General features: G+C 41.9%; 1 protein-coding gene across 1 annotated transcript; it reads right to left on the reverse strand.

The window, feature by feature from the left end:
- Nucleotides 1-14,314: 14,314 nt before the first annotated feature.
- Nucleotides 14,315-48,552, reverse strand: LOC127652563 (C1q-related factor-like). The gene is made up of 2 exons (XM_052138762.1): nucleotides 47,698-48,552; nucleotides 14,315-15,893 (listed from the first exon to the last, which is right to left on the reverse strand). The coding sequence occupies exons 1-2, from the start codon at nucleotides 48,301-48,303 to the stop codon at nucleotides 15,714-15,716; spliced, it is 786 nt and encodes a 261-aa protein (XP_051994722.1). The 5' UTR covers nucleotides 48,304-48,552; the 3' UTR covers nucleotides 14,315-15,713.
- Between the last annotated feature and the right edge of the window lie 23,537 nt (nucleotides 48,553-72,089).

Genomic DNA, 72,089 nt, shown 5'->3' on the forward strand with positions numbered 1-72,089 from the left:
CATTTGGATTGTCAGTCGGTGGCTTTTTTCCATGTCTTAGTAGAATACTTATTGATAATAAAATTATTACTTTGGGTCAATTTCTGGAAATATCAGGACCAGATTTTAATAATGAAGAGGCATTAGCTCAACACTTGGGAATACGATCCATTCGTCAAATTACACAACTGCTTTTGAAATGGCAGTCGTTTCTTAAAACATAGAAAAAACTTTGTTGATGGAGTATTGGGAAGGTTCCTGTGCTCCAAACCCTGAAGACTCCTTCCCCTGTTTGCTGTTCTCTTTGACGCTAGAAGAAAACACTTTGTGTATAGACTTTTTTAAGTACAGGTAAAATGTTGTATAGGTATTGTGTTTTAATTTTTAACAAAAAGATGTTAAACAAAAAATGTATACACCACGGCGTGATGTTTTTAAACTGAATGTTGGCAGAAAACCTGAATGGAGAGCTTTATATAAACCACCATTGACCAAGAAAACAGGTGATTTACAATGGTGAATTCTTCATGGTGCTGTTGCTGTAAATGCTTTTATTTCAGTTTTAAACCCTGGGATTGGGTCTGATTGCCCTTTTTGTCATGCTTTTATGAATTGTTTTAGATTGGCACCTTTCTTTTTAACCTTGGAAAATGTTTTCAGGAGCTGCAATGAAACGTTTTCTTTTGAAAGTTTTATTTTGCCATAAAAACACATTCAAGATCAACAAATATAAGATATACAGGTGTACGCTTCTGAAAGAGAATATTTTCCTAAAAGCATTCTAAAACAGCACACACAGCAGGCGTTGAACATCCTTTTCAGGACACGTCTTTTTAAAGATGCCTTTCCACCCCTGTGTAGTTCCTGGAAGCAGTCGATATCTCTCCGCTCCTGCCGGTCATGGACGCTGCCTCGTGTGTATGGGCCACGATCACACTGAGACGGCGTTTGTGGATGGTTCTTGTTCTCACTGCGAGAACTTAACCATGGCAAATTTGCACAGCTTTCCTTCCTAAAATGGAATGCCAATCCAGCCGCTCCCTGCGTTGACCTGGAGGAGAATCTTCATTTACCCTTATTTCTTTTGCCACACCCTCTTCAGCTGCAGTACCCACATTCTCAATAAAAGAGCTATTTCCTCTTTCCTTTGGTCACCTGGCCTGCAAATGCCATTCTCACGACAACCCGGTGCCACAAGTCCTTGTACCCCTGACCCCTCGCCTCTGACGCCATCCCCCGGCCGGCTGGTTCTGAGTCCAGAGGACGCCTAAGTTTAGAAAAGGCAGCCTGCTCCCATACTTGGCACGTCGCTTGTTCCCATCCCCTTCGGGATGCCGGGAACCTAATACGTTTATGACGTTTTTATGGGACGTTGGGGACAAGTACGCGCAATTTGGCGCAGACTGCTGCTCTGGCTCGCAACTACTTCTCCTGCATCAGCAGCTCACATACATGGTTCAGCGCATGCCATGACTGAATAGGGACCCCTAGTGTTGCTTCATTCGACACAACATCTAATGAGCGACAGACAGGGAAATTCTAGGTTACTATTGTAATCTCCGTTCCCTGATGGAGGGAACGAGACGTTGTGTCTCCTCGGCAGCGATGCTGAACCGAGCCATTGTAACGGCAGAACCATATTATTTTTATTCTTGTGGAATATATTTAAATATCTGTTATGTCAAATAGCTTCATCAGGGCAGTGCTAAATAAAAAATTCACTTTTTGTGGAGTGGTTGTGTACTGGGCTAAAGCACATAACTGTTAATCAGAAGGTCGCTGGTTCAATCCCCACTGCCACCATCATTGTGTTCTTGAGCAAGGCACTTAAATCCAGGTTGGTCCGGGGGGGATTGTCACTATAATAAGTGGACTGTAAGTCGCTTTGGATAAAAGCGTCTTCCAAATGCATAAATGTAAATGTGCTCAACTGTAGTGACTAGTTAACTCTGCACTGGCTCGATAGCACAAGTGACAATTCTGTCAACTGGCCCAAAACTCTCTCACAATGGCTCTCACACTCTTAGAAATGAAGCATGGGTGTAGTTTAATTTAAATACTAGTTTTATGGTAAAATTACTAAAAGTATTATGTTTATAGAGTAAAAATAAGCAAGTTTCATAGCATTAAATTAATAGTATAATATTTCAAGTCTACAAAATATCACAGATTTAAACCAACGTAACCAGATCATTTTAAACCTATTAGCGGTTGAAGATTGTCCCAAAGCGCTTTCCGTAATTGCAATCCCGCACATGATGCACGAGACGACGATAGCATTTTCCACCTGTCCTTGGGCAACTTTTGAATCCATTATCATCCATAAATGATTTGGTAAGTAGAAAGTTTTTTTAGTAATATATTTTACAATTGTACATTTGTGACAACAGATAATGTTTTTTTTGCGCTTAGCCGTATACTTTGTTGATAGTTTAATACGATTTCTTGCTAGCTTAATTTACAAAGAATTAGCCTGTATCCTTGCCATATTAAGTGTTAGAAGTGTACACACAGAAGTGACACAAAATAAAACGTGGCGCTTTTCTAAGCGGGTAAAATGTTTGCCTAAACAACTGTAATGTATGGCGGAATGGCACTTGAGAGCACTTTGACTCGGCGCAGTATCTTCACTCCAGGATCATTCAGGACTGGTGATATTACTGCGCCGAGTCGAAGTGCTCTCAAGTGCTATTCCGCCATACATTATAGTTATACATTTTACCCGCTTAGAAAAGCGCCACGTTTTATTTTGTGTCACCATACTTGGTCGTGTAACTGTATCTAAATAGGGAAAACGTGGAGGTGTTTGGTCGCTTCTAACTTCATCTCTGTTTGGATCCTAATGAATGAACTGGCCTATCAAAGTGTCACTGCGCACCAGAACGATTGAGCGCACGCACTGAGACGAGAGAGGTATGTATCAACTCGTCTTAGTTAAGGAAATATCATAGTTTAATATGAAAAAAATGGTGGAGTGTTTCTTCAAATCTTTATGGTTTGTTACTAGTGTCATAGATGCATAATTAATAATGGGTCTCTTTGTTTGTCATAGGCTATTGAGGATATTGGTATTGATGCAATGACGGAAATGGAGAGACTGGCTTTGGGTCTCTACATTGTTTGACATGATGGAGCAGATGCTACAGATCCACCTGAGGATGTTGGCGTCGTCATTGAAGGCTGCACAGTGCTGCGAGATCTGAGAGAGGTTACAAATGGATGTGCAGTCCTGTTTGGCTTGATCTACTGTTTAAACTTGAGCTATCCCAAGGAGCTGCGATACACTTTCGAATTTCTTCAGAAAGTGTTAATGGAATTGGATGGGAACAAGCTCTCCACTAAAGTGCAGGTCCTCAAAAACAAACTGCATGAGTAAAATCACCTGCACCAGACAAGACTGGACTTGGCGTTGGACTTTTTTGAATATTTAGACTCATTGTGTTTCTGACAGTTTAAAAAAAAGGACTACAGCTATAATGGGATTGAACATTGTCAGATGGTGAAAGAGATTCACAGACGAGTTTTATATTTTTGAATTTTTATTTATATTGGTCTTTTTGCATTTTATACGTGGATTTATGTTGGTGTCTTCAATTTTATTTGTACACTTTGTATTTGTATGTAATTTTGTACATATTTTTCATAATTGTGTCAGTCATGATAGTCCCAGATATAGTAATGCACATTGAAGGTCAAAATTACTTTTTGACTAATTATATTTCAAAACCAAAGGTGAATAAAGTTAATTAAAGTGACTTGAGTAGTTTTTTTTTTTAACAGAGCAACTAAGTTCCAGTCATTAAGTACAATCAACACAAATGGATTACATTAGCAAAGCTTATTTCTGTTTAATAAATTGAACTTAATCAGGTCATGTTAGTTCAAGCAATAGTCAATAAATTCAAGACAATAATTTACATTTATTCAAAATAATTGTGTAATGTACCATTTAATTAACAAAGTTATGAACGATTTACTTAAAACATTATGTTAGAATTAATTGTATATTACCTTTTCCATTTAAGCAACTAAGTTTTGTGGGACCGGTTGACATAACTTTATTAATTAAATACAACATTTCATTTCTAAGAGTGCAGCCACTGGACCATCCTTATTGTTGAGCCCTGTGCTGTCACTTTTTAAAATAATCTTGAATGTGGTTTTCACTCTTCCTTGCCTTGTGCAGGTGTGTGTGTGTGTGTGTGTGTGTGTGTGTCATTTGAGATCACTATAGTAACTGAAGAAATGTGGTGTGATGGTTCAATGCATAATTGGGCAGATGGCTCTGTGAGTCTCCCTCAGTGATGCTGTAGCTTTTAAGCAAATCACACACACGCGCGCACAGAAAGACATGACACCACCTCTCCCGACACACATGCACACACGCAATTATCATTTCCCCTTTTGTCTGGCCCATCAGCCTCCTCTCCCAAAGATAAACATCCATCTGTTCATCTGAAAGGATGCCTGAATATTGTAAGTGTGAGATTGAGTAAGTACATTAAATATCCCCTCTGGGCTGCATTACTGTATGAGTATTTTTATTTGTTTTCATGGATCTCTTGTGAACAATACTAATCTGAGAAGTTTCACTGAAAATTCTGGACACACTTAAATTCAAGTTCCCCTAACACACTGCAACATGAAGCCCTTAAAACCCAAGAGTTCAGCTGGCTCCGAAACTCACAAACCCACTCACAACTAACAAACACCTGTTTCAGACCAGCACTGATGAACAAAACCAAATCAGAATAAACAAAATCATAAAATAAACAAAAATTAATATTTGGACATTGGGAAAATAAAAGTAAACACCAAAACAAATTGGAATGTTATCGGGCCCTAAACAGAAACTATAATCTGTCAGAATATCTCTGCACTATAAGATATATAAAACAGGCATTCCTCACCAAATACAGGCTCAGTGATCCCAGTCAGCCCATAGAAAAATGCAGACAGACAAACATGGCTTCCACTGTGACACTGGTGAGGTCGAGACAGAGACACACTTTCTCAGAGCACAACTCAAATCACAGAGGTGAGAGAGAAATACTTTGAAAAACTCTCAAACCTCATGCCACAGTTTTCCAGTTCAGCAGAAACAGAACAAATGCAGTTGTTACAGTAGGAGGACAATCATGCATCAGTTGCAGCAAAATTATTTTTTTTAATTATTTTTGTCTTGTTAAATGCTTATTTTATTTTATATTGTATAGTGTATATTGTTATTATAGTTTTTTTATTTTATTCTTTACTTTGCACCTTATTTTAATTTGTTACTGTTTTATTATTATAATGTGTAAAAATTATGTTTTATTAATTTTTGTCTTGTCATGATCTGTTTCATGTATTAATGCTTTGGAAATATTGTATGTAAACACAATCATGCTAATAAAGTACTTTATAGAGAGAGAGAGAGAGAGAGAGAGAGAGATGCAGTAGGCTCCGCTTTACCTGAGTGAAAATGCAGATTAATAAAGCTGAACAAATGGAGAAAAAAAGTGTTATATATGCATTACTTAAAATAAAACTGGCAATGGTGGCTATGCTGCTGTAACGAACCCCGCTCCTCTAGTTCTCCCCGCTTCATCGAGCTCACAGGCTCGCTCCCCGAGCTCACACGCTCACTCCCAATCACCCCCCTCTGGCTCTCATGCACGCTCCCAATTACCAGAGTATTAGTTTCACCTGTACTCGTCCCAATCACCTGGTTATTCGTTTCACCTGCACCGCTCGTTTTCTCCCCTATATATATCACAACCCTTTCGTTTCACTCTTGTTGGTTATTGTTTAGTTTACCCCTTTGCTTTGCCAGCTCTAGTGTTCCCCTAGCTCCCCTGTCTAGTCAACTCGCTTGTTTACCCGTTCTGCTATTCTGACTTCCCCGGCTTCGACCTTACGCTTTCCTCGACCACTCTTTTGTAGTTTTGCCCCGTTGCCATATCCTGATTCCCCGGCTTCGACCTTACGCTCCCCTCGACCACTCTCTTCTGGATTTGCCCTATTTGTACTTTTGCTTTGCCTGCAATAAACGCAGTTTGACTATACATTGTGACTGTCTCTTCTTGTGCGGGTTACAGAATAACCAACCATACAGAAGACAGTCACAATGGAATCCATTGAGGATCTCCGCAGCTCGCTAGAGTGGATTTGCACAGCGCTTTCTGCCCAAGGATCTACGGTTGGGAAACACGACCAAGCGCTCACGGCTCAGGGACAGCAAATACAGGAAATACTGCAAACGGTACGTACCATTTCCGATCAGTTTCAACCTGTTCCACCTGTGTCTGTCCCTGTACCCGTTGATGTTCCCACCGCATTTCCCAGCGTCGCGAGCTTTCAACCCCCCGAGCGGTTTGACGGTTCGTCGGAAGCTTGTCAGGGTTTTTTAATGCAATGTACTGTTTATATGACGTATCACCCCCTAGTAAGCACTGACAGTGAGAGAGTACATTTTTTAATCTCACTGCTCTCGGGTAAGGCACGGCAATGGGCCACTGCATTGTGGACTGCCGAGAGCCCCCTTTTGACGTCATATGATCAGTTTTGTCACCAGATTGCCGTGGTTTTTAATCACCCGGCAGCTGGTAGGGATGTAGGCAGCCGCCTCGTGTTTTTGAAACAGGCGTCACGCACAGCCACTGCCTACGCACTTGATTTCCGCACCCTTGCCGCGGGTAGCGGGTGGAGCGACCCCGCTTTGTTGACTGTGTACCGCCTGGGTTTGAATGACCAGCTCCAAATGGAATTGGCATGTCGAGGAGAATCGCTGTCGCTGGAGAACTATATTCAGCTCTCCATCACAGTGGATAACCTGCTTCGCGACCGTGCTTGTCGGAGCCCCTCTGTCGTCCAAGAGCCTGCTACGGGTCTCAACTCCCTAAACTCGTTTCTCCCGAGTGCTCTTCCAAATCCGAACCCATGCAACTTGGTCGCTCTCCACTAACCCAGGCAGAACGAGCTAGAGGGTTGACACAGAGCCTCTGCCTATACCGTGGCACCCCGGGTCACCGAATTGACTCATGCCCAGCCGGTCCCCGGCGTTCCCTCTCCAAAAGCCAGGTGAGAACGTCTGTCTTTCTCAACGTTACCCAGAAACAAGTCTGCCTCCCGGTAATGTTGAGTTTTAACAATGTCTCTTTTTCTACTCCAGCCCTAGTGGATTCCGGGGCAGCGGGAAATTTTTTAGATGATGGCTTGGTCCAGAAACTATCCATCCCACTCAGTCCGGTCGTGCCACCTCTCAGAGTTAACTCTCTAGATGGGGCACCCCTCGGTTCGGGTCTCATTTCCTTCCGGACCATGCCATTGTCCCTCCAGGTGGGCTTGTTTCACACGGAGCTCATCCAGTTTTTTATAGTGCACTCACCTAGAGACCCTGTGGTTTTAGGCCACCCCTGGTTAGCGCTTCATGACCCCCACATTTCCTGGCGCACGGGGGAGCTGTTGCGCTGGACCGACCACTGTTTGTCACATTGTATTTCCCTTCCGGTGTCCTCCACCTCCGTAGAGAGCCCCGAAGTGAAGTCTCCTGTCTCCATCCCTCCTGAGTACTCCTCCTAGACTGATGTGTTTGAGAAGACCCAGGTTAGTCTCCCCCCACATCGCAGTGTGGACTGTGCCATCGATCTCCTTCCGGGGTCCCCACTCCCTAAGAGCCGAGTGTACCCCTTAACGCTACCCGAAACCAAAGCCATGGAGGACTACATCGATGAGGCGCTCAGTCTAGGCATCATTCGGCCATCCACCTCCCCGGTGGTGTCCGGCTTCTTTTTCGTGGGCAAGAAGGACGGCGGGCTTCGCCCCTGCATCGATTACCGGGCCCTAAATAAGGCTACGGTGAAGTTCGCCTACCCCTGCCTCTCATCCAACCGTCCCTCGAGCAGGTCAGTAAGGCTAAGATCTTTACTAAGCTCGACCTCAGGAGCGCGTACAACCTTGTACGCATCCGCAAGGGAGACGAGTGGAAGACTGCGTTCATCACCACCAGGGGGCACTACGAGTACTTGGTGATGCCGTACGGCCTCGCCAGCTCCCCCTCGGTGTCCCAGTCATTCATGAACGACGTCTTCCGGGACATGCTAGACCTCTTCCTCGTCGTCTACATCGACGACCTTTTAATTTACTCCTCCACACTCTCTGAACACACCGTTCACCTCTCGAGAGTGTTACAGAGACTGCGAGAACACGACCTGTTCGTGAAGGCAGAGAAGTGTGCCTTTCACCGCCCCTCCGTCTCCTTCTTGGGCTACGTCTTATCTGCTGGAACTATGGAGATGGAGACCGACAAGGTTGCCGCAGTCCTGTCCTGGCCCGTGCCCAGCATGCTCAAAGAACTCCAATGATTCCTGGGTTTCGCCAACTACTACCGGCGTTTTATTAGAAACTTCGGCAAGATCGCCGCACCCCTCACGTCCCTGACCCGAGGCAACCCGAAGTTCCTCACTTGGAACACACCCGCCCAGCAGGCCTTCCAGGCCCTAAAGGAGGCCTTTACAACCTCCCCAGTTCTCCAACAACCCGACCCCACTCTGTCATTCGTTGTAGAGGTGGATGCCTCAGAGGTGGGGGTGGGAGCTGTACTCTCCCAACCACACGGGACTCCCGCCAAGCTATACCCTTGCGCTTTCTATTCCCATAAACTGTCCTCCCCCGAACAGAACTACGACGTTGGGAATAGAGAGCTGCTGGCCATCAAGCTAGCCCTGGAGGAGTGGCGTCACTGGTTGGAGGGCTCTAGGTTCCCTTTCGTCATTTTCACCGACCATAAGAACCTGGAGTACCTCCACTCAGCCAAGAGGTTGAACCCTCGACAGGCCAGGTGGGCGATGTTCTTTACCCGCTTTAACTTTTCTGTCACTTTTCGCCCGGGCTCCCAGAACATCAAGGCTGACGCCCTCTCTCGTCTCTTCGACCATGGCTCAGAACCCACGGGGTCGGAGACAATCCTCCCCATGCCGTGCGTCGTCGCACCCGTTAGGTGGGAACTGATGGAGGCCATCCTGCAGGCTCAAGGCGACGAGCCCGTGCCTCCTCAAATGCCCCCAACAGGATGTATGTACCCACCATTATTCGCCCCCAGCTCATGCAATGGGTTCACACTTCCCTCTGTTCTGGCCACCCGGGGATTACCCGTACTACCGAGCTCCTTGCTAGGAGATTTTGGTGGCCCTCGCTCAAGGACGACGTCCACGACTACGTCCTCTCGTGTCCGGTCTGTGCCCAGTCCAAAACACCTCGTCACCTTCCTGCAGGACTCCTCCAACCGTTATCTATCCCTGACCGACCATGGTCCCACATCGCCATGGACTTTATTACCGACTTGCCCCCCTCCGACGGCCGGACCGAGATCCTTGTGGTAATAGACCGTTTCTCCAAAATGTGAACCCTACCCGGGTTACCCAACGCGACACAACTGGCCGACCACATGATCACCCACATCTTCCGAAACTTCGATATTCCCGAGGAGATCACTTCGGATCGGGGTACCCAGTTCACGTCTCGCTTCTGGCGGGCCTTCAGTGACAGACTGGGTATCCAACTCAACTTCTCCTCGGGATACCACCCCCAGACCAATGGCCAGACCGAGCATCTCAACCAGGAGATTGGCAGGTACCTGCGAGCCTACTGCACCCAGACCCAAGGCAGCTGGCACACCTATCTCCCCTGGGCCGAATACACCCAGAACAGCCTGGTCAGCTCTTCTACTGGTCTTACCCCTTTCCAGTGCGTCCTGGGCTACCAACCACCCCTTTTCCCGTGGGAAGCGGATCCCAGTGACGTTTCCGGCGGTGGATGCCTGGGCCCGAAGATGTGCCCAGGTCTGGAGAGCCACCCATGACCGGATTCAACCCTCGACCCAGACCCAGAAGGCTAAGGCAGACCGCCGACGCCGTCCTGCACCCCTTTTCCATCCGGGCCAAAGGGTTTGGCTCTCGACCCGAGACATCCGCCTCCGTCTCCCGTGTAAGAAGCTAAGCCCCAAGTATGTCGGCCCTTTTAAAATTATTAAACGTATTAACCCAGTCACTTACCAATTACTTTTGCCACCCCGCTACAAAATTTGTCCTGTGTTTCATGTTTCCCTTTTGAAGCCCGTGTTCTATAGCCCCATGTTCCCGCCCACGGCAGCCCAAACACCCCCTCCACCACTCGATGTCGGTGGTCAACCCGCCTATACGGTCCGGGCCTTGCTAGACTCCCGACGTTGGGGTGGCGAGTTGCAGTATCTGGTCGACTGGGAGGGCTACGGACCTGAGGAACAGTCGTGGGTACGATCGAGAGATGTCCTGGACCAGGCTGTCAAGCTAGACTACCATCGGCAACATCCCGATCGTCCCGCACCGCTTCCCAGAGGTCACGCTCCTCGCAACCGAGCGCGGCTGTCCGGAGCCGTCCGTAGCAGAGGGGGGAGTACTGTAACGAACCCCGCTCCTCTAGTTCTCCCCGCTTCATCGAGCTCACAGGCTCGCTCCCCGAGCTCACACGCTCACTCCCAATCACCCCCCTCTGGCTCTCATGCACGCTCCCAATCACCAGAGTATTAGTTTCACCTGTACTCGTCCCAATCACCTGGTTATTCGTTTCACCTGCACCGCTCGTTTTCTCCCCTATATATATCACAACCCTTTCGTTTCACTCTTGTTGGTTATTGTTTAGTTTACCCCTTTGCTTTGCCAGCTCTAGTGTTCCCCTAGCTCCCCTGTCTATTCAACTCGCTTGTTTACCCGTTCTGCTATTCTGACTTCCCCGGCTTTGACCTTACGCTTTCCTCGACCACTCTTTTGTAGTTTTGCCCCGTTGCCATATCCTGATTCCCCGGCTTCGACCTTACGCTCCCCTCGACCACTCTCTTCTGGATTTGCCCTATTTGTACTTTTGCTTTGCCTGCAATAAACGCAGTTTGACTATACATTGTGACTGTCTCTTCTTGTGCTGGTTACAGCTGCCTTTGTAATAATTTAAACCAAATCGAAACATTTCATTTACATTTATTTGTTTATTAGGTAAGTAGCCATGAAATAAGTAGGATGATGTAGGCCTACAGTCAGTCTGTCAGGGTTTATACATTATCCTTAAAATGTACTGCTTAATGCTTTAATGGTGTTTTTTTGCTGCACTTTCAAATATATTTTGTTATTATATAAATAATACTGTAAATTGAATTATTGCATGTATCTCCCTGAGACCCGAGCGTGACTGCTGTGTGAATTTTCCATTTCCCTTTTTAATATGTAACTAGTATAGCACCTAATAAACATAAAAAATTTTTTTACAAAAAATGGGATTCAAAGTAGTGTCCAGCATCATCCAATTACTGCCACTATGTTAAAATAAAATCTATTTACAAATTACCATTGTCCAATGTCTGCCAAACATGTTGAGTGGTCCAAACATCATTTGTTGCCTGAAACTGAACCTTTAATCATATGTGAGTAATGAATGCACTTAGCTAGAGAGCTATAGGATGCTCCCTTTCTCCCTTTTTAGTGAATGACTTAACCTCTAGTGTGCTGCCGGTCTGCACAGGTCTCAGAACAGTTTGAAATGCACCTTATTTTCATCATAACTCCATATAAAGGCTCTGAAAGCAAAAAATGTCAGCTTTTGGATGAACCTATTTATTCTCAATGTGATAATACACAGTAAATATAGGATTTCTAAGGTAAAAATGCACTTAATTACACAATAGTTGACATTGTGTTTAGCAGCGGGACGTTTTGTGATGAATCGTTAAAATTTAAAAAATGGCATACAAAATGAAACTAGAGACTCTTATCTTTTGACTCAAACAGGTTTCAGTGTAAAAAGTTAATGAGGTTTCTTAGCAGATGTAGTTGTGTTGCCGTTTCTCCCAAAGACAAACTCCACTGTGATCGGTGCAATGCTGTTTTGCCTCATGACTCCCTACATCAAAACACTTTACTTACAACCCAGAGTCTTCTGAATTGAGATCAGTTGGTTTAAATGAATTTAAATTATGCATTCAGTATAGCAAAGCCAAAATACAATGTCCATGTATGTGTAATATAATATAATATAATTATTGTTTTACAGTGCATTACAATCAAAAGTAATATTGTGAAGAAAAAAGTAACCTTTTTTGGTAAATCACTCCCTGTATCTCTGTGATGTGTACTGTTACCCATAGACAATTTAAACCTTCAGTTCCTCTCAGACAGGTTTTCGGAATTCCTCTGTGTTGGATCGCTGTCTGTCAGACAGTCTCTTTAAACTGCACTGTGATCAGACTAAACGGAAAGACTCTTTGAAGACTGTTTGAAACAGGGTTGCTCCTAGGTCAGTTGTCTGAGGGCACAGCTCACGAAGGATGAGAGGAACACAGGATATCTGTTGCTGTTGTTTTATCTTATTTTCTAGTGGCTCCCTGGAGACACTTAAGTACATGATGTGTATGAAAATTACAGTTTCTTTCAGAGAGAGAGAGAGAGAGAGAAAGAGAGAATAAAAGGGTGTTCTATATATATATATATATATATATATATATATATATATATATATATAGATCAGTGGTTCTGAACCATGATATTGTCAGGCCTCTGTGCTGACGTGCAGTAAAGAGAGTTTAGAGTGAGAAAAGGCTCTCAGCACACATGAGGAACAGAGAGGAGAAAATAGGAGCTTAAGAAGACAGAAAACAAGAAAACAACATCAATCCAGAATTCACAAAAAGAAAAAGGCACTTTACACGAATAGGGTATAATATGGAGTCTGAAACGCTTAAAAGACCAATTTCAACAACTGGTCAGTAAAAGATGTTTAACCGTCAGAAAATGTTGGTCATCAATCTCTGGAGGTCAGATTATTTATTATATTAGCTGTTTTATTTTCAACTGAAAATTGAAAATAAACATTAAGTAAACTTAAAATTTAAATGAACACAATTTATCCAATAAAAAATAATACTGTTAAAAAATATGGCAGAATGAGTAACAGGTTTGCAAGTGACAGAATTGCACAATTAGAATAAATTAAGCTATCACTCAGTTGCTGGTCAGGGACCAAATATTGGTTTATATTTATTGATAAGTTTATAATTCCCATAAATTATAGAAAAACCTGCAAAAAATATATATTTTTGTACAAATTATTACAATTTTATTGCAATAGTTGTGGTAACAGGGTTAAATGGATGTGTTTGGTGAATCCAGTCAACACTATAATTTGCACACACAAATGCTGGTGCGGCTATCGTTATGAGGACTCTCTATAGACATAATGATGATTCTATCTCCTAAACCTAATCCTTCCCCTAAATCTAACCCTCACAAAAAACTTTAGAAATTTTCCATAAAAACCTTTTTTTAATTAAGGGGACACTAGAAATGTCCTCATAAACCACATTTATAGCATAATACTCTTGTAATTACCAGTTTGTAACCTAAAATGTGTTTCTCGTAAACCACCCAAACCTGCACACATACACACACACACATACACACACACAAAACAAATTGAAAATGAAATCCCTTTATTGCCTTTGCCTCAAAGGTCCAAATATTTGTAATGATACACTAAGGTGTGCCTTATTTGTGCAAAGCGATTGCATGATCACTGTCAGCATTACATGATGTATTTTGCAAATATCTACCAGTAATTCACATCTCTCTCTCTCTCTCTCTCTCTCTCTCTCTCTCTCTGCAGGAGTAAGAAAGGAGGAGAAAGTGTCCTGAGATGCAACAGAGGTGACAATGCGAATCAAGCAACGAGGCACACATAAGCACACTTAATGAAAGCTTTTGTTACGTCTACAACTGTGTTTTTCCCTGTGTGCTTTTTGGAGTTAGGCCAGATGACAGGTAAGAGATAAAAATAGAGAGATGGGAGGAAGGAATCTATGAAAGGAGAAAAAAAGAGAGTCATACACAGTGTAGTAAACATGAATATCAGTCACCTTCCGCTTTAAATTGGTCTAATGTTAAATTAATGCATTAAATTTGCTGTAGTGTAAAATATTAGATAAATCTGAATATTTATGCAAATAGTGTTCTATTTACCCAGAAACTGTTTACTCGTATTGTTTTACTGGAAGAAAAAAAAATCATTACACCACAGATTTTAAATGTCCCATTTGTTATTCAAATTTATTCAACATTTTCAAAAGATAGAGTAGGACTGACAAACATAGCATAGATTTATTTAATTTACAACTTTTATTGTTTCTTTTATATCTTCTCTGCAGAGGCTTAGCTAAACATGTCTGATGCAGTCTCATTTGCTCTATATCGCATCTTTGACTGGCTAAAGTATAGAACATTTCTCAAACCAATAATGTGGCAAAGACGAAAAACAGTTCATGCACTGGTATTGGTACTGACACACACACACACACACACACGCACGCACACACACACACACACACACACACACACACACACACACACACACACACACACACACACACACACACACACACACACACACACAGCCATCCTCACAAACACATGTGAAAGCTTACAAATAAACCTCATTTGCCAGCATTTATTCACCCCATCAGAAAAAATTATATTTCATAAATATTCTCACTGCATTTTGTTGAAATTCTTAGCAGTAATAACTGACTTACAAGCTGCTCAACTCCCCTCTGCCCTTTTGTACCCCCCAGATACACTTATAGCAAACAATTTGGACATGATAATTTTACCAAAAAGTTCCAATTATGCAACTCTGAATTCATAGCCCAATGACAGTGCTCTCTTAATATATTAAGAGAGCATATTCATGTTTCTAAAATCAGAGAGCAATTTGCTGCTATAAAGCAGCATTACTATGACTAAGTGATATTGATAATGCAGATGTTTTTGCCTAAATTTTGCCATACATTACTTTTTGGTAATTTGGTGTCAGTAAAATATTCCTTTATTTTGTCTTGTCCAATGCACAAGTTAACCTGTTCTAAAACATACCTAAAAATCCTATGTACCATCATTAACTGTTTCTTATGTTCATAGAAAGTAAACTCATCTGCCATTTCATCAAGGGCGCAGGGGAGCAGGATTTGGGTGAAAGAGGCGACGTCAGGGTCGAGTGCTAATTGACAGGGGAGGAAAAGAGTCAAGGGAAGGGAGTGTCAATTGTTTTAAGAGCTTGTAAGGAATAACATTAATCCACAATGGTCATCAGCCACTGCAGTCCCAACAGAGTAAAACACATAAAAAGAACATAAAAGGAACTCAGTTACCAACAACAGCCAACAGGGGGTGCTGTGCCCAACGAGAACACGAGCATTTTTAATTAAATCTTATTGTAACTATATCTCATTTGATCCTTCAAAAGTAACATACTCCACATGGTGTTAGGGATACTTTTAACATTCTCCTTTTTCCAATAGACAGATGTTGGTGAAGAAAAGTTTTACTAAGGAGAAGCACACAATGTTGAGGGGAAAGGTCTCAGCCAGTCAATTCTAGAGTCTTAAAACAAGAAAGACAAACTGTCCTTTCAACACCAAAAAAGAAAAAAAATTTTTTTTATCACTTTATTTCCTTGTATTTTCCCAATGAATAAGGTGATTCAAAGAGAAGCTCTTTCAGTCTCTTTCAGTTCTGTCAATTATACTTCTTCAGCTGTGGAAACAGCACTCACGCGAAGATGTGTGTTGAAGCGATGGAGAGATCCTGGTTAAATAAAGAGCTGGGATGATGAATGCTCTGTCCTTTACTTTCTTTTTCCTTTTACTACATCTCTGTCTTTCCCACTTTATTTCTGCAAATTCAGTCTGCATAAAGAATGAAGCCAGAGAAGGTGCTGTATTTGTTATTGTTGCCTCCGTGGGCTTTACCGCCATCCAGTTTTATGTAGACTTCATCGCCAGCGTCTAGATGCAGAATCACACTGTTAGAGGCATAGTCATAGTTCTGATCAGCATCCTGGGCAATCGCACTGGCTCGCACCTATATGAGAATGAGAAACAGAAATAGAGGTAGAGAAAACAAAGAAAGTTCAGTAACAGGAATGGGAAATACAAAAAATATGATGCCGGTTGGTGCCATAAATACCAACAAGGTCACACGAGAAATTTGTCCTCCTGAAATCAACAACTTCAAAAACATGGGTTCTGATCCAGTGGGAACCAGGAATTCGTCACGTTCACATAAACGATGATAAGTGCTATTTGGATGTTGCGTTTTTGCCTTAAAATTCGAATTTATTTCCACTGATTGTTAGTTAAGGTTTGGGGTTTGGGTAAAATAGGCATTCCTGTTGACTGTATTACGTCATTTAAAACTATAAACAACTAGCTATATACCTTGATTTTGGCACCACCCTGTGGAAATTTAATCTGGAAACTGGAGCTCAAGTGCACATACATTCAACAACACTTCCAGCTTTGGCTAGTGGGGGTAGATTTTCTGTAAGCACAGACCAATTTCAGCAGCAGAACTTTCGACCTACTGTTGCTGAATTCACAGTGTGATCAATATGTACGTATACCATCTGGTTGAAAAAAACTTTTTCAAAATTAGCTGCACATTCCGACTTTTTATATATATATATATATATATATATATATATATATATATATATATATATATATATATATATATATATATTTTACTATAGTTAAGTAGATGTTTTACCAGTGCCAGAATCTTTTTGTAGTGCTCTTAAAATCATTAAATGGAGTTACATTCTTTCCAGTTTGCTGCCTTTGATATCACAGCTCAGGATAGTCACTAGTGAAGGGTTTGGGTCTGTGCAATTCCTCTGGTGTCATCGGCCAATCAGTGTGTCATGACATCGAATCAAATGGCATTTTTGGCTCAGGTAACTGGTTCAAAAACTTCTGTGGTTCCTGTACCAGCTGAATAGCTGTCATTGGAAATGTTTACGGAAAGCTCTCTCTGGGTTTTATAAACCTCCTTGATCTGACAGATCACAAACTGAACGCTAGTGGCACTGCAGTCACCATAGTTGCTTATAGCTTAAGTCGTACGGTTCACACAAAGTAAAGTAATTCAAATTAGTTCAAATCTCCTTCTCTGATATTGTTTGAGTATCACTCGACAGCATTTGGGCAAATTACTGATGATTTCTGTAATCTGTCTGGTAAATTAAAGTTAGAGCAGGTGAAGGCATGAATACGTACAGTTGTGTAGCAGCCAGCCTGGCTGCCTGTATCTTTCTCACATCAAGCTGTAAAATGTGAACACATTCGAAGAAGCAATGAATGTGACATTCTGTCTTTTTTTCCAGTTCATTATTAGACGAGAAGTTAGGCTTCAGATAAGTGCTAATGTCTTAGTTTAGAAAAAAAAGCATGAAAGTGTTTGTGTGGATGCATATTTGTGTGTCCTTGTGTTCTAGTTCTAGATGACCTCTGTTCCATCTAATTAAGAGTTCTCTTTGAAAGATTTTTTCGAGACCCAAGGGAGAGCTTTGTGGGCAAAGGTGTTAGAGCAAACCCTTATACAATATTATAATCAACACCAATGTGTGTTTGAGTTTGTGTGTATGTGTGTGTGTTCTTTCCTACATAATGTAAAATGTTCGCAGGCAAATGTAGGGCTGTCAATTTAACCTGTTAATTCAGTGCAATTAATTATATAAAAAAATGTGCGTTAAAAAAAATTACCGCAATTAATCATGTCCCCAGACCATAACAAGTACTATTCCTTCCACATGAGCAATTAATGCATGGAGTACCACCTGGTTTCTCCAAGGGGCAGTAAGCGAAACTCGCTGTAAAGGCAACATGCAGCTCAAATAGACAGAGAACCAACCACACTTACCCAGAGCAGACAACACAAGTTGATAACATGTTCTTGCATACAAATACAGCGTGATGAAGTGCAAATCCGAAGGCAGGGATCATTTGTGTCAAGATGCAAGATGCATTTTTTCTACATTTCAAACTTTGTTTAACTTCATACTGTGACTTAGAAATGGCATGTTTATGATGCAACGCAACCGAGATGGTCCAAAAGTGTGACATTTAGTTTTTAATTTAGTTTTAGTTTTTATAAGTGATACATATAGAATGGGGAAAACAGGCATTTGTGCAACGTGGGTCATATAGCTGGACACCCAAATATACAGTTTGTAAATAATACTTATAATATAAAAAATCTTTAATCTTTAAAAAGACCAACTGAATTTCATTAATGATATTACATTACATGAAAACATATAATTCAGATTTGGATTTGGATGAAGAATGCAATTTTTTTATTGAATTTTAACAACAAAGTCCTCTTTAGTCACAACTTTGAAAACTGAAAATAAATTAAATGTAAAACAAATCTCTGATTGACAGTGTACATGTGTGTGTGTGCGTGCGTGTGTGTGTGAGCGGGTTTGGGTGGTTTACGAGGACATTTCTTTATGTTAAAAACTGGTAATTACAAGGGTATTATGCTATAAATGTGGTTTATGAGGACATTCCTAATGTCCCCATAATTCAAATCACTGAAAAGTCATACTAAATTAAGTTGTTTTGAAAATGTAAAAATGCATAAAGTGTATTGTGAGGGTTAGGTTTAGGGGTAGTGTTAGGGGATAGAATCTATAGTTCATACAGAATTCTGCTTTCACATGTGTTTGTGAGGATAGCTGTGTTTGTGTTTGTGGGGGGGGGTGGTGGAGGGGAGAGAAAGTCTGAATAAATTACTGGATATTATATTGTTTCTGTTTTCGTTGATTTAACATCATGCATTGGCACCACACACACACACACACACACACACACACACACACACACACATATATATATATATATATATATATATATATATATATATATATATATATATATATATATATATATATATATATGCCCCCCGTGCAACACACACACACACCCACAACCACCACACACACACACACACACACACACACAGTATGTTTGTGTTGCTTGAGTAAATGGCTGGACTGATTAGCCAGGCACATATCACCACCTGCCCCATTTAAATGTTGGCCAATTTGTGTGTGTGTGTGTTTGTGGCCCTGTTTAATTTCATTCATACACACAAATATGAGTGTGCCTGTTAATACTCTGGCAGAGGGGATTCCCTAAAGTCAAGGCCATATGGATATTTGGGCTGTGGTATGGTGGCTGAATAGGGACACATTGCAGTGCTGGTGTGTTTAATGGGTAGCGGTGCAATGCTGGTTTGAGCAGCTGCTGCTGAATATACATTACTCAGTCTCTATTTGGGATGAGCAAATGAATGACAGATACGCAAATAACCACTTATATTTACAAGCTGTTTAACCTGTTGATACGCACCCCCTTTTTGAGCACAAACCATGAAAATGACATACCTGAACTTAAATGGTTGTATTTATTGTACCCTTTTGAGTATGGACACAGTTGTAGTATCTTTTGAAAGAAGACACTTTGGGCTTTATTTCACAAATTTCAGAATTAATATATGTTGTTATTTAGTTAGAGAAGCTGAAGTTTATAGTACTGGAAATTTTTTGTGATGAACATGTTTTTACAATCTAAAAAACTATAATATTATTACCAAGACAACTCAGAAATACAATGTTCTCAAAGCCACAAGTCTAAAGAAGTTATGTTTCAAATTTGAAGATGATATAAACAAAAAATGTGGTTCCTGCAAGCTTTTTTCTCTGAAAAATCACTGGAAGCCTACAGAATAAAATTAAGGCTCCGCCTTTAGAGACAACACAAATCTGACAGCACTGCTTGGCTATTATAAATAAAACTATGCCGCATTTTTTAAAATAGACTTTAGAGACAGGCTATTTTTGTTTACATGACTCTAATATACAAGATCATATACAGTTTTACAACATGAATGCTGCTCAGATTGCATAGTTTGTTGAAGAACGATGAGGAAGGGTAATTCTTTCAGGCGAGATCTCATGTAAACAATGGAGAATATATCAATATATCTCAGATTTATAATTTTATGGCCAAAAAGTGCTATTGGATGTTTTTCATTGAACACTTGTCATGGACAATTGACCCAAGTGTGGCAAACTGGATTCATCTGGCGATTGCGTTTTCATAATAAAGGTATGAAGTCCCGTTTTGATATTGCATGTTTTAAATTGTACTCCTGGCACAGATAACTAGATTTCTGTTTCTTGAGCATTGTTATTGTGAAACAGAGATTGGATATCAATGCTGAACCTGTTAACATTAATTACATATATAGATGGTAAATTATATATTAAATGTAAGCAGAGTGACGTCACTACCACGTGCGGTCGATTGTGTATCAACAGGCTAAATTCCCAATGGATGCCAGGTTATTCCAAGGAATGAATATCTAATAGAAATGTTTGAATATTCAGATCTATTGAAACAGAACATGCAAACTTAAAGGGATAGTTCACACAAAAATGGAAATCCTGCTATCATTTACTCACACTCATGTTATTACAAACCCATATGACTTTCTTTCTCCAGTGGAATACATAAGGAGATGATTGGCAGAGTTCTTGCAGTCACTATTGACTTTCATTATATGAAAAAATGTATTTAATAAAAGTGAACAGTGACTGAGGCATCTCCTTTTGTGTTCCATAGAAGAAAGTAAGGCATACGGGTTTGGAACAACACGAGGGTGAGTAAATTATGATAGAAATGTATTTTTTCTAGAACTATTTCTTTAATTATATGAGGACAAACATTAATGATATGAAATCTTGCTAAAGGTTTATCTGGATCGATTCCCAGAGGCAAGACTTATGAAGTCCATCAGTGATGGCTAATGAAATCTCAACAAATGTATTATTTCAGTGACAAAGGAAATGGTGGAACAGAATGGGAGAAAGAAAATATGCAAATAGAGTTTGAAAAGAGCCGTCAGTTCCCTAAACTCAAATAATTCTACAGCAATTTTCCATTTTGTGCTGAGGCAGCGCTTGCCAGAATCGTTCAATATTGATCGGACACATTGTTTACCGAATGTGCCAGTGTAAGTGTGCGTGAGTGACATTGCCCAAAATGCTACATCCTTTTTTATAGTGTCCTTTTTCTGGGCCAAAGAGTGAGTTCTGGAGCTTTCCATCATGTGAGAGGACCGGGCCTCCTCAGGGACACAGTGGGATCAGCAAACACAGCACAGCCCTCTCATTAGTTTTCATTGTGAGCTGAATGGCAGTTGGTTTGTCAGCCAGAGACTGTAATATGTTCTTTAATTATGATGGACAGAGCGCAGTGAAAGATGGAATGGAGAGAAATGTGAAAGGGCCAAGAAAAAGCGAGACATATGGAAGTTTTACAATCATCAGATCAGTTCATGGTTGTTGGCTGAAGCCTAGCCTACCTGTGCAATTTTGTTTTATTTTGTTTTTTCCTTTTTGAGGCCACAGTAATCCATATTTTGGACATGAACAGTAAGGAACAAAGGTAAGAATATCATTTAAGAATGCCATCTCATTTTGTGAGCCATTTTTGCAGTTCCTTTTAACAAATTAGTTCCAAGGTAATTTTAATGGATTATGAAGTCTATTAAGTTTACACAAGTGTCCTAGTAGAGTAACCAGAAGTTTAGTTCAATACATTAACTAAATTTACAGTATGTTCCACTAACGTTTGACAACTAGAAAGCATACAAATACTTTTCTTCATTTTGAACAGTATATCTATAGTATTATCATTGAAAACGTCATGTTTACTTTTGTAACCTCCATTCCAGAGGGAAGAAACGAGACGGTGTGTCGAATTAAGTGACACAAGGGGTCTCCCTGGGATGCCAAACGTACCTCTGAACCTGAGAAAAGGCCAATGTCAAGTTTGCAGACAGAATTTGCATGCCCCGCCCCGGACATATGGGTATTAAGGAGTCTCTCACATAGGACATGAAGCGGCTGGGGCTATCTTAATGCTATGAAATGCATCGGGGAAGGCGGTCTTTCCAGGTCCTATTCTTTCAGGGGGAAAAGACCCTGTGGAGGCCACATCCTGCCCAGTCTAGGGGGAGGTAACATGTGGCAAATACACCACGAGTGTTGTGAAGCCATACGTGGGAAATGGCACAATGGTAGGTCCAGTCTAATGAGGGGGGACTCTATAAGCACGTGACCGGGGCAGCGGGGCTGCCCAAAGTAAATGCGGGTCCGCCGATAGGAGGACCGTACCGCGGGAAATACATCACGGGGAGTTTGCCTGAAAAGGGAACTAAGCTCGTGGACGCCGATCCCGGTACAAAGCACCTGTGACTCGTAGTGGGTCTGGACGTAAATTGCTCCGCTGAATTTGCAGGCCAGAAGGCTAGGGAGGAGAACGTCCAGGGAGAGACGATTAGTGCCTAACCTGGGATAGAAGGCGCACTGGATCAACTTGGTGAAGCGCTTGCAGGTTCACGACCTGGTCCCTGAAGGGGTCATAGCAACCTTGGGCACATCCGGTCGCAGCCTCAGGATAACGTGAGAATGTGCTGGACCGAACTCCAGGCAGGTGTCGCTGACAGAGAATGCTTGCAGGTCCCCAGCCCTCTTGATGGAGGCTAACGCGATCAGGAGGGCCGTCTTCAGGGAGAGGGCCTTGAGCTCAACTGAATTAAGAGGCTTGAAGGGGGGTCTCTGAAGGCCCCAAGAGAACCACTGAGAGATCCCAGGAGGTGAACAGGCTAGGCCAGGGAGGGTTCAGTCTCTGGGTTCCTTTCAGAAACCTCATAATCAAGTCGTGCTTACCTAGGGACTTGCCATTTACTGCGTCGTGGTGGGCTGCGTTAGAAGCTAAATTCACCTTCAAGGTGGAGGGGGACAGCCTCCCCTCCAGCCTCTCCTGCAGGAATGAAAGCACTGACCGAACTGCGCACCTCTGTGGGTCTTCGGCTCAGGAAGAACACCAATTCACGAACAAGCGCCACTTTAGGGCGTAAAGTTGCCAGGTGATGGGAGCTCTGGTTTGTTTGATCGTGTCTAGGACTGCAGGTGGTAGATCCACTAGATCTTCCACATCCCGTCCAGGGGCCAGACGTGGAGGTTCCAGAGGTCTGGGCGCGGGTGCCAGAGGGTGCCCCGTCCCTGAGAAAGAAGGTCCTTCCTCAGGGGAATTTTCAAGGGAGCTGCAGTCACGAGGAGCGTGAGATCCGAGAACCAGGCCCGGGTGGGCCAGTAAGGGGCCACCAGGATGACCGGTGCAAGAAGGCTCACTAGGGGAAATGCATACTTGCACAGCCCCCGGGGCCAGCTGTGTGCCAGCGCGTCTGTCCCGAGAGGAGCTCCTGTCAGGGAGTACCAGAGCAGGCAGTGGGAGTTGTCTTGGGAGGCAAAGAGATCTATTTGTGCCTTGCCAAATTGGTCCCAAATCAGTTGGACCACCGGGGGGTGGAGCCTCCACTCTCCGCTGAGCAAAACCTGCTGCGACAGCGCATCCACCATCATGTTGTGGTTGCCAGGGATGTGAGTGTCGTGAAGCAACCTGAGTCACGGCTGACTCAAAAGGAGGAGATGGCGGGCAAGTTGTGACATATGACGAGAGCGCACGCTGCCTTGGCGATTTATGTACGCTACCGTCGCGGTGATGTCTGAATGGATCAGACGTGCTTGCCCAGATTAGTGGAAGAAACCTCTGTAGGGCAAGAGATACAGCCAACAACTCTAGGCAGTTGATATGCCAACGCTGCCGAGGTCCTGTCTAGGGCAGCATGCCCGTTGCACAGGGTGCCAACCCTGTCGAGAGGCGTCTGTGGTCACCACGACATGTCTGGACACCTGCTGCAAGGGGACTCTGGTCCGCAGAAAGCAGAGGTCTGTCCAAGGGTTGAAAGTCTGATGGCAAGAAGTGGTGATTGTCACACTGTATGTGCCATGGTTCCATGCCCATCTCGGGACTCGAGTCTGTAGCCAGTGCTGAAGCGGTCTCATATGCATCAACCCGAGCGGCACGGCCATGGCTGATGATGCCATATGCCCCATTAGCCTCTGGAATTTTTTTAGAGGAACCGCTGTGCCGGGCTCGAAGAGGGCGAGGCACCTGAGCACTGACTGAGCGCGCTCGTTTGTGAGACGCGCTGTCATTGAGACTGAGTCTAACTCCATGCTGAGAAAAGAGATGATCTTAACCGGGACGAGCTTGCTCTTTTCCCAGTTGACCTGAAGCCCTAGACAGCTGAGGTGCCTGAGCACCTGGTCCCTGTGAGCCCACTCTCTCGGAGAATGCCGGCTGGTTGTGAGGTGAGCTGCAATCAGAGAACGCCAGCTGGAAACGCGCCGTAGATCCAACAGCAATGCTTTTTGCTGACAGAGGTGAGTGAAACAGTGGTGAAATTCTGCTTGCTGTTGCACAACTATTCGGCTCGGAAGAAACATTCTGACTGGTACATACTGACCCACTTCCCTTAATACCCGTATGTCTGGGGCAGGGCATACAAATTCTGTCTGCCAACTTGACATTGGCCTTTTCTCAGGTTCAGAGGTAAGTTTGGCGTCCCAGGAAGACCCACTGTGTTACTTAATTCGACAAAAATTTTAGTGAGTGACAGAAGGGGAACAAACTTTAAAAAGTGTGCTTTAAAATTGTGCTTGTGCCATCTTTCTTTTAAATAAATGCCATTTAATTTGATATTTTGTTATTTAATGCAATATCATTCATACAATGATATAATTTGACTGAAGTGTCCAAGTACTTTTGGGGCTACTATATGTTCTGTAAGAGTCCATTCACACTGAACGCATTTTTGTGTCCATCTGTTTTTCTGTTGTATTTCTATGTAAATGTTGCACGTAGAGGAGACAATCAGTAGTTTAGGCAAGAGGAGCATTAAGCTGGATGTAAATGAGAACGGCTTGAGAGAGACAGACAGACAGACAGACAATGTGACCATCTGTGCAGCATCTTCAACACCCCACTTCTATTCAGTGTCCTTTTTTTATTTACATCAGAACATCTTTTAACAGCTTTAAAATATTTTCTGTACATTTTGCCTTATAACATTTTGTGTTCATCTAAAACAATCTTCTAATTATTCTCATTGGTCAAATATTAAGCAAACAATTTTAACTGTAAATTATCCACTCTTCTGCCACCATCTACAGGTGTCAAAAGATTAGCAACAGTTTTTTTAATTCAAGAAAATTCCTAGTGTTTTGCTTCCCACCCTGAGGCTGTGAATTACTGTTAATTACACTTGATTTGCATAAGGATATTACTCTCTAAGAATCTTAGATAAAATAAAAAGGATTCAATCTACTGAATCCTTTTTACATCTGGGACCAGATCAGGTAATTCAGAACTTGATCAAGGTGGAAGGTTGAAATTTGCAGATTCTATAGGCCACCAACAACATTTTCACTACCCAAAACCAAAATATAACCAGCAGAAAAAGAGTGAGTGACATTTTGCTTTGACCTACTGAGATTAATGGAAAGATGTTAATTAGAAAAAATAAATGTTCATGAACCGATTTGTATTCAAAGTTTGTGCTTTGGGGTCACAGGCAGTTTTACACAATTGCTATTGCTATAAATAGTTTTTTGGACACCCATAATATTTAAAGAGCCATAAGAAAACACTTTTGAAAGAGACTAGACAAGTGTTCAGAAAATACTGTGCCAGCATTTTACTCTGTACCTTAGAGAGTCCATATAGGACTCAGAGGTAAAGTTTGCTTTGCGGTGACACATTCGGTTTTGCAATAAAAGCAAATAGAGCTAATGTCTATAGCTTCTAATCATCATATAAGGTGGTGGTGTAGTGGGCTAAAGCACATAACTGTCAGAGGGTCGCTGGTTTGATCCCCACAGCCACCACCATTGTGTCCTTGACCAAGGCACTTAACTCCAGGTTGCTCCGGGGGATTGCGCCTGTAATAAGTGCACTGTATGTCGCTTAGGATAAAAGCATCTGCCAAATGCATAAATGTAATATAAATCTTTGTCAGTCAAATGGAAGAGGCCCATCACTCATCCGAGATGACCCTCTGCTGCTTTGTCTCCTTTTTTTATTCTTCTATATTTTTTCTGTTCATTGTTTATCTTCCTGATTAAATCTGGTGAGTCTAATATCGATGTGCAAACAAAGGCTGCTATTCTGAATCTATGGTGACGATCGTCCGGTGCATATTAATGTCAAATAATCCTCCTTTAGCACACACAGCCTGCACAGTGGCCTTATTAGAGGGTGAGCTCTTAGTGCCCGGGGAGTGCGTGGGATTTGTTGGAGAGGATTTCGATGAAACATGTTTTAATCTTTTTTATTTTTAATATTATCCTCCTCTGGGAGGCTTCCGTTTGTGGCAGCATTTGGATAGCATTTCAGAGTAATTAAAAATCAATTGAACTACTGTTGAAATCTAAGCGTGTTTATCCTTGAAAAACTCTTAGAAAGATTGAATGACAGAAGTTCATTGACACATGATATTGTTAGAGTGATTTCATTTCTAAAGCTATTGTCAGAAAGTGAAAGAATTCCATAGCTATGAGGAGACAAAGCAGTTCAATTCACAAGGCATTTCAATTCAGTTTAAACAGAATAGCAATAGCCAGCTAGGAGTAGACTGTACATATTTCATTCATGATGCCCTCAAAGCATGTAGGTTAGATGACATCTAAACAAATTCACACAAAGACAGTCACTGAGATAAACATCTAGTTTAAAAGGAATATATTCTTGTTTAATACAGTGTCTCTGGCATTGATTACCCAGAAAACAATTTTCATTTGTACCTCAGTTTGTAAGTGCTATCATAAAAAAAACATATAAACATACTGTAAATGCACTTACAATGGAAGCCTACAGAGCAATGCTTGACTATTAAATATTCAGTATTTTACAAACAGAAACAGAAGGAAAAAACATGGAAAATGTGAGGGAATTTAGGCAAAGTCAAAGAATTTGAGTCCAAAGACAGTGCCTTAGGGCTGGGTTAGAAGGACAGGCAGCCTGCATTTAGTGTTTGAAATGGATGGAAACCACCTGCCCTGCTCTGACATACAGCTGTTTATCCCTGTTTTGTAAGACAGTCAAAATTAATATATGTCAGTGTTCAGAGCTGTTCAGATATATTCGCCATGTTTATAGGCATTGGTCATGGAATGGGTTTTTGGTAAAATTGCAGGTGTGACTGAAATGCAGCCCCAAATAGTTAAACATAGATGCCAAATTATCAGACATAATTTGACATAAAACATGTTTTTGTTATATTTAAGAAACACAACTTCATTCTCACCAAACCTGTAAAGACAATGTCCTGGTCATACTAAACCCAAAATCAATACAATACAATACAAAAAATAAATAAAAATTAAAGTATATTTTGCATTAAAGAACATGAAGCCTATATTTAGGACCATTAAGATTTTTTGCATTTTGGCATTCTTCTTACACTTAAGCACATTTTGCCCCCCAATTGAGACAAAATGTGCTGTAAGCAATTTGTTATGGAATGGTATGCAGAAAAATGTATTCTCCCTGAAAGATATCTCTGAAATAAGTGTCCTGAGATATCTTACAGATCTCTGTGACAGCACTAGACTCTGTAAAACAGCTAACAAAATGTGATCGTGGACATATCCTTTGATCAGACAATCAGAAGATTTTTATGTGCTTTTTGCCTGTCAAACATTTTGCGTATTCTCATCGTAAAGTTGAAGTGAATAGTTCAGGTTTACCGACATATTCAGATTCATAACAGTGTCAGCTGAGGGCAGTATTTTGCTACTGTTGTGTTTGACAACCATGAGAAGACACACTGCTCCATGCTATCGTTGGAGGGCAGTGTTTTGGATAGAAGGGGTGTGTCTTATTCAACGGCTCAGTCTCGTGGAAGTTGTAGAGTGGCTAAAGTTGCTTACAGCACCTTTAACATAACACATCAGGACATTTAACTTTTTTAATCCCATAGTTTTCAATGTTGATTCTCATGACCTTAACAGTCATTTTCTTTTATTACGAAATTCAAATCAGTGAAAATGAAAGACTGTACCAAGGGAGTACTAATATAATGTATAAACACTAGGGATGTCATACAATATTGACATATCAATTATTGATTGGCATGTTATTTTATCTTTACAATTTTAAAGGCATCGATATATTAACAGCTGTGTCCTGAAACAGGAAAATACTGCCTCCGAAGGCTGTAAATGGAGGTATAAAGGGATCACGGCACGTCTGAATTCAATGTTCATGTCACATCCTGTCTACTGAGATACCTTCATCTGATCGATTTTAGAAGGCAGCATAAATGTATCTTTCGCTGCCTATGAAATGCCCCTATCCTGTGCACGCGGTTCCACAATGGTTGAGCTGAAGATGAAAAACAAAAGTGCCAGTTGATAGCCAATTTTGTGTATAAGTGTATGTTTTCATTCACTTTTTTGAACTTTTGATTTCATTTCTATAGATAAAGTAGTATTTTAGTTATTAAATGTACACTTGGTTATCATACAACTCTCTTGATTTTGTTCTAGATTTTTTGACCATTGTGGTTCGGTTGGACTAACTGAAGCAGACGTATTACCTTTAGTGGACAAAAGATGGCGATAATCCAAAAAAACTATTTCTGGAGGTACCTATATCCGCAAATGCTGTCTGTTGAGTCATTGACTGATAGGGCAGCGAGGCAAAAAGACAGCTACCTTTGGTTTTGGACACAGCCAACATCAGCCAACATTTAAATTAGAAACCTAATTTGGGTGCTTTCAATTCACTGTCAGTTGCACTCCATTCAATTAAGTCTGACATGATAGCTTTGGGATACCACAAGGAGGCGACATAACTGTTACTGAAGCTGGACACGGCACAAAAATGACACACATATTACGAGCTGAGGGCAGTCCAAATTAATGAAGGTTTTTGTACTTCTTCAATAATTAAAAAAGTAACTGATGAGTTTGCAGGTCAGTGTATGAAACTAGTAGAACTGCAAACTAATAGATTAGAAATGGCAATGTTTATTATGCAATTTCCCTGTATGTAGCCTTGAATAGGTCTTTCATTCAAGCTTTTAAACCACAAAAAGACATACACAAAAAGGAAAATAAATTTTGTAGGCCCTATACTCTAAGATGCAGTAATGAGAATATCATAATTACCATCTGTTTTGAATTACGATAATGAGAATTGTTTATGAGAATAGAATTTCATATTTGTTTCTTTTGATTTTAAGGTAAATTAGGATGAGGACAGTTTCTTGAAATGTTTCAAGAGAATCACCCTCTTACATCTTAAAATATACATATAAAACATATAAAAATGTTCCTGGCCTAATTATCTAATAGATTCAATAAAGAGATTAATTGTGCTGCGAATGAAAAGCAGCAGTAGACAGTGGATACTCTTACACATGTCAGCAGAATCTCCCTGCCAGAGAATGATCTGTCTCAGAATGCCACAAAACATTTCATTTATGAAAAGCAGACTAATCCAGATGGAAACATCCTGCTGTCTCCATGTCTTTCTATTTCCTTCTCTCTTTCACTCTTGATTTTTTTTTTTTTTTTGTAATTGACACCCGTTAACTCCCCCTACCATTACAAGAGCTTGGTCAGTTTGTAGTACTGTGGTTAAATTAAAGCATACGCCTGGCTCTAATTATACTTAAAAGGTGGACTGTGCCTTGCATCTCTGATTGAGGCTTAGTTGAGCACTTCTTGCAGCACTCAGAGAAAAATCTCCTCTCAGACAAGAGCGAGCCAGATGCTCATACGTTCCCTAAAATTCCTGAGGACATTAGATACTTCCACTTACTCCTTTTTCACTTAGGGTTTATTAGCAGAGCAAATCTGATTAGGGACCAGATAAGTTGTGGAGAACAAAAGTGAAGGTGTCACACTTTCATTTCCATCTGTCGCTCTATCACACAGAGACACCCAGAGAGATTAATTTACCCAGCAGATCTTTGTCCCATCAGCAATCTCCAAAATGCTTAAATAATAGTAAAATAATGTTTAAACAATAATTGAAACTGTTTGAAAAGGAGAGCCAGTGGTGTTTGCACAGAGTGTGAGCGATGAATGTAGATAAAAGAGAAACGTTTGGATGAAACTTCAGAAGCAAGTCCTAATGAAGTTATTACTCAGAGAGAGTTCAAATAATAATGTAGTCTGGTGATAGTCATGTTTGAAGAGGGCCAGCTGGCTAGAGAAGAGGATGCCAGCAGCCATCAGCTAATGTGTAGGCCAACTTTCCTTCAGAAATTGAGATACATTATAAAACAAATCTACATAAGCTGTGTCCAAAATGACACACTACACTTACAATATGCACTCAACCATCTATCATATGAATTTTCAAAGTGTAGTACTGTCCCGTGAATGACAAATTCACCGTTTTTTTAGCTGAAGAAAGGCAAACGCATGCAATCCATCACAAAACAAGATAGCCAAACTCAGTCCAACACTTATCTCAAATAATGCACATATTCACACAGCATGAATGATGGCAAAACATTCAACTCACATTTATAAGGTGCTGTCTTCACAGAATATTTGGTAGGCGCCACATTCATCATTAATTACAATTGTTACATCAGGCTGACGTTGCGAACAAGTAACCCCGCCTTTTCCGCTACATACGGCAAGCCACAAGCACTGCATGCATGAAATATCCAACATTCCAGACAACATTTTTTCAGTTGAAGAAGTATATGGGTAATCATATTACTCTTCTTTTTGTTGCATTCTCAGTGTGAACACTACTCACACTACTTACACTACAAAATGGTATAGAATAGTGCAGAAGTGTGTGATTTGGGATGCACCTATACTGTAGTTTCACTGAACACATTTAACCCCACCAGCTACAATGTTTGAAATTTGAAGGGTCTAAAAAGTGTTGATATATTTTAAAAAGAGCTGTCAATTGTAAATGACAGTGCAAAATGTCTTGATTTCATGTGAACATTTTTATATGAGTAGTGCTAATAGTCACATGACCAGAGCCATTTAATTCCACTGTGCTCCTCAAAAGATTATGTCTGTGTCAAAACTCCATAAAAGGAAGCAAATAACACCTGCCATGATATATTTACAACTACCATATTTTGTACATCTAATTTTTAAAGGGTCTGTTATTGATTTATTAATAAGTTTGCTCTGCCTCATAAAAATCATGCTCCCAGAACAAGTAAACAAGTAAGTGGTCACAATTGTGACCAGTGGGAAAATACAGAGACCCATTTTTAAACAGGCGAGTGATTGACTCCCATTATAAAATTGCAGATTTCAAAGTATCATTGCAATAAATGAATCAAAGTAAAAATAAAAATGCAAGTATTATTGGTTTGTCATTCCCTTTCCCCCCACAACTACTTGATAGTAAAAAAAAATAAAAAATATTCAATAATGTTACTTTATTGTTTACAGTTTTCTATTGAGCAAATGAGCAAAATGACTTCATCACACTTACTCTGTATTTTCCCACCAGTTACAATTGTGACCAAGAATAAATCTCAAACTTTAACACTTTTGTTTTTTTTAAATGTTAGAAAAGGCATACACAGACATTGATTGGGCAATCCAAGGAGTAAAATACATGTGCTACATACAGTTGGGAAAAAAAATTAGGATTAAAATAAAATAAAAATTTGAGATTAGATGGGTTAATGTAGCTGAAGCTCTACCAACCCTGGAGTCACATGTTCTAATCCTGGGCATGCTGAGTGAATCCAGCCAGGTCTCCTAAGCAACCAGATTGACCCGGTTGCTAGGGAGGGTAGAGTCACATGTGGTAACCTCCTCGTGGACGTTATAATGTGGTTCACTCTCAGTGGGGCGCATGGTATTCTTAAATTAAGTATACCCTTGGTTATAATTTTAAGTGTATTGTCACTAAGGTTTTTCTTAACTTAAGGGGTTTCTTGGAACTGGCAGTTTATCTTGATTTAGAATTGACTAAGGTGGACTCAAACCGAACACTATAGATTGCAACAGTGCTCACCCACTTTTTCAGCTGTCTGGTTTCCAGAAGTATTTTTCCAATTAATTTCTTCCATAGACTTTTCATAAAATCCTCCATTAAAGCTTGAACCAAACCAACCAGCTCCGAAGTGAATTGCAACATTACAGACTTGGTTTTAAGGCAAAAAAAAGTATTTGAAAATCTGTCAAAAAGACATAGGTACAAGAATGTGTACTTACCGTCTTTCATGAAAGCATGGACAACAATCCCATGAAGCATTGCAAATTACATAAAAACTCCAAATATAAAATTTTTTTTATTGATTGTATTGATCGATCTATTGATTGTAGGTTGTTGAAGTGGAAAAAAAATATATTTTACATTTATTGCAAAATATTCCAATATAACATATAAGTAGTTTGAGAATGCAGGGAGACAGACTCATTTACATCATTCAGAGTGCTTCATTGAAGTGGGCGGTCAATTCTGGGCTTATTTTTGGGCTTGGTTGGCTGTGAATCTCTGTTTGGTGACCATGGATAATGTAGTTGTTCAACAGGAATTCTGCTAATAAAGATGATTTTTTTAAAATGAAGTTGAAATATCACAGATGGATGGCTTCAACGAAATACCACTGATGAACAATCTCAGAGATCATGCTAGGTTAGTCTTTAAATGTTTATGAATTACCATTGAAAATCAATTCTATGGAAGAAATTAATGGAATTTTTACTTACGGAACCAGACTGTTGCTATTACTCTATACTCTATTACTGTATAATACTCTATTACTAACATAAAACGACTCGGTTACTAACGTAACCTCGGTTCCCTGAGAGGAGGGAATGAGTATTGCGTAAGTAGCTTACGCTATGGGAAAACTCAGTTTCTCGAGAAATATTGAAGTCTTTATGTAAAATGCATTGCAGCTGCACAGCAGACAACAATGAGCGAGGCAGCTCGGTCATTGGCTGTGCTGCGGCAACTTGCTCGAACCAATAACGGGGCGACTCTGAACGCTCGACCAATGAGCGTGCTTCACGCCCGCGCGCTCAGAGCCCGCCAAGATGGGCGTGGCTAAGGCTATATATTTGGCGCCCCGTCATGAGAGTTCTTTAGGTTCAATCGACTGAAGCGACTGACCAAGCACAAGCACGGCAGCTTACGCAATACTCGTTCCCTCCTCTCAGGGAACCGAGGTTACGTTAGTAACCGAGTCGTTCCCTTTCGAGAGGTCTCTCCTATTGCGTAAGTAGCTTACGCTATGGGAACACCATGCAAAACGCTGTGCGTGCTGACTTCGCTCTATAAAGCCAGAGGCAGATGCCTGAGCCTTAAAGCAAAGTGATTATTCAACGAGCCGGCCAACGGCGAGCTATATAATGGGATGATACAGAGCGCCTTTGCCCCAAGGTGGCCCATGGCGGGGCGCTCATTGTAAAAACACACGCACATATCTTATGTACTGATTTTACTATTTACTGATATGCATAAAAAACTCCCTAAGTCAGTCAGAGACGGACCTTATAAGGGAGGAGATAATGCTCAGCATATATGTACTCCAGTCCATACTACAGTCAGGCTGATAGAATGTTGGAATGCAATGAGGGGACCTGTAGGTTATAAAACCTGATAAATGTCGAAGGCGAGGCCCAGCCTGCCGCTGCACAAATATCCTCAATGGGTATCCCACTCGACCACGCCCACGAGGAGGCCATGCTCCTCGTAGAGTGAGCTCTGACGCCTAAGGGGCATTGAAGGCCCTTGGCTTCATAAGCCAGCGCTATAGCATCTACTATCCAGCGCTATATTCTTTGCTTTGAAACTTTAGTGCGGCTGCCAAAGCATACGAATAATTGTTCCGTCTGTCTGAACGGGGCAGAACGTTCCAAGTATACTCTGAGCGCCCTGACCGGGCAGAGTAAATTAGCGTCGCTTTCGTCTGCTGAAGACGATAGCGCTGCCAGAGATATCACCTGTACTCTGAAGGGTGTGGAGAGCACTTTAGGAATATACCCGTGCTTTGGCCTAAGGACAACTCTGCAGTCGTTAGGTCCAAATTCGAGGCAAGCAGCGCTTGATGACAGCGCGTGCAGGTCGCCCACTCTCTTGACTGAGGCGAGTGCCAACAAGAGCGCAGTTTTGAGCGAGAGCTGTTTAAGGTACACTGTTCGGAGAGGTTCGAACAGGGCACTCTTGAGTGCGTCCAGGACCGTGGCCAGGTCCCAGATCGGTACCGAGGGGGGGCGAGGAGGGTTCATCCTCCTAGCGCCTCTTAGGAAACGAATGATTAGGTCGTTTTTCCCTAATGAGCGTCCTTTATCAGGATTGTGTGACGCCGCTATGGCAGCCACATAGACTTTGAGCATGGAGGGTGTGCGGCCCGCCTCCAGCAGCTCTTGCAAAAAGGCGAGTACACTTGGTATCTCGCACGATTTGGGGTTCAAGCTCTTGGTATCACACCAGTCACTGAACACTTTCAACTTTTGGGCATATAAGCGCCTCGTAGAGGGCGCTCGCGCCTCAGTGATGGTTCTCAACACTCCGCTGGGGAGGTTCTCTGGAACCCATAGAGGGGCCATGCATGAAGAGCCCACAGATCGGTGCAGGGATGAAGAATCATCCCGTTGGCCTGCCTGAGGAGGTCCAGCCTCAACGGAATCGGCCATGGGGCATATTGCATCATCTGCATCAGTTCTGGAAACCACGTCTGGTTCTTCCAGAGTGGGGCTACCAGGAGCACTGCACATTTCACCTCCCTGATCCGACTGATGACCTGAGGTAGCATCGCGATCGGGGGAAAAGCATACAAGGGGCGGCTCGGCCAGACTCGGGCGAGCGCGTCCGTGCTCTTTGAGAAGAAAAGAGGGCAGTGCGCATTTTCCCTGGAGGCGAAGAGGTCGACCTCTGCTTCGCCAAAGGTTTGCCATAACCACTGAACCGTCAGGGGGTGGAGAGACCATTCTCCTGGGAGAACTTTGTCTCTGGACAGCATGTCCGCTCCCTGGTTCAGGATGCCTGGCACATGCGCTGCTCTCAGCGAGCGCAGGTTGTGCTGTGACCATAAGATGAGCTCCCTGGCCATAGAGTGCAGGGAGCTCGACCTGAGTCCACGCTGGCGATTTATATACGACACTACCGTCATGTTGTCCGTTCGAACCAGGACGTGTTCGTTTTTCAGGTACGGAAGCAGGGCTCTGAGAGCCAAGGCGACCGCTTTCATTTCCAGAGAGTTTATATGTAGGCGCTTTTCCGGGTTTGACCAAAAACCGGAGACAGGCCTGCCCTCGTAAAGGGCCCCCCATCCTATTTTGGAGGCATCTGTCGTGATCATTTTTCTCCGTGTGTTCACGCCCAGACTCACGCCGGTTTGATACCAGTCGACGGCCTTCCAGGGCGTCAGGGCTTTTATACAGCAGTGATTCGCTCTGATTAAAAAGTGGCCCGAGCGCCATGCGTGAGTGGGGACACGGCTCTTGAGCCAGCATTGGAGAGGACGCATGTGCAACAATCCTAACTGGAGTACAGTTGATGCCGAGGCCATGAGACCGAGCATCCTTTGAAATCATTTGATGGGGGTGTGCACGCCCGCTCTGAATGATGTTGCAAGGCGCCGAATAGCGAGCGCGCGCTCTGATGAGAGGCGCGCCATCATCTGCACTGAGTCTAGCACTATTCCCAGAAAAGAGATATTCTGGCTGGGGGATAGCACGCTCTTTGCAAAATTGATTCTCAGACCCAGACATTCTAGATGACTGATAATCCAAGATCTGTGCGTCGTTAACTGACTCTCTGATTGTGCTAGGATTAGCCAATCGTCGAGGTAATTCAGTATTCGCACTCCCCGCTGGGAAAGTGCTGCGTCCATACATTTCGTGAATGTACGGGGGGCCAATGATAGGCCGAATGGTAGTACTGTGTACTGGTATGACTGACTGTGTACTGGTATGACTGTCCCTCGAAAGCAAATCTCAGAAATGGCCTGTGATGAGGCGCTATCGGAATGTGAAAGTAAGCGTCTTTCAAATCCACTGATAGAAACCAATCCCCGGGGCGAACTTGCGTGAGGATATGTTTGGTCGTTAACATTCTGAACAAGCGAATCATTAAAGCTTTGTTCAGATGTCTGAGATCTAGGATGGGGCGGAGGCCACCGTCCTTTTTCGGGACGAGAAAGTAGCGGCTGTAAAAACCCGCCTCACTCATAGAGGGAGGAACAGTTTCTATAGCGCTCTTCTCTATCAGTTTGAGCACCTCGGTGCGTAGAACATGTGAAACATCTTTCCTCACTTTCGTCTCGACCACCGCTGAAAAGCGGGGTGGTCTGCGAGCGAATTGAAGCGAGTAACCGTGTTTTATTATGTTCAAAACCCATTCCGGCATGTCGGGGATTTTTTCCCAGGCTTTTGCTCGCACAGATATGGGCTGAATGCTGGCCGGGGGCGTGTCGCAGTGACGTATGGACCCTGCCGGCGAATTGCCTTGTGCTAACACTGAGCTTACAGCTCTCAGAGGCGCAGGAGCGCGCTGAGTAGCTTTGTTGAGTGCCGAGTGCAGGGGTGCGTGTGAGATTACAGGCACGCACGCTATCTCCGTAATGCTCGCAGCATGAGCTGGAGAAATGTTTGAAACTGTATAGACAGTGTTTACGGGTGGGGGTGCATACATTGCGGCACTTTCATAAAGCTTCCCGTTCTTAGCGGGGAGTTTCTTGGCTCGCGCGCCGCATCTGTGATGCTCGCGGCGTGAGCCAGAGAGCTGTTTGAAACTGTATGGGCAGCGCTTATGGGTGGGGGTGCATATACCGTAGTAGGCACGCGCGCCATTTTCATAAAGCCTCCCGCTCGTGGCGGGGGGGTTTTGGGCATGCATACAGTGTTTGTGTGTAGGGGTGCATGCATGACAGCAGGCACGCGCGTTACCTTTATAGTATTTCCCGCTTTTACTGGGGAAGTGTTTATAACTGTGGGAACAGTGTTTGTGTGTAGTGGTGCATACATGACAATAGGCACACAATCTACATTTATGGGGCATCCAGCTTGAGCTGGGGAAGTATTCGGCACTGTTTGGACAGTATTGATATGTGGGAATGCGCACTTTAGTGTGGACACGTGACCCCTTAGTGACACAGGCAGAAAATGACTCTTTTTGTGATTTCTGTGTGTTGCCGTTAAAACGGCGTTTGATTGCAGGTGAGCGAGTTCTGTGACTGGCCCATTGACTGCTGTACAGACATTTCCAGCCGCTTGTAAGGGGACTGGGTAATGTTTTACACGTTTTGGAGAGAGTGGTCCGGCTTTTGCGAGACACGCACACTCTCTCTTTCTTCCTATGGCTAGGACGGCTTACGAGGCTCCGGGTTCAGCACGATCTTGGGCCGAGGTCCCCGTCGCTCAGGCGGCTGCTTTCGGCTAGCGGAACGTGAGCGGCGGCAAGCATCCGTTTCAGGTCTGGGCTGGGAGATGGGAGGCGCCGCCCTGGCTCGCTGCTGCAGCTGAGGCGGTCTCTGGCGGCTCTGTGACGAGCTGGAGCGCTTAGGCAGGAAGTGACGCATAGCCTGCGAATTCTTCTGGGCTTCAGTGAAGCGTTCAGCGAACTCTTTTACCGCCGGTCCGAACAGGCGGCTTGGGGTGATAGGCGCGTCGAGGAATGGCGCCTTATCCGCGTCCTTCATTTCTGTTAGCGTCAGCCACATATGGCGCTCAAGGACAGTCAGGTTAGCCATGGCCTGGCCGATGGATTGGGCGGTGGCCTTTGTGGCTCGCAGGGCTACATCAGTGGCGCTGCGCAGGTCCTTGAAAGCCTCAGGTTCAGGTCCAGACTTGTCCATGGTGCGGAGAAGTTTGGCCTGATAGACCTGCAGAACAGCCATGGAATGAATCGCTGACGCAGCTTGGCCAGCGGCGGCATATGCGCGTCCGGCGAGAGCTGAGGTAGATCTGCAGGGCTTCGAGGGATGAGAAGCTTTGGCTTTCCATCCAGCGGTGGAGGGTGGACACAGATGGTTGGCCATAGCCTCCTCGAGGGGCGGGGTTCCCTCGTAGCCTCTTTCTCTCGCGCCGTCCACCGAGGAGAGCGAGGAAGAGAAAGAAGGCTTCAGGCGAGCAGAATGCGGGGCTTTCCACGACTTTGTGAGTTCATCGTGAACTTCGGGGAAGAAAGGGGAGGGTCTCTGTCGAGGGGCCTGCCAGCGCCCTTGCAGGAACCACTCGTCCAGCCGGCTGCGGGCGGGTTCATCCGGAGAAGACCAGTCGAGCCCGAGGTCTTTCACGGCTTTGGACAGTATGCAGACGATTTCTGAGTCCATGCTGGTGCCCCTGCTCGTGTCCGCTAGTGTCGACGGCGCGGGGTCGAAGGCCGAGCCCGGCCAGTCGTCGGATGCAGCGTCAATGGAAAGGCTGTCATCCTTTTCACTGTCGTCCCCTGACGCGCCGAACGAGAAGAGACCCAGCGCTCTGGAGGGATGCTGGTCTGCCTATGTGAATTGAACTGGCGGCAGGGAGTCCTCGGGTGGTGGTGAAGCACACGGGGACTGGCCCGGCGTGACGTCACTGAAGTCTGCGTGCTCTGGCGGCCTCCGTGAGCGACGCTTTTTCTTGCGTGGCTCGAACAGAGGGGATGGCAGCACGGTGGTAGCAGGCTCGTTCGCGGCGAAGGCGGCAAAGCGAGCGCGCAGCTCGGTGAGGCCCAGGGAGTCACATTCGGGGCATCCGCCTCGAGTGAGAGCAGCTTCTGCGTGGTCAGGTCCCAGGCAGCGAGCGCAGATAATGTGACGGTCCCTGTCAGGAAGAGGGCCTCTGCACGAGGCGCAGGTTGAAGGCATTTTAAACAACGCCTCGAATTTTCTCTTTTACTAAGGACAAAAAAGCGTCGCAGAGGCGAACACTTGAAAGTTATTGCTTAGTAAAGGATATCAAGGTGATGCGCGCCGGATGGCGTAGCAGAAGGCTTTGAAGGCGGTTGAAGGCGCCGGCGTCCTCGTAGCAGTCCTGCTGTAGGCTTGTCGACGGCGGGTGAAAAGACTCCAATAATCCGGAGGATCCAGCGAAGAGAAGGTCTTTGCTGAAGGAGATTAAATCTAAAGAACTCTCATGATGGGGCGCCTAATATATAGCCTTAGCCACGCCCATCTTGGCGGGCTCTGAGCGCGCGGGCGTGAAGCGCGCTCATTGGTCGCGCGTTCAGAGTCGCCCCGTCATTGGTTCTGCTGTGCAGCTGCAATGCGTTTTACATAAAGACTTCAATATTTCTCGAGAAACTGAGTTTTCCCATAGCGTAAGCTACTTACGCAATAGGAGAGACCTCTCGAAAGGGAACACTGGATACTTACTTTTGCACTGGTACGTCATTCTCACACATCATATCTTTTTGTTCTGTATCTTTATACTGCAGAGCTAAAGTGACTCTGTGCTGGCTTTTAAGCTTTACAGTTGTCATGACAATCAGCACACATCTTGCTTTATGTCAGCTGTGAATAAGAGACAACAATCAACTTTTGAGCATGATAGGCTCTCACACGGTTCCTTCATAAATAAATGTATGCCTCTAACGCAAAAAATACCAGAGAACATACCAGAGGATAACCTGCCCACAAAATTGTACCTTATTTCATTTGAAAGTGCCATTTGTGTGTCATAAATTCTAATAAAGTCTTTTATGGAAACAGCCCGGTAGTTTACAACAAGTTGTGGCACCTAATAACCCAATCCATTAGGAATCTTTATAAAGTATTGGCCACAGTGTGCAGATAGTGTACAATGGCCTGACCTCTAAGCAAAGGAGCCCTGAAGTCTTTGAGGAGAGGAGCTGCATAATGAAACATCACACTGTGTTATAAAGCATTATTGTGTGATAGAGTGGTCTCACCTCCTCTCAGTGCCATAATGAGGAGAGTGCAGTAATTCTGGTCTTAGGGGAGATTGAAGGAGAGGGAGAGAAAGATGAGGAAGGGGAGCGATGGATGGGAGCTAGGGAGAGATGCATGGTTTTTGCTGCAGCATACATTTTTCATGAATTGCCCTATTCATCATTTGGCACTGGGCGGATAGCTGTTATCTTACAGTAGCTGTTGTTTATTTTTTCGAGGTGAACGAGGTGTTAAACACGCACATGCTCACGCTGACTAATTCAATCAAGTAACTGGGCTAAGTGCAGGAGTCGGAGTGGAGGGAAACGTGGGTTTTAGTGGATGTGAGTGGAAGGAGTCATTGAAAGCATCAGTGAAGCATCAAGATGTTTACAGAGTAACTTTACTGAGGGGCAAGTTGTTATTCCCCAGGGAGAGCATGGGTGTGCACACACAACAAGATGATTTGAGATGTGGTGTGGTGTGGGTATCAATGTGGCCATATGTGTCTGTGTATGAGTGAGCGTTTATTTGTGCTCATTAAGAGAAGAAAAAGGTCTCCTTGTGAGTCACTGTCCTGGCCAAAATAGAGTCAGTCAGAAAGGGAGGCACATCTATTTAAGTGCATGCAATCTAAATACACTCCACATACACACACACACACACACACACACACACACACACACACACACACACACACACACACACACACTCACAAGCAGCACTGCTGTAGTCTTTGTGGTGGTTTGACTGATGTGCATTTGAGGAGCACTGCAGATAGAGCTGAAGTTCAGGAAGAATCATGTTTTAAGAGTATAGTTCCACTCTTATGAATTAAGTGCTTGCTCTATGTCACTCAGAAACATCTGACATGTGTGGCATTTCTTTGGCAGCATGGGCAAATACAGTGCTAATAACCCTACTGCACCCAATTAGACTGGTTTTAATGTTCTGCACAATCCAGTGGCAAATTTAGTGTCCAATTAGACATCAGATCACAGGCAAAGGCCCTGCCTTTATGCCTCAACAGCTGATTCAAAGAATTGTAGAGCAGGGAAAGTATGTCTGACTGAAACACAAGTAACTCCAGTACAAATTAACAAGATGTTATTGAAGTGTGCTGCTTATTGGACTTGTTAAAATATACTTTTCAGGAGATTATTGTGAGGATAACAAGTTTGCTTAAGAAGAACATTACAAACTGACAGCCAACTGAAAGATTGGTTGAACTTTATAGAACTTGACTAACTTATGGTAGTTTGGCCAAAATAATGACTGTGCTGTTATTTTTCTTATTATTAAATGTCAAAGAGCTAAAAGATTAATTGATTCAATAGATGTTTTCCCTCTAGCAACATGTTACCTGTCTTTCTCCTCATCCAAATACAGATGAACAACACTTCCATTTGTGTAGGCTGAGTAATTAAACATGAGTAATTTGTGCAACTCTAATAACTAAACAATGAACCCTGTAATTAAAAACATGTCCATGAAACACTTTTTCCCTGTTCCAGATGGTGAAGTGTGTTTTTTTTTGTGTGTGCTTACACACACTCACACACATTCATATCCTGAAAGTATTGCATCTACTCATATGTCTCATATCAACACGATTTATACATAAAAAAAAATATATATTGTGGTGTAGTAAATATAGAAGAAATGTTTAAGTTTATACTTTCTACATCAGATAAGTTAGTTTAAGCCTGAACTTAAAAACATGGCTATCTTGAATTCTACATTTAAACATGTAAAAATTAATACTCTAGCTAATAAGTAAATATTATTTATGATTGTTTGTTATTTTTACAATGTGTCATCATGTATTAATCCTTGAGTAAAACCTTTTCAAATGCATTTGCTAATTTGAGTATATTTCACTGGTACATAAAATAAGTACATTTTACTCAACTTTTCTAAGCTGGTGTTCCCCCAATGCACAGGGCTTAAATAATGAATGAGCTTGCATGGTTTACCTATTTGGAAGTTTATTTGTTGTTGTTGCTGATTTTACATTTGGTAACTACTCAAGTTCTACTCAAAATTACCTGTTCATAATAAAATAATTAATAAAAAAAAAAGATCTGTTGATAATCACCATCATGGTGTTTTGTGCACAATGTGTTGAGGTCTGTGTGCTCTGTGTCCTCTTTTTATCATCAGTACTGCAGGGTGATGTTGTCTCAGACAACCTAGTATGCATTGTGTTTCCTGAAGGAGGCTTCCGTATGTCATGTGGTACATGAATAAAGATGCTTGAAATGAAAGTTCAAAATGTGACATGTTCTAATAAGATATTATTTAAATTAAGTTTATTCAAGCACCATTTACAGTGTATCATATTTGTAAATACACTTTACTGAATTGACTAACATGTTTATGTTATATTTACTTACTTTAATGAATATCATGTCATCAAAGTAAGTAGATTTACTTAGTTTTATACCATTAAGATTTACATTGGAAAAACTGCAAAATAGTCACTTTTATAGTGTACATAACAATTGCAAAAAGCATACACTATGCCCAAATAAAACGTAATACTGAGTAAATTAGTGTACGAGTTAGTGAGAGAGAGAAAGAGAGAGAGAGAGAGAGGGAGAGAGAGAGAGCATGACTGCCATGCCTTACTCCCAAGGACCTAGATTTGGGGTGGGGGGGTGGGGGGGGGGCACTTGCTTGTTTTGATCCCACCTGGAATCTACGCCCCTGCTTACTCAACTTAAAAAAAATTATCAGTTAAAATATAAATCAGCTGTATCATCCAAATACTGTAAGTGAATCTTCCGATAACGGTTCTAGACTATGTGTGTGTGTGTGTGTGTGTGTGTGTGTGTGTGTGTGTGTGTGTGTGTGTGTGTGTGTGTGTGTGTGTGTGTGTGTGTGTGTGTTTGCCTGGGCAAGTGTGGTCTGAGACAGCAAGATTATTCAGAAGGAGCCTCTTGAGAAACACAAAGAGTGCCTGGATGCATTTGCTTATAATGAAGTCAGAATGGGTTTGGGTGGATTAATGACAATATCAACAGAAGGAACACAAGGACAGGTGCCAGCACAATCTGGATGCAGTTCAAAGTTTTTAATTACGATTAAAAAGACTCCTTGGAACACTGCAAATGACTTTTCTTTTCCAGCCTTTTATATTTCACGTTTCCCTCTCCTTTATCGCATTTCAAGTGGAATTCCCAGTTTTGCAGTTTACTTGTAAGGCCAGTGGAGTTTCAAAAAGGAATGCAAAGGCATCTGTACATGTCCATCTGGCAAATCAGAATTTTTTTAAGAATATTTGGCAATTTAAGAAAAATAAATAAGATTAGAAGAAGCTTTGGGGGCAGAGCTGAAATTGATGGAAAGAAATGCATGTGCATGCCATGTGTGCGTATTAAAGCTAAAATCCATGAAACGCATTCAAAGCTCTGGTAAAAAAAACACAAACACAAACAGATCGCAAACTCACTAGACCATTCTTTCTTTCTTTCTTTTCATTCTCTCACACAAACACATACACCCTGTACAACAGTGGTGTGTGCTTGCATGGCGGTACAGTAAGGCCACTTAAAGAATAGAGCAAGTCCACAGGGATACAGACTAGCTGAAAGTCTGTTAGTACTCCATCACTGCCACTGAGAAACACAACACTGTATTCACATACATTCGAGAGAGAGAGAGAGAGTTACTGCAACAAAGTTAAACAACAAAAGTTTATTTTAATCCGTTAAAGAACAATAAAAGCCTCCGACAACCACACATCCTACAGCAGATTGCGTAAGGTCCTACATTCCAGCTCTTGTACAAAAACTGCTGCTATTCCTCTGATCTGAAAGAGCGGTTTGATTAGTGAGGTGGTAACCACTCCATAAAAGATTAGCTTGCTCTTGAGAGGAGAGCTCGTCGCCTATGTCTGCCTAAAGTGTCTGTATGGAGGGTCTCTAGAGATCAAGACCCATTGTGTTCAACAGACGGTGCTTTACGACAACATATGTTCACCTTCCCCAATGTTCTTCCTTCACACACTCCATAAATGCTGTACTATGCTCCCAGAAGTTTTGCCTGCTCTTGCCTTTGCCATTAGTATTTATTTTATTTTATGGTTTTGCTTAGGCAATCTAGTCAGGGTACAGGGAAAACAAAGAAACCTAAAACAGCACCAGGGAAGATGCAAGTTAGCAGCAAATCTCCTCCAGCAACAAACTTTTAATCTGTACAACACAGAAGTTCAGAACATACAGTACACCAATACAGTGCTTGCTGTCTCCTCTGTCAGCGAGTGGATTTCTTTCTTCTCTGTGTTTGATTAGTAGCCTGACACTGTAAACCCTGAAGTTGTCATAACTGGAAATATCAAGTTGCCTTACTTGTATTACTTGAAATGTCAGGTTTTGGGCTCATAACTCAAATATTTAAGCTAATTGAATTTATGTTAAAAAAATCCATAGACTTTTTCTGTAGTTCTGTGGGCATTTAAATAGTTGTAATTAAGAATTTATAGAGGTTTTTAGCTCTTTTGTATTATTATTTATGTTGTTTTGTTGTAAACAGTTGTTTCGTGTGATGTCAGCATTAACGTGATCAGTGTCCCATTTGGTCAAGTTGGTCAGTATATTTATACAGTATTTTGGAGAATGAAGTTTATTTAATGACTGGCCTAGACTCAGATATGATTTTTATTTGAGCTTTATCTAAAATTGAATCAATTGAATTCAAATGATTAAAAACAATACAATAAACAACAATATTTAAATAGCAAATCTGAGTTAAGTATACTTGCATTTGGTTAACTTAACCTAAATAGTTTAGTTCATTAAACTAGTAGTTAATTTAACTTTATTACAAACATTTTGGAGGCCATTACTCAATTAAATTAAATGAGCAGAGTTTAATCAATTAAATTAAATGAGCAGAGTTTACTCAATTAAATAAGCTACATTTACTCAATTAAATGAGTAGACTTTACTCAATTAAATGAGTAGTCAACGTATAGGGTTTTCAGTGTGGGTTTTGGATTAAAGGACAATTAGTTAAAATTAAAGATGTGTTTGTGATAGAAAACAAGTGGTGATCTCAATTAAGAGGGGGAGACTATCTACCCACGTTGTTATTCTGAAATAATAAATCGTTCAGAAAAGTTACACTCAATTAATATTGCAACTACATTATAAAAGACAGCCAAAGTTATACTTTGAATGGCATGAACAACATAATTAACTTAAAAGATTTATGAAAAAGAAAACGTGATGGTGGGGTAGTGAGACGCAGAGGGAAAAAAGATAGTTTTAGACATGTTGTTCACAAAAACGTGTAGGCCTATATAATTTTTTTTTCAGTTCCAAATACAGTTTCATTCCTTTGTATGTCTCTTTCATTTTTTGCTTACCGTCTGAGCCAGTATTCAAACGTATGGTGGTGTTCTCTCTGTGACAGTGTCTTTGTGGAAGTTGAACTATTTTCTCCTGCTGGGTATGGTCGTGACGGCAGTCGGATAACCCTTGATAATTGTATTTATTTGACTGAAAAATCTCCTGTCTCGCGGAAGCTCCGGTTACTGCGGCAACGCGCGCTGACCTCCAGGCAACAGAGAGACTAAAAACACACGCGGCCTTCAGGTGCTGCTCTCCTCACCCCATTTACAGTTCCAGGTGCTTCTTCTCCCTCTCTCGCATCACAGTAAAATAGTTTTTAAAAAAAAAGAAGAAAAAAAATACTGTTGACAACAAATATACTTGTATAGGCCGCTTTCTCGACGTTTGTGAGGCAAATAGGAAAAAGTTAAGCTTTTTTATTATTGACTGAAATACGTGCGCCTACAAAATAGTTTTAAATTTACTTTTTAAAAGCGTAGGCTTCTCTGTGATCCAAGTAGGCTACACCTGATCGCTTTGAACTAGCAGATTGTACCTTAAAAATGTCTGATACATGTAGTCCTATATGTATTAATCATGCAACAAAACAAGCATAGCTAATATGACGTAAAATGATGCCAACACTGAACTAAAGAACACAAGATATTTAGAACACGTCATAAATCCTCGTATTATCAAATTAAATTAACCCATGTCTGATTAGTAGCCTACTTTAAAATTAGGAATGCAGAGCAAGATATGCGTGTCATTTACCCGTGGTGAAATCAGAAAATTTTCATCTTCAAGTGAACAATGCAATTGGGCTACATTGTTATTGCCTATATTTATAATAAAATAATTATAGCCTTCATAATGATGATACTGCTACTACTAATAATAATGATAATAATAATAATAATAAGAAGAAGAAGAAGAAGAAGAAGAAGAAGAAGAAGAAGAAGAAGAAGAAGAAGGATTTTTTTTTTTTTTTGCAATGCATCGATTCAAGGCAGGAGGAGGAAATGTGATTAAAGAGTCTTGGTAGCCTACCCTTTTTAGCCTATGTGATTAAATAATTAAAGTTATTAAGAATAGATTTGTGAACTGTATCCTTGTATTGGATCCATTTATTTATCATAGATATATATTGAACATTTTTATTTTAATTCACTAGACTAAATCCTAGAACCTTTCGTATTATGCTGTATTATAGCTCACTCGCGCTATTCTTCCACTTGAGAGACAGCCAACTCCAACAGCTTAAATTAAATATATAGGCCCCCCAACCATCCTCTAATAGGTCTATTTATTATAGGCACAATTGACACCACAGTCCTTGCACAGGGCACACGTTCCGCGTAACGTCTGTCATGTATTTCGTGCACATGTTATTAAAAAAAGCAAGTAAGGAAAGAAACAAAAAACTTTGAACAGTGGGAACAGAAGACATGCAAGCATGCACGGGAAAAAGAGAAGGAAGAGAGAGTAAAACAAATCACATTAAATGGTCTTTTCCTTAGATACACGTGGATAATAATATGTGCTTGTGATTGTCTCGTGTATTGCTGGCACTGTGATTACAAGTTCAAAAAGTTGCACGATATCACACGCGCCGCCAATTTGTGTCAGCTTGTGGCATTTCCGCTGCACCCCCTAATTAATGAGCCTGAAGTCAACCAGTAGCCAACAAAAACACACGAAAACAGACTGCTTCAAGCTTTGTGGGGAAAAAAATAAACATTAATTAGAGGTGAAACACTTCGAATCAGAAAGTATGTAAATCTATTTATAGACAGATCAGGGAACGTCTTCTCCTTTTAATGTCATGTAGCCTAATGATATCAATGAATCATTTTAACGTTTACATTATTTATTCTTCCGTAAACTGTTGACCTATCTGTCTATAATATGAAAAGAAACAGTCAATACGCTCAAATACATGCTGGAAACTTAATTTGACACTTTGTTTGAAAAAAGTTTGGCAAAGTTTATAACTGTCCCATGCAAAGACAATTCCATAAGAGAGCGCGCTAGAATCTCTGTCCTCCGTTAACGGGGACACGCACATAATGTCAACACGCATTAGGCGCATTCAACGCGTCTCCTCTCCCCGGATATGTGTGGGACAGCAGCTGTGCGAACTTTACCCGCGTGCTCTGAAAGGACGAGTAACTCACAGCAGATTTCACCGCGTCTCCCACCAGTTTCACTCACACACACACACGCACGCACACGCACGCACGCACACACACACACACACACACACACACACACACACACACACACACACACACACACACACACAAGAGGGAAGGGAGAAACGGGAGGATTCAGAGGATTCAGAGGACGCGAAACAGTCTTGACTGTCCTCTGCTGGGTCATAATTAAGAGTTTAATTTCGCTTTGCGAAAACCAGCTTAAAGAATATCTCACCACCAGCACACGCAGCAACAGATGAAATGTAGCGTAAAGATATAAAACACGATAACAGAGGCAAAACTTTAAAGGGAACAGTCAAAAAGGCGCAAAAGTAAAGAGTGACATATCTGCCTGAAAAAATAAATAAATAAAACGCTAAAAATGAAAGAATGTTTAGACAAGAACATTTCAGTTTCAGACCAATTATGTTATAGCTAAGCCGATCGAGGCAAATAACAGCAAAATATTGGACACAAATGTTCAGCACTTTTTTAAAATGCAAACTCACAGAACATGTGTACAGGTAAGAGATATGATTTGGCACTCACCTGTCCGTTCTTGCACAAGTCAGCCCACATGCTGGTTCCATCGCCTCCCCTCATCAGAACGTGGTAGATGAAGAAATATGTGCCTGGTACAACGCAGATAAACTTGCCCGAACTGCCGTCATAGTTGTTGCCAAGGTTGGTCACCACATCGTCAAACTTGAGGATCTCGTAGCCCTCATGTGGGTTCTTCAGTCCTGCATAGAAAGCCACTCGTGGATGCGTGTTGTACGTAACTGTACTGATAGCTCCATCATTGCCCAGGCCCAGAACCCCACTTTGGCCCCTGTTCCCCCGGTCCCCCGGGGGCCCCATTGGACCTGGGGGCCCGGGCTCCCCTGGTGGCCCCGGAGGTCCAGGTTTGCCTGGCCTGCCCGGCTTCCCCTGTGGCCCCTGGAGGAGCGTGGAGGGTGGAGGCATGTTGCTGTGATCGGCCAAAGCCTCGGCCTGCACAGAAGAGCCGGTGCTGGCGATGCCCGTGGTGGTGCCCTTGTTCTGGTACGGGTCGCACACCATTCGACAGGTGCCAAGCATCTCGTAGTGGTTGTTGTCATTGCTCACGGAGCTGACCAGCACAGGGATGAGCACCACCAGCACCAGCACCAGCATGACCCCTACGGCGGCCGCCACCAGGGTCTTCCTGCCCAGGCTGAGGTGCGGGAGTGGCTGGGCAGCCAGCGTGGGTCTGCCGGGAGCCGAAATGGTGACTGCTTGAGAAGAGGAGCCCGCAGAGAGAGAGAGAGAGAGAGAGAGAGAAAGAAAGAGAGACAGAGGGGTGTAGGGGGTCCTGGGGGATAGACAGCGAGCCCTAGGATTCCAATTGTGTGGTGGAGTGTGTGAGGGAGAAAGAGACCCACATGCACACACTCACACACTTGCCCAGCTCTGTTCACGCCTGGTTTGGTTAGCTGTCTAACTGGATGCGTTGGGCTGGCAGGAAAGCTCACAAATCCACACCGAAGCCTCACACATACATACACATACATGCAAAGCAATGCACTCACACACTCTCCCAAAAAGTCAGTCCCATTGTATGGTAGAGAGCGTTGCACAGGGTAATGAAGAGAATGAGGGATGGCAGAGGTAGCAAAGAGAAATAAAGGATGAAGTTAGTGAGTGTGCGCATGTGAGTAAGGGACAGCAAGAGAGTGAGGGAGAGAGAGAGAGAGAGAGAGAGAGAGAGCAGATGTAGAGGAGGGGAGGAAAGACAGTGTATGTTTGCAGAGGCGTTTTCTCAGACTGAGGGTTTTATACTGAGTAACACCCCCACTCACACACACACACACAGGCGCTCTCTTCCTCTCCACTCCTTCTCTCTGTCATAGCAATACAGTCAGGGGAATGTAGGAAAATTAACCTAGAAGGAGAGCAGAGGAGGGGACAACATATGAAAATTTAAAGAAACAGAAAAAAAGAAATAGAGACTCAAGAAAAAGAAAAAAAAAACTCAAAAGGTATAGTTTACCTTAACATGCCCAACAGTTCTGTCATCATGTATTCACCCTCATGTTTTTCCAAACCCATATGACTTACATGGAACACAAAAAGATGCAGTATATAAGAATGTCATCATTCACTTTCAAAGAAGGTTATATGGGTTTGGAATAAATTCAGGGTGAATAAAATGATGACTGAGTTTTCATTTTGGGCAAACTATTCCTTTGAAGATTTTATGTTTATTTTCTGACAGATGACTAATTAAAAAGTGATTGTCCTTTAAAAGCAAAGTTTAGGTTTAAGAGCTTGGTTTAGGTTCTTAAGAATGAAAATTGTAGTCAAGAACATTATGAGAGGCATTTAAAGCAGTATTCTCTTTTTGAATGTTTGAAACCTCAAAGGTTTTTTTTCTCTCAGGATAATACACACATACAAATAAATGCATTGACTTTATAGGCATACTACAAATATTATTTAGACATAGTATTACAGCAAGTACATTTTCAAGGAACACAATCACTTGCTGTTCCTCTTTGTGCGTGTCTTTGACTTTGAGGGCTTGTCATATAGAACATTATTGTATTTCACTTATTTTTTCCTAGCTACCAATAAAGTTCCCTCCTCCTCCTCCTCCTCTTGCTCTGAAATGGTTTGTTATTGTCCTGTTGCGTTTTTGTGCATGGCATCTATTGATCCAGTTTTTTTAATTGAATTAAGGGACCTGTGTGGAAAAGAAAAATCTATCCCTGTGGCTTATACTGGACAGCTGACATTTTTACCCAAAGAGCAGAGAACTGAGAGCAGAACTGCAGGAATCTGAACAAGTAACAGCACTTAAATAACAGCAGTAGTGTGAAATGAGTAAAGAGAAGGTTTTGTTAAGATTTCAGTGTGGCAGCTTTAAAAGGAATAATTATTATATTATTATTCTAATTCTAATAATAATAGAATTATTATTATAAATAATTATTTTATTCAACTAGGGAAGGACAAGTAAAAGACAAAGGAGAAATGAAAAACAGAGATGTCGAGAGAGAGAGAGAGAGAGAGAGAGAGAGAGAGATAAGCATGTGAGGAGTACAGGAACGAGAGAAAGAGATGATCCAGTGTACACACTGGCCTGAGCACTGTGTGGTAATATACGACTTGATGATGTTTTAATTGCCATCAAAGGGTTCAATAAAGGCAGTGTGGCTAAAAAGTGTGCCCAATTTCACATAGTGATCGGAATGCTGAAGATTTCATTGGACACATGAATTCACACATGTGTCAATATGTTCACATTCCTCAAGTGTTTGAAAACCCTGTCTGTGCTGAAGACAGCACATTCATAATAATAATAATACTATATTTTTATATAGCTCCTTTAAAGGTAGCTTCCCAAGGCGCTTTACATAAAAAATAAAAATATAAGAATACAAAGCATAAAAACAAATAGACTGGACTGAATAAACATGTATATCAAAACAGAATTAATAATTATAACACAAAACAAAAAATAAAATTAAAGCTGTCCTGAAAAAAAACATTTTAATATAAGTGTAAAACAGTTAAAGGATGGGCAAGGAGGAGGCGAGAACCGGCTTGACGATATAAATCATAGTTTAATGGAAAACTTAAAAGACAACACAAACACACATGATTGACATGTCCGCTAACGATCTCTCTCTCCCGCACGGCCCTCCGCAGTCAGCCTTTAAACCTCACGGAGGCATAATTAGCCTAATACGGGACCGGTGTGTAGTATCACGACCCGGCCCCACCCTCCGCCCTGCCACATTCCTCCCTCGTTCTCTCAGGCTGGGGAGCCCCCGGCCTGACGTACATCCCCCCCTCTTTCCCTGGGGGAGGGCGCGCCTTCCGCGCTGACTGCCGGCAGGTCATCCCCATCTACCTGGACGAGGGAGGGGACAAGGGGAGGGAAACAGAAATGATTAAAATGGGAGGGTACTCCTGTAACAGTGTAGTACCCCCTCCAAAGAACTGTACAATTTAAAAGAGGATAAAGGCCAATGCAGAGCGACAGTGAGAGAGAGAGAGGAGAGAGAGATGAAAAAAAAAAAAACTTACTCGCCAGTTCTCCGATACGCCGCAGCTTGTTCCTCTGCCACTCCTCCACCCTTTATCGGACGACAGCCGCGCCTCTCCGGGCGGATCTGAGGCAGTCCTCCAGCCCCTGGCGGACAGAACACCCCGCCGCGTTCTCGGGGACTAGAAGGGGTCTCCCTCGCCCCTGGCAGCGGTTCTCTCGCTCCAGGCGGTCAGCAGTGAGCCCCTCCCCGCTCGCGGTCGGCGGTCTTAAACCCCGCCGCGTTTCAGCGGCCGGTAGGCGACTCCTCCACCCCTGGCAGCGGCCCTGACCGCTCCAGGCGGTCGGCTAGGAGCCCCTCCTTCCCTCGCGGTCGGCGGGTCCCTAAATCATGATGCTCTTTACAGCGCAGGGGTGTAAAAATTACTCTAAAAATTTATACTAAAGAAAAAGTATGGATACTGAGTGAAAATTGTAAATGAAAGTAGAAATGAAATCAAGAGATGAGATTGTGTGAGAGAGGATGTTGTTAAATTCGATTGGTTGGTTAAGTTGCCTATTTACGGTCTCTAACGACTGTCATATTTCTCCCCCAAAGGCATTCACAACCTGGTCATAGAATCATGTTACAATAGCTACATTTTTGCAAAATAATTTTTATGTTGCCTGTTGTGAGTAACATGGCAATTTCCTGATAGAATGAACACTAGAGGTGCTAAAACAACAATTACTTCTATCCCCTATCACTCAAGCCACTCACAAGTAAAAAGGCAGATTATCAATTCACAGACACTTACTATTCACCCTGTTCCTCACACAATACTATCTCATGGTATATAAAACATTTTAGAGTTGGGATACTCGAGTGAGTGATGAGTCCAATTTTAATGGACTTGGACTTGTCACAGACTCTGTTGCATTTTTACTTAGACATGACTCGGGCTTGAGTCTTTGGGACTCTTTTTTTCCAGAGTCCATGGCATTTCAATTAACAAAATAAATAAAGAAAATAAAAAAATTGAAATAAATTGACACTCTGTCTGCAAGCAGTAGTGGTTTTAACAACCACACAATCCACACAATTGCGTAGGGCTCTGCCCCGGTAGGAAAGCGCTGCAAAAAATGTTTGAGGGGTGAAATGATGTTCTGAGTACACGCTCGGATACGCTGTTGTCTGCGGTCTCAGAATGGTTCACAAAGCCGCCGGGTTCAGGTCAGTAGGACTTTGGGTTCGGGTTATGTAATTTATGAAAAAATATACAGGACTTCCAAACTTGTTTGTAAACATGTGCAAGATGAACATCCTTGACTCCTGCACCGCGTCTCGCTGTTTCTTCAGTATCTCACACAGGACCAAATTTAAAAAGAATTCAGGTTTTTAAAATGCATGTCGAGACACTTGCGGTCTGTTTCAGTCATTGCGCTGTGTCTAGATTGTTTTTAGCGCAGGTTTCACAAAGATTTAATTTTCTGAACAAGTTCAGGTTGTAAAGTGGTGACTGTTGCAATGTTTAACATTATTCCAGATTGTTCTGCAGCAAACAAAGTTTCGTCTCTGGTTATTAAATAGTAACCACTGTTCCCTATCAAAGGGGTTATACCAGGGGTTATAGTTAAGTATCCTGAGATGTTCCCTATCAAAAAGCTACACTTTGATGCTGCGCTGATTTAGCGCTTTGGGAACGACAATACCCACGCCACCTCACTGTGGGTGTCTGGACCCCTTACGGTTGTGTAGTTGTGCTCTCAAGAGCGCGAGAGATCTCTGACAAGAGCTTGTGATGTTGACTCAAGGACGTGAGAACCCGGAGTGGCATGAAAATCCAAAAATCTTATGAATAGGTGAGGAGAGGACCAGCCTGCAGCACCACAAACATGCTGCAGAGGGAACCTCTAGCCAAGGCTTTAGAGGAGGTGACCCCTCTGGTAGAGTGAGCCCTGATCCCTACTGGCAAAGCTTGACCATGCCCCTCGTAGGCCAGGGCAATAGCATCCCTCACCCAATCTGACATTGTCTGCTTGGTGGCGGCCGCCCCCTTGTTGCGGCCCCTATGGCAAACGGACATTTGCCCTGACTTATGCCACTGGCTAGTGCGGTGGACATAAGTCTGAAGGGCACGGACTGGATACAGTCCGTGAAGTCTTTCCTGCTCCGGCGTTGTAAACGGCAGGGAGCAGAAGGCTTCGAGAGTGACCGGATGTACGGTCGAGAAGGAACCTTAGACAGGTAGTCAGGATGAGGGTGCAATGTTGAGAAAAATCTAAGCAGGCTGGCAAGACAGACAGAGCCTGCAGATCCCCAATTCTTTAGAAAAGTAATTGCCATAAGAAAAAACATATTGAGAGTCATAAGTTTATCAGACGCTGATTCTAGAGGTTCGAAGGGGGTCTCAACTAGACCCTCAAGGACAATTGTTAAGTCCCATGAAGGGATCCTGGTCCTAGCAGGAGGTCTCAATCACATGTCTCAATGGATGAAGCGAGCAAGCAGAGGATGTTTCTCAAACGGCATCCCGTCAATCAAGGCGTGGCAGCCAATAGAGCGGCCACGTAAACCCTGAGAGTGGCGGGGCATGTGCCTGTTGATAATTCCCCTGCAGAAAGTCATAATTGAAGCAATCTGGCAGTTAACTGAATCTGCAATATGTGCACTGCACCATCCTTCAAAGACACCCCATTTATTGGCATAACGTCTAGTAGAGGGAGCCTTAGTGCTCAGGATATTCTCAATGATTTCAGGTGAAAGCCCAGTGTCCCTCAGTTTGTACCCTTCAGGGGCCAAACATGAAGGTTCCACAGTTCAGGCCGGGGATGAGGTATCGTCCCTTGCGCCTGAGATAGAAGGTCCCCCCTGTCCAGAATCGCCAGAGGCGAACCGTCGCAGAGAGACATTTTCTCTGAGAACCAAACCCTGTTCGGCCAACGCGGCTCCGTGAGTAAGGGGCAGGACCCTTGCTGGCGAACTCTGGCCAGGACTCCCGGCAGCAGAGAAAACCGGAGGGAACGCACACAGGCATATTCTGGGCCATGTATGTGCCATCGCATCCAGACCCAGGGGCTGGGTGACTTAGAGAGTAGTAGAAGTCTGTGAGGTGAAGAGGTCCACTTCCGCGCTGTAAAAATCTCAACCAGATTATTTCACTACCTCGGGGTGGAGTTTCCACTCCCCCATAGGTATTTCCCTTCTGAACTGTAAATCTGCTCCCCATTCAGGCATCCAGGGATATAAGCTGCTCTGATTAACAGGAGCTTGCCCTGGGCCCAAAGGAGAATCGGCCGTGCCAGTCTGTTCAGCTGGCGTGAACGTAGACCTCCTTGATGGTTTATGTAAGAGGCTACCGCTGTGTTGTCCACCTGCACCAAGACATGGCAGCCTCCGGGAAGTATTTCAGGGCCAGAAATAAAGCCGTCAACTCGAGACAGTTGATGTAACAATCGAGCTGATGCTCAAATTTCCCCTTTAGCTGGACGACCACTTAAGACTGCTCCCCAGCCCATCAGGGAGGCGTCTGTCATTATCAACCTGCGACGGCAAGACAAACTTAGAGTGGGACAAAGTGAGGAACTGGGTTCTGAACCACATAGAAAGGGTACGTAGCACGTGGCGCATAACCCTTATCAGCCTTAGGGGACTGGCCCTTGGATGAAATCCCCTGGCATTGAGCCAAAACTGAAACGGTCTCAAGTGCAAAAGGCCCTAGGGGATCACCGAGGATGCAGTTGCCATGAGACCTAGAAGTCGTTGATACTGATGAACAGTGCAACCTTGGCCTAGCCTGACTTTGCTCAGGGTGTTCTGAATGGACTCAATTCGAGTGGGAGACAATTGTGCCCGCATTGTGATCGAATTCCATACCATCCGTTTTTGAGCCTCCCTTCTAGAAGGACAGGGGCGGGGCTGGGTGGCTGGCGGCCCCTCCCCCTGAGTGCAGCGAGGGAGGAATTGCCTGAAGGCTTCATGGCTTTTCGCCTCCTGGAACCTGGTGATAACTGTGTTCATGGCATCACCAAATAGGCCAGAAGGCGAAACGAGGAGGAACAATTCTTCCCTGTCTTTGATGCCTGAAAGGTTAAGCCATAAATGTCTTTCTGTGCTGACCAAAGCAGCCATAGACCGGCCAATGGCGAGAGCCCCGAGAGACAGATCTGTGGCACGATGAAGATCGGCGAAAGCCTCTTTGCCGACCGTACTGCCTGCACTCAAGTCCTTCAGCAGGTCAGCCTGGTACGCCTGCAACACTGCCATAGTGTGCAGGGCAGCACTAGCCTGACCTACCGCCTGATAGGAAGCTTTTCGCACAAGCGTGGAGGTGGTCCTGCAAGGCTTTGTGGGGAGAGTGGGTCTCTTAAGAGATGATGCCAAGCCAGGCGAGAGATAACCTGCAAGTGTCTCTTCTACCGGTGGCATCGTGGAATACCCTGTGTCTCAGCACCCACGACAGTCGAATACGCCAATGTCGAGGGCATGAAGACATGGGAAGTATAAGAATACCTCCATGAACGAGAAAGCTCATTATGGAGGTCATCGAAGAAAGGAAGGGACTGATATAGCATTCCCTTCCTTTTTTTCTCTCTTTTTTTTTGACACCAGACAGAAAACTGTCTTCTGAGCATTTGGGGGTCTCTTTTTCATGTGGCCAGTCTAACTGTAGCCTGGCCACAGCCTGAGTAACCACCTCGTGTAATTCCTCAGCCAATTTCTTATTGTGTGTGGAATGTTCAGAGTTGGGTAGCTCAAATTTCGCAGACTCAAGAGATTCAGTGTCCCCCTCGTGAACCAAAGAGGCGCCAAATCGCACTTCAGGCTCACGAGAAGGACCAGCTGGATCTGGGGAGAGAGCGAGCAATAGGGACGGACCCATTTTCGCTACTCAGCCAGATCCATGCAAGAGCCCCATGATGAATGAGTGGGTGCTGGCTCTTGGAAGTAAGAGAAACGAGTGCAAAGCATTTTTACTGTAAACAGATCGCAATGCTCGCACCCGCCACATGAGCGTGAGCAGGAGCAACAGGAAGTTGTCTGCAGTTCACTTAATGTCCACAGGTGTCATTAATAACAAGGGTTTCTGAATCTTACATACGGCACCTTTAAGCAATAACCATTTTAACCCCCTGACTATTTAAAAAGTTACAGTTAATTCAGCAGTTGACAACACTGCGTGTGTGGATACATTACGCCCAAGACTTAATAGTCTTCGGCAAATCAGCGCGAATGTGTCTGGTTACCATGGCCGTGACGTCATGCACTCTTTGTTATCCTGTCAGTCAGTGCAAATTGCCAAAATAATGCAAAAATGTGTTTTCAACAACGAGCTGAAAGAAGGCGATCCATGTCTTCGCACAACACGTGAAAATGTAAGCAGGGTGTTTTCTGATTGTTCATTTTCCACACTATCACGGAAGTAAATCAGACAAGTGTCACATATAGACAGCTACACTGCACTTTTTACATAGTACAAGCACTTAAAGCAATAATCCGGGTTCAATACAATTAAGCTCAATCGACAACATTTGTAACAATGTTTATTACCACAAAAATAAATTTTGACTGTTCCTCCTTTTCTTTAAAAAAGCAAAAATCTGATTTACAGTGAGGCACTTAAAATGGAAGTAAATGGGGCCCATTTTTAACATTAACATTCTCACTGTTTCAAAAGTATAGCCACAAGACATAAAGGACATGTGTATAAACCTTACTAATCTTTTCTGTGTAAAGTTAGGCTTTATCCAATCTGACAACTTCTTTACCATGATGATGTAATGTCAACAAACCTTAAACCCCTAAAATGACTGTAAAAATGACTGTTTAACTTTAACTTTACAGCTCAAATAATACATGAGTTTTAACAGAGAAATGAATGCAAGTGCTTTTATAAAATGATAAGCTTCATAAGCAAAAATTGGCTACATTCACTTTCATTTTACTCATTTCCTCATGTAAGTGCCTCACTGTAACACAATATTGTTTATTGTAATCAATATTATCCCACAAATGCTGTTGATTAAGCTTTCAATTTGAGTGGATGGGAAAAAGCAACAAATAACTGAAATGTCAAAAGAACACAATAAAAAGTGTGTTAAAGGACAGATTTGTGTTAGAAAGGTAAAATAAGCTTAAAATATTGATGTTGAGTTTACAGTTACAAATTCAGATTCATGAACAGATTCATTCAGACTCGACTCGGCCTGTTATGGACTTAGACTCGACTGTTAAAAGACTCAGACTTGACTCAGATTCGACTTAGGTGGACTCAAACCCAACTACATTTACAAGCTTGGATTCATCAAAGTGTAATGCTTTAAAAGTGCAAAAAAGCATTTGACCACTGGATTTTTTGTTTATTTATTTATCAAGATAACGATGCTGTGTCTAAGTTCAAGATTTTTATTTTTACCTCTTGAGTGGATATTTAAACTAACTGCCCTTTCATTCATGATTAATTTCAGGCATGCAGATCTGAGAACTTATGCTGTTTTGATCGTTGATATGTATATTGGTATGTCTGTTTATGGTCAGTGTGATATTACAAGACAAAGACTTTGTATAAACTATAAATGAATGTGTATTTTTATATGTGTGATCAAATTGCACAGTAGCTCAACTGCTAGTGTTGTATATACTATACAAAAGAACAGGGTATGAGTCCTGAAAAGCACAGGAGTAAACATGTGAGCCCAAAGTGTAATAGAAGCAACACAAAATGATGTGGTTGCTTCAGAAAGTGTTTTTTTCCCCCCTCATATTTGCTCTTTATGACAATATTGGTTAGGTGTATGTTTAAGGTTTATAGGGAGCTAGGTTTTGTTGATTTTCTTTTATCTGTTCGTGAGAACATTTCACCCGCTTCTAGCACCACACAGTGGACATTTCACTTCGGAACCGCCCTGAGATGTGTAATAAACCACATAATTTTATTTTGTAAAAACTTTGCCACCTGTGGCAGACTGGCTATAAGGAGAATGGCTAGTCCGCCATTCAGGCTCACCAACTTTTGGGCCAGTTTCTATGTAAACTCCAGGGCCAATTTCTCTTCCTAGTCTGCCCCTGGTTGCCACAGTCACACAATGAGAAGGCAAGGCACACACAAATTGTGATGTCAGAGCACCCAGACAAAAAGTCAAAATAAGCTATGAAGAAAGTTAGTAGTGTTGTTGGTTTTGTGAATTGTTTTCTGAGGTTTGCTACTAAACCTTGCCGTTAAGCAGCTGGATGAATTCAATAAAATTCATAATTAATATTTACTCAGATTCCATCATTTTTATTATCATTATTAGTATCATCATCATTGCTTGTTTTTCATTATCATCACATTTACAAATTACTTAACAACAACAACAATAATTAATAAAATAGGGAGTACAAATTCATAGATATGATTTAAATATGAAGGCAAGTGAAGAAATAAATGATATTTACATTTTATTATAAAAGCTTTTTGTTATACTGTATATATATATTCAACGTGAATGTTAATTTTGACTCCATAATTGTCCAATCTGTAGAAGTAGCAGGCTTTTAAAATAAAATGTAGTGTTTAGTGTTTCTCACTTTGTGCTCATATTTTTGAATGAATGCACCACATTCAGTCGGGCGGTCACATATGGTCTAGTCGCACAAATATTTCAATGTATCCAAAGCTCGAATCAGAGCTGAAATTCCACCTATGTAGATGATCAGATCTCCATACTTCCAGCAACCGTGCGACACACAAAATGGCTGGCCCATAACAAAAATATAATGAGTATTTTTCAAGTTTAAATAAAATTACTATTTTTCTTTGAAAATGTATTTAAGTAAAAGTACAATTGTTTCGTTGCACTACTGAATGGGTCTTCTTGCATTTTCTTGAACATTGCCTAGCATTCATTTCATGTGTTATTGTAGTTTAGCTAAAATTACACAGATCAATCCTTATGGCACTATATTTCACATTCTTTGCAGTTATGTAAGCTTACCTGTCCAATAAGAAGAACACCAATTCAGGGTTGGTTTTGATCCCCAAAAATCGAATTAAGTTTCCTCCAGGAGTCAAACGCCCAGCCGATGTTCACTCTAGTTTTCATTCGACCACGATCACGTTCCCACTTAGCCAGACGGGATTCAGGAGATACATTTTTTTTATTTGTTTTTTGGCTTACTCTGAGTTTGTGTTTTGCTGGGAGCCGGACGTTTGCTGGATTCCATCTCTAAGATAATGTTACCCAGTGTTGTAGTATGTTGTTGAATAGCGGAAGAGAAGCTACTGTTTGAGTCAAGGCTCTCGGGAGCATGCATAAACTTCACATCCTAGATTTTCCTGGCAAATGCGACTCACTCCCTTCACATGAAAATCAGTCTACAGGCTTTAATAGACAACCTAGGAAGTCTGGGAAGGGCTAGTTTAAGTAATTATAAGTTGTGTTACAAGCCATCCACATATTGGCAAAAAATGGCAAATATTACATGAAAATTGTTACATATTGCACCTTTAACTATAATACTTACTTTACTTTTACTTTACACCCCTGCTCCACCGTTCTTCACCATTAGGATGATGTTTTCATGTTGGTATGCGGTGCCCTTTTTACGCCATATGTAGTGCTGCATGTTCTTGCCAAAAAATTCAACCTTAGTTTCATCAGCCTACAAAACACTTTCTTAGTAAAGTTTTGGAGTGTCAAGGTGGTCTTTGGCAAACTTCAGGAGCACAACAATGTTTTTGTTGGAAAGTAGCAGCTTCCTTCGTGGTGTCCTGCCATGGACACCTGTTTGATGTTTTCCAGATAGTAGATCTTTACCAGTTCCAGTTATTCTTTCAAGTCTTTAGATGTCACTCTAGGGTTCTTTTTTACCTCTCTGAGAATTCTGCATTTTCTTCCTTTGAGTCATCTTGGCTGGATGGCCACTTCTAGGGAGAGTAGACAGTACTAAATCATCTCCATTTATAGACAATTTGTGTAACTGTGGACAAATGAATATCTAAGTGATATATACAATTAACTTTGTAACCCTTTTCAGCTTTATGCAAAGCAACAATTCTTGATATTAGGTCTTCTGAGATATCCTGACTCTAATTAGCTTTTGTTGACAGCACTAGCCTATGGGATTCAAATACTTTTTCCAACCTACACTGTGAATGTTTGAACGATGTATTCAATATGTACAATAAAAATACAATAATTTGTATGTTATTTGTTTAAACAGATTCTGTTTGTTCATTATTGGAACTTAGATGACGATCAAACCAGATTTTAAGACAAATCTATACATAAATGCAGGTAATTCTAAAGAGTTCAAATAACTTTTCTTGACACTGTAAGTATGAGAATTTTAAAATCAACACAAAACCTGAAAGGGAGCCAGTGCAAGGATTCCAAAATAGGATTAATGTGTTGTCTATGTGAATATGTGCTGGATGGATGTTTTTGACCGTTGCTCCGTGTCTCATGTGGTTTCAGACCCTTGAACACGAGTGCCGCATTTTTTAGACATCGTATCAAGATAAAAATAATTTGAATGCGCTACAAGACATCTGTGCTTTCTTCTGTTTGTTGCATTGCATCTTGAAGTTTTCAGCGCAAGAATGCGTTTGGTCTGAATGGGCCCCCTAATAGTGCTGATATTTAGGATATCAGCATTGGGACGCTTCACTTTTTGTATCAATCTGCTTGTGTTTGTGGCAACAGTTGATCCGCTTGGTATCATTTGGAACTATTTTCCTTGGCGAAGAAAAAATAGACAACTGTCCATATTGTGTTTAAAATGTGAGTTACTAAATTTTTGTTTACAGAACTGTTGTATAAAAGCATTATTACACTGGCAGACAAGCTGTTTTGATTACTTACAGCTGAATTATATCCATGCTTATTTTCAGAACAACTGTCCTCTTGCTCATGTAATAGGCTTACTTGTAAACATTTTTGACTTAAATAAAAGCAGTTATTTTAGATGCTTCCATAAGAAGCATATTTTTAAATTACCTGATTTTTTATTTACAGTATATACATATTATCACCATTTGCTAACCATTAAAATATAATTATCTGATAAGCTTAAACATTCTTATGATATAAAAGCATTTTTAATATAATAAAACAAAGATATCTGGTGATACTGGATCATAAATGAATTGCGATTTTCTTAATCATTTGTTATTACTTCAATACTTTTAAGAGGAAGTTTATTTAGACACCAGCAAAACATGTGTGAAAGCACTTGGTATGATGGAATGGAGTGAAACATAGGACAATGTTTATTTGGTCTTTGATCTGTGTGCTGTTATGAGCCCATCACTGCGAGAGAGAGCAAGAGTACTCATGTATCCACTGAAGATAATGCACTAATCATTTGCACCAGACTACCAGAAAGGGTCTTAAATGGACTCCCTCGCATTCAAGTTTGTCATGACAACCAAATGAAGTGGGCAAGATAAAAAGATCAGAGACGTGGCGAGATGAGGTATCCTTAAGAACTAATGGTTGAAAAACAAACAAAAAAATAAATAAGAAAACATGGAAATTCAGATGAACAAATTAATAGATTATTCTTTGGATTGACATGTACTCTTAATATTGTAAAAAGGCGTATGACAAGAAACCAACAATTTAAATAGTTAACATTATACACACATACTCCTTATGTATTTCATTGCTTCCCTTGCATCCTTCCTGACTGCTGCTTTATCAAAGAGCTCCTTTCAGAGCACTGGGTGAGCAAGGCAGTGCTGAGATGCAGAAAATAGAGAGAGAAAGTGAATGAGAAGGAGAGAGAGAGAGGGAGGGAGAAATTTAATCACAGTTTGGCATCAGAGTTGTTAAAAATTCACAACTCACTAAAAATGCCAAATGTTGTGCTTATTGGACAAATGATTGAATAATGAAGTTGACTAATCAACAGAAAAGTATGTGTGCAAATTTGTTGTATTCTGCAAGCCTAAGAATTGAAAAAAGAACCCAACCCAGACCCCCTATAAGAGGTATCTTCCGTAAGAGTTAATTTATCTTCACTTTGAGTTTAAAGGGATAATTCACCCAAAAATTAAAATTCTCTCATCATTTGCACACACTCATGCCATTCCAGATGTATATGACTTCCTTCAGCAGAACACTTCAGATTAATTTCTCCTGTCGGTTACACACTGTATTCTAGATTTAGTTCCAGTGCTTTCTGTCTGTTTTTAATTTCCTTGGTATGTTTATACAGTTTGTATTTGTTTGGTTTTGCTCCATTGTAGGTCTTTTGTTTTCTCAGCCAAGTTAGCTGTTGTCTGGGCATTGTCACGGTATTTAATCCTATGTCTCTTCCTTGTCTCGTGCCTTGTTCTTAGTGTGTGTTGTGTGGGTGCGTGAATGTGTGGGCGTGTTGTTTGTACCATGATTAGCGCTCTGCCGCAATCACTCCTCTCACCAGCTGTTACTCATTCCCATTCCCTTTAAATTCTCACCACTCTCTCATCTCCTTGTCAGATCGTTGTTTGTGATGTCCGGTGTTGTTCGCTCTTCAGAGTTCCAGTCCAGTTCTCTCGTTGTCCCTGTTTCAGTGTCCTGTTTGCTGTTACCCGGATTCGCCGTGTCTGTTCAACACTTCTCTTCACTCTTCTCACCACGATCATCTGACCATTGGAGACTCTGCACCACTAGACCATCACCCCGGACTTTTCCCCTATCTTCTCAATTTGACTGTCAATAAACTAATTGTCAACTTGCAACTTGCTTCCTAGCTTCATTACGTCACAGGCATCTATTGTTTTGTACCCAGCTTTGTGTTTTTTTTTCATTAATAAAAGTCTTTTGTGTGCACTCTGGACCTGGTCTGCGCCTGGGTTCATCTGTTCCTTAATGTGACTGTAAAGTGATAAATGGAAAGGAGGAGGCGAGAACCAGCTTTTCAATATAAATAATAATTTTAATTATAAACTTAAAAGACAACATAAACACACACATGACGGACATGTCCATTAACGATCTCTCTCTCCCGCACAATCCCCTGCAGTGGACCTTTATCCTGGAGGCATAATTAGCCTAATACGGGACCGGGTGTGTAGGATCACGACCCGGCCCCGCCCTCTGCCCTGCCACAGTGACAACGATTAATTAAGACGTGAAATGCTTTATTTACATGTGGAAAAAAAATTATTTATAATGTGTTAATATATGATATAAAAGAGTTTTTCATAAGATTTTGTAAGCTTAAATGTGAAAACTCTTAAGCCTTTGTGGGTACTGGAGCTGTCACTATGTTTACGGATGGCCAGGTGTTGCAGACTGAAGGTGAACTGTCAATTCACATGAAACTGAAGCTTAAACACATGAATTCCAAAATATAACAGAGGAATTCGATCTACAAGACTCATATCCATCAAAAAAAGCTACTTAAATCATCATTTAAATGACTGACTGAAGATGACGGATTTAAAATAAGCAGACAGAAGTCATACTGTAGAAAGATACACAGCCTACAAATTGGACAGGATGCTCCAATAATCATCCCACAACAAGCTAGTGAGTTTAATATTTTTAGCTGTGGAGATTTTAAGTGACGAATTAAAGATACCACGTTTTGTTTTATTTAAGCATTCTGACAGCATGCCGTGCATTGCATGTAGTTACTTTCAATGAGTGAACCTGAAAAGTTGCATCTTAAATCGTCATAATTTAAAGCATTGCTTCTGTACAAATTGACAGCATTCAAAAATAAATGTCAATTTTTGTCATTAATGTACTTTAAATTGCATGTTGTAAGCAATGTTCACATTATTATGCATAGTCTAAAGGTTTATTTTTGAGTCTGTTGCCTCATGGACTTCTGGAAAAAATAACAGTTAGGCATCATAGATAAACATCTAATGGTAAATTTTGCACTGAAGTAAAATATGTTTATACAGTAGATGCTTGAGTAACGATAGATGTTGACAGTTTGATTTTAATTGTGCACGTCACTTTATTAAGCAAGCATCTAATTGCTGTTCACTGTTTAATGAAACGCATGATGCAGTTGATAATAATGTTACCTACCACTTGGTGAATATTTCTATTTTATTTTCTCGCCAAAAGCATTTTTTGGTGCATTTGGTGCATGCAAGGTGTTAATTTTGGACCATGTTTACATGAATATCAAACAAATATTGACATGTATGGCTCACTTTTCTTCTGTAAAAAACTCATAAATTGTCTGCTACCTTCCACTCTTTCTCTTTTTCTTTTAAATGTCAGATTTTTTTATTAATTTTTGTAGATACATTAACAGACTAAGAAAATTACATCATGACGTCAGTTTGGACTGCACGCCGCTGACGGGCTAGAACACTTTAACTTTTGTTGAGGGAAGGTGGGGGTTGATAACATGGGACATGAGACAAGGCAGATTACAGTGGAACTCTCCATTTTTACAGGTGGAATGCGGAGACTTGCAACATTTTATTCCAACTAATAGCATGTTTTTACTCATATATATATATATTCCAGTGTGATCATGTTGTATAAGGGCAATGTTGTCCTACTGTCACATACACATATACCTAATTTTACTTTATCCAAAAGTACACCATACATCCAAGTGCAAAAATATGTTTATTTATATAAGCCTCAAACATGCCAATTCATGTTACTTGGCATTTGACACATTTGCCCTGAACTCTATAAGTACTATCAATCTTGATCTACTTTTGCTTCCAGTTTTCCTTTCTTTATTAATTTCCTGCCTGTCCTTCACTGACAACATTCCCATTCTATATGCACTAATGCTGGGAATAAATTAATTCATTAATTACACCACTGCATTTTTTTATTTCACATTGATTGTGAAGCAGAAGGTCAAAGTTCTGTGATCCATTTTAGGATAACACCAATTTTTTGTTACTAGCATATTTCTGTTGCAAGAACAAGGGCTAAACTGTGCATTCTCAAATTGGTTTTCCAATTTTGGAAAGGTTTATTCAGAGTCTACATGCTGCATGCTTCACTGCCATAACACCAAGGCCACATACAAGAGAGACACTGTGCACTAATGAGTCAATGGTTTGAGCCGAGAGTAAGGATAAATAAAAGTGACATTGCCCTCCCTTTGTCAATCTCCTTCCCTGTAAACCCACCCCAATGCTCCACAGACCTGCCAGCGAGGAAATGTGGAGCTGTCAACAGTTTCTTTTGGTATGTCATCCCTCTGGTTAAACTTTCCTGGAGGGCAGTTGTGGATCGTGACAGTGCTGCTAGTCATGATTATGGCCAATCTTCCTATAGACTGGGTTAAGAGAAACACAGTGAGCTGGAATAAGTGGAGAGAACCTTAATATTGTTTAACAATGAAACGGAACAAAAGCAGTGTGGGCCAAGGACAAAATGGCATGGCCAGAACTGCAAATTTTAAACTACAGCACTTTACGAAATACCAGATTTGGCAGGTCTCTCATTGAGCATATCTGAAAGAGGATATGGCAGAAAAAGTCTCAGAATTCCTCCTCTGTCGCTTATTACAGTCGGTGTCAACCAATTCACTGAGAAAACTTAAAGAAACACAACTAAATAAACTCTCTTTGAATAGTCAGTCTCTAAAGCTCAGAGAAATGAGAACAGTTCCTTTCATGTAAGACACGCAACCCCTCTACATTGTGGAGACAGCTGTCAAAATATATCTTTAAATAAATAAATAATAAATGAAAAGTTTTGCCAGTGTGTTTTTCAATTTCTCTCTCCTTTTATCTGACCCTTGGGAGGAATTGTAGGACGGTTCCTGCCATCCAGGCGTAAGGAGACAGAGGCTGTCAGACTGCAGGCAGAATCTCAACTGGGGTACACTACGCATGGCCTGGCCCCCACATAGCAAGAAGGGGGATGTTTTGGAAGAATTCCATCTCTCCGGAAAGGGGCGTAGGGCATGGCCTGCTCTGACCCAGAGGGAGACTAGGAAGAGATGGGTATAACAGCAGATGAGGTAGCCATTCTTAAAAAGAAATCAAACACATATTCAAGCTAGACATCCAGATTACCTAAACTTACATCTGTCTTGCAACACACTCCATAATTTCTTCAGATGCTAATAAACCAATTCAAACCTATAGAAGCCTCTCTGTTTAGTTTAAAATTTAAGGATTGTTCAAGCTTTCTAACAGTCTTTGCTTCTGTAAAAACACAGAAGAAATAAAGATAATGTATGCCAAAAAATATCATATAAAAATCCTATTTGTTTGTATATTTGGTCTCATTTGATGAGCATGTGCTCAGTTATTTATTTTTTAAACAGAAAGTTGAAGGAGGACATATACAGTTGAAGTCAGAGGTTTACATACACTTAGGTTGAAGTCATTAAAACTAATTTTATAACCACTCCACAGATTTCAAATGAGCAAACTATAGTTTTGGCGAGTAGTTTAGGACATCTACTTTGTGCATGACATGAGTAATTTTTCCAACAATTGTTTACAGACAGATTTACAGATATTCACATTTAATTGACTATATCACAATTCCGGTGGGTCAGAAGTTTACATACACCAAGTTAACTGTGCCTTTAATCAGCTTGGAAAATTCCATGAAATTATGTCAAGCCTAATTTAGCTTCTGACAGGCTGATTGGGGTCAATTGGAAGTGTACCTGTGGATGTATTTTAAGGCCTACCTTCAAACTCTGGTCTTCTTTGCTTGACATTATGGGAAAATCAAAAGAAATCAGCCAAGAAACAAATTGTGGACTTCCACAAGTCTGGCTCATCTTTGGGAGCAATTTCCAAATGCCTGAATGTACCATGTTAATCTGTACAAAGAATAGTACACAAGCATAAACACCATGGGACTATGCAGCCAGCATACTGCTCAGGAAGGAGACACATTCTGCTAGAGATGAATGTAGTTTGGTGCAAAAAGTGCAAATCAATCCCAGAACAACAGCAAAAGACCTTGTAAAGATGCTGGAGGAAACAGGTAGACAAGTATTTATATCCACAGTAAAACCAGTCTTATATCAACATAACCTGAAAGGCTGCTTAGCCAGGAAGAAGCCACTGCTCCAATACTGCCATAAAAAAAGTCAAAATACAGTTTGCAAGTGTACATGGGGACAAAGATCTTACTTTTTGGAGAAAGTCGTCTGGTCTTGTGAAACAAATATTTAACTAAACACCTGCTCAGAGTCTGACTCCACCCACTAGAAATATTTGGCGGGGGGTGGGGGGTGGGGGGGGGGCACCTGAGACTCGTAGTGACGGATTAATTGACAGCTGCTGTCTGACTCTATGTTATTATTATTCCTCACACGGTCGCAAGACGACATGTACATGAATCTGGCGTGGTGAGCTGGAACCTGCTTACGTCAGCTGTCACCGCTTACGTCACGAAGTACCGCAACAGCCAATAGGAAAATTCAACTGCAGTGGCCACCGTTTAACCTGAAGAGGGCAGCACTCAGACGTTTTTACACCATATAATGTAGAATTAAAACACTTTATACACAAATGCCAAAAAAATTACTTGAATCAATGACCAGTACTAATAAAGCCCCATGCTTACAGATCATTAACTAAAAAAAGTTGGTTTAGGGTTTAGTTACCCTTTAACTGTTTGGCATAATGACCATCATTATGTTTTTTATTTTTTATTTAATTTATTATTTCTTTCACACATTCAACATAAAACAAATAAGAACAGTAATTGACAGGACAATTTTTTAGATTACCAAGAGGGTAGAGAAGGAAGGCTATGTGTGTGTGTGCGCTAGAATGGACATTACCATGCGTGTAAGTTTGTGTATGATTGAGTGTTTTGTATTGAAATGTTGGAATCAGCAGGATTGGTATAGTATGAATTGTTGTAATTAAAGTACTGTGTCCTAGTTATAAGAGGGAATGGGTTGGGTTGGGTCAGGCTCAACGGATCTTTCACTATGTTTGAAGGAAAAAGGGTGAGGCTTGCAAGCTGAAGAACACCATCCCAACCGTGAAGCATGGGGGTGGCAGCATCATGTTGCGGGGGTGCTTTACTGCAGGAGGGACTGGTGCACTTCATAAAATAGATGGCATCATGAGGAAGGAAAATTTCTATCAGGAAGACTTGCAGACTTGAGTAAGATTTAAATGACATTTATTTGATGAATACAAAACAGAAAAGTAATGTCTCTCTTTGGCGTAGGCCCCGTCTGGCAGTCCGAAGTTGTACTCGGAACTGTCATATCCTGCCGGAGATAGGAGGCAGGGGCGAGGAGCCTACCCCCGTGCAGGACGGGACTCAACTAGTGGTGGTGGGGTGGTGGAGGTTGCTGTGTAAGCACACTGAAACAGCAATGTGATAGATTCTGAGCAGACTTATAAAGCAACAGCTTACATGTGATTGGCTGGGAATTACTCAGCTAATGGTGTGATGATGTACAGCTGCTAGTCTTCCCGCTAGAACAACGCTACACTTACATTATGTGGATATATTGAAGCAACATCTCAAGACATCAACCAGGAAGTAAAATCTTGGTCACCAATGTGTCTTCCAAATGGACAATGACCCCAAGTATACCTCCAAAGTTGTGGCAAAATGGCTTAAGGACAACAAAGTCATGGTATTGGAGTGGCCATCACAAAGCCCTGTCCAAAATTTGTGGGCAGAACTGAAAAAGCATATGCAAGCAAGCAGGCCTTCAAACCGAACTCGGTAATACCAGTTCTGTCTAGAGGAATGGGCCAAAATTCCAGCAATTTGTGAAAAGCTTGTGGAAGGCGATCAAAAACCTGACCCAAGTTAAACAATTTAAAGGCAATGCTACCAAATACTAACAAAGTGTGTGTAAACGTCTGACCCACTGGGAATTTGATGAAAGAAATAAAAGCTGAAATAAATAATTCTCTCTGCTAGTATTCTGACATTCTTAAAATAAAGTAGTGATCCTAACTGACCTAAGACAGGGAATGTTTTCTATGACTAAAAATCAGACAAAAAACTGTTGCTATTAGAGGAAGGGGCATTCTCATAATAGAGAATATTTGAATTGGACAATACTAGTGAGTTTTAAATAATCAAAAATATATTGGTCTGTTTGGTCAGCCCTGAAGAGAAAGACTTTAATTTGTATTTGTATAGTGTATATCTTGGAACAGTTTATTTAGTCAACTTGAAGTTGTATACTAGCATATAGATGACCTCAAAGCTAATGGACATGGACTAAAAGCCACAAAACTCTCAATTCTGATTTCATGGAGACTATAAAAAATGGATACAGCACCATCCTGACACTGTTACAGCTGCTGCAACACTATTTTAAGCCAATACACCAAATGGTAGCTGCTTACACATAATGTCTATGTTTTATCTTTAGAGGTGGGAATATTTGAGTCTTCTCTGCACAGACCATCTACCAGCTGTCTACCAGATATACCAAATCCTTTTAAACAGGGAATTCTGCATAACTGTGTCCTCAGATAACTGTGTGCGTGCATTAGTATTTGTGTATTCAAATGATGGCTACAATGCCTTGTGGTTATTTCAGCAGTGAAATGTATGCATTTCAGGACTGTTTCACAAATGACCACACACAAGGGAAAATAGATGTGGTATTAAGGTGGATTATTAGTTATGTATTTGTTCTGGCCCTCAGGACAAAGACAGGAGGAGACCTCTCCACAACAGAGATCGCACAAAACAGAGAGGCGTATTTGTGTGTGTGCAAAATACACAGACAAATACAACCAGGAAGGAAGGAAGGAGAACATGAGATAAACAAACAAATCGTGAAAACCATCAAAGGAAAGAGTAGAAATCAGCTTGAAAAGGCAGAAAGCGCTGCAAGTCTGATTTTGCATGAGAGCATTTTCTTATCTGTATACATCATCTTGAAATCTTCTAAGAACTGGCTGTCCTGCCATGAGGTTTGAGCAATGTGTCATACAAATTGAGCCTTAGCACTGCATCTCATATTCAGGCATTTTGGTAGCTTGTGCCCTTTTCAAAACTATAAACACACACTCCACCCTGCCATTGCCTTCATATTCTCTCTCTCTCTCTCTCACTCTCTATTTCGCTCCTGGGCATTGCTCTGTCTGTTTACATATTAATGAGAACCGAATAGCTATTTTCTTTTAATCATGAGGAGAGTGAACTATCCGATAGGAGTGAACCGGACAGATGTGGGTATTTCTGGGAGGGTCAGAGGAGGCTGTTTTTTTCTTCCTTTGGCTGCTAATGAGTGACAGGCTGATTTTATAAACATGCTCCATATTGAGGACATCCTTAATTCAACTGGAGCAGCACTGAAATATTCAAGTAAAGGCTGTTGATTGAATTCATAAATTCAGTGCAGTTAATAATATGATATGTAATGTTTTAAAGAAATTAATGCAATAAATCATGACCATTGGTGATTCTAGACTATTTTGACTGGGAGACAACCAAAGATTCACTATATTTTAAAAAACATTTTGAAAATATACAAACAAGCATGTTCATGACAAATGTTTCAATTAGTCAATAACACTTTATAGTAGCAGTGCATAAATAATCATGAATTAATACCTGAATTAATAGTTTATTCCACATAAATTAATGAGTTAAAGAATGGCCCAATCAGGAATTAATAAAGAGCTTACATTAACTATAAAGACTCATAAAAATGAATGCTTTAATAACAGACACGTTAATTACATGTTAGTACATGTTTGATAGTTAATGCATTAATTAACATTATGGAATAAACTAAACCATATAGCCTTTATAAGAAAGAACGTCTAGGTTACTGTTGTAACCTCAGTTCCCTGATGGAGGGAACGAGATGTTGTGTTGAGTGAAGCGACACAAGGGGACTTCTTTGAAGGCCTCGGTTACCTCTGAACTTGAGAAAAGGCCAATGAGAAATTGCCAACCAGAATTTGCATGTCCCTCCCTCGGACATACGGGTATAAAAGGAGGGAATCATGCGTCTGTCCATTCAGGTTTTGCACTGAGGAGCCGAGAGTAAGGTTCGGCCATAGCAGTGGCTCGGTTCAGTGTCATGGCCAGGGGGACACAACGTCTCGTTCCCTCCATCAAGGAACGGAGGTTACAACAGTAACCTAGACATTCCCCGTCTGTCGCTCACTTTGACGTTGTGTCGAATGAAGCAACACTAGGGGCCCTATTCAATCATGCCATGCGCTGAACCGTGTACATGTGCTGCTGATGCAGATGAGGATAGGCAGTTGCATGCCAAAGTGACAGGCTGCGTCAGACTGCACGTAACCTTCCCCAATGCCCCATAAAATTGTCATAATCTTTTTAGGTTCCTGGCACCCCAAAGGGGGGAACAAAGCAACGTGCAAAGCATGGGAAGCGCCACGCCAGCCGTGCCTTTTTTTAAAGCCACGCTGGGGCCATCTTAACGCTAACACATCAGGGAAGGAGTTCTTTTCCAACTCCTATTCTTTCAGGGGGAAAAGACCCCGCGGAGACCACCACCTGCCCAGGCTGGGAGGAGGAAAGAGTGACGAAATACATCACATGGGTTTTTAGGCCACATGTGGGAATGGTGAGGTGGTAGATCCTACCAGCTGCGAGGGAGGAGTTGTTACAAACATGGCGACCGGGGGGGGGGTAGCGGGAAATGCCCAAGGGAGGGACGTGGGTCTCCCTTAACCCACAAGGGCCCATCCTGTTGAGCACCTGTTCCAGTACAGTGTAATTTTAGTACCCGTAGTGGGTCTAGGCCTAGGGAGGAAGAATATCCAGGGAGAGTGAATTTAGTGGACTCTACTGGGAAAAAAGAGTGCACATCTTTCCCCTCTGCATGCTATATGCAAGCAGAACACCCGGTCAGATGTTCTGCATTCCCGAGTTCTACGTACTCTGACCTGAGACAACACAAGACGAGACCGACTCAACCCTGAGATTGTAAAATCTTGTAAAGGTATTAGGTGTTGCCCAGCCTGCTGCTCTGCATATGTCTACTAGGGAGGTGCCGTTGGTCAGTTCCCACGAGGACGATCAGGATGGCCATCTTCAGGGAGAG

This window comes from Xyrauchen texanus, chromosome 12 (assembly GCF_025860055.1).
Source record: "Xyrauchen texanus isolate HMW12.3.18 chromosome 12, RBS_HiC_50CHRs, whole genome shotgun sequence".
In the NCBI taxonomy this organism is placed as follows: domain Eukaryota; kingdom Metazoa; phylum Chordata; class Actinopteri; order Cypriniformes; family Catostomidae; genus Xyrauchen; species Xyrauchen texanus.

What these genes read in the sequence shown, in the direction of transcription:
- LOC127652563 (XM_052138762.1), bottom strand. Translation starts at nt 48,303, where the DNA reads ATGCTGGTGCTGGTGCTGGTGGTGCTCATCCCTGTGCTGGTCAGCTCC. An exon ending in ACTTGTGCAAGAACGGACAG is followed by an intron (nt 15,894 to 47,697) that starts GTGAGTGCCAAA and finishes ATTCTCATATAG; the next exon opens with GTGCGAGCCAGTGCGATTGC.